At 47.7% G+C, this 71,758-nt stretch overlaps 1 protein-coding gene across 1 annotated transcript; it reads right to left on the minus strand.

The window, feature by feature from the left end:
* Window positions 1-12,833: 12,833 nt before the first annotated feature.
* On the minus strand, window positions 12,834-45,421 carry RPN1 (ribophorin I). Its single transcript, XM_053599354.1, has 10 exons — window positions 45,087-45,421; window positions 37,404-37,468; window positions 33,925-34,231; window positions 29,778-29,987; window positions 28,606-28,798; window positions 21,706-21,805; window positions 20,060-20,198; window positions 19,713-19,832; window positions 15,242-15,487; window positions 12,834-13,450 (listed from the first exon to the last, which is right to left on the minus strand). The coding sequence occupies exons 1-10, from the start codon at window positions 45,345-45,347 to the stop codon at window positions 13,268-13,270; spliced, it is 1,824 nt and encodes a 607-aa protein (XP_053455329.1). The 5' UTR covers window positions 45,348-45,421; the 3' UTR covers window positions 12,834-13,267.
* Window positions 45,422-71,758: the final 26,337 nt, after the last annotated feature.

The raw sequence follows: 71,758 nt of genomic DNA on the forward strand, positions 1-71,758 counted from the left end.
TTCCCTGCCTGGCCCACTTTTATAATTTTTTTCCTAGCACTCTGGGAGGCCGAGGTGGGTGGATTGCTTGAGCTCAGAAGTTAGAGACCAGCCTGAGCAAGAGCAAGACCCCGTCTCTACTAAAAATAGAAAAACTAGCCAGGCATTGTGTCAAGCGCCTGTAGTCCCAGCTCCTCAGGAGGCTGAGGCAAGAGGATCACTTGGACTTGGTGCCTGTAGCTCAGCGGCTAGGGTGCCAGCCACATACACCAGAGGTAGCAGGTTTGAACCCAACTGGGCCTGCCAAACAACAAAGACAACTACAAAACAAAAAATAGCCGGGAGTTGTGGTGGACACCTGTAGTCCCAGCTACTTGGGAGGCTGAGACACCAGAATCGCTTAACCCCAAGAGTCTGAGGTTGCTGTAAGCTGTGACGACACAGCACTCTACTGAGGGTGACATAGTGAGATTCTCAAAAAAAAAAAGATTGCTTGAAACCAGGAGTCTGAGATCGCTGTGAGTTATGATGATGCCACAGCACTGTACCCAGGGCAACAGAAAAGAACCAAAAAAAAAAAAAAACCCCACAGATACATTTTTTAATGACTCTAGCTATCAGCTGATGCAGTGATACTCTTGTAACATTGTAATCCTAAGGTACAGCAAGGCAGTAACTGTCTTCAAGTGAACAAAGCACTTGAGCACTTAAGCCTTCCTGTCTGTAACGCTGGGGGCTGGGGTTTAAAAAATGAATAGGAGTTTCTGCAGGCAGGCAGGGAGGGAAACTTCCTGGAGAAACAAGGACACCAATGGCTGCCGGGATCACTGGCGAAGGCTGTGTGGAGTCTATGGAGCAGGTGTATCAGGTGTATCTCCCTGGAGAATGGGAGAGCTGGTTAAGGTGGTGGGCACAGCACACAAAGGGAGAAATTCCAGGGACCCTGACAGCTAGCTGGGCTTCCAGCAAGGCCATCTCCTGGACAACTCATTTGTTATGAGTCTGACGCAGAGTAGGGTGAGGACGTGGGATCAATTCCTGGTTCAGCCACTCGGTGTGTAGCAGTGAGTTTGTCCTCTCTGTGCCCTGTTTCCTCACCTGTGACATGGGGTGTGTTGAATGTGCCCCACTGAGACAATATATGAGGAGCCCCTCATATATTGCAACCTCAGGCACCACTTGGTGCCTGGAGAGCCACATGCAGGGAGCTGCCCACCACCAGGAGGAACGTCACTGTGCTCACAGCTCCACTGAGGCCAGACCGAGCCAGGAACCAGGAGAGGGACCAGCTTCACCCCCCACTGCTGGATAGGTTGGAGGAAGCTATGACCTTTAAACAGGGTGTCCACATCCCTAGCAAAGCTTCGCACAAGGTTAAGGCCCCATAGCCACTGAGTGTCTGCTGTCTCCTTTGACCCTTACATGGGCACCTTGTGATGGCTCTGGTGCCAGAGAGCAACTTCCAGGGCCTGGAAACGCTGCCAGTCTCCCAGGACCACTTAAAGTCTCAGGTACTCCCAGTCCCTCGCTGCAGGGTGAACAGCCACTTTGGGCCACTGCCCACAGAGCTCTGCAAGGCTCACGGCTTTGCTCACCACCAGCGCCTGAGAACGTGGCAGAGCAATCCTCACTGGGGAGCCGGTCACCAAGTTCAAATCCCCTTGGGGCTCCTCACTGTGGTGAGGCCTTTAGTCCTCTTTTCCTAAGCTCCTAAACAGCAACCCACACCACAGGGTACTGTGAGGAGCCAATGAACAGATGTCAGATTTCCACTGCGGGCTGGCCTGGAACAGGAGCCCTCACTAAGCTCACCCAGGGCTCTGCTGCCACTGATTTATTTAACCCTCCCCAGAGTTCTATAAAGCAATTCCAGGGATAATCCTGCATCCTACACATGAGGAAACTGAGGCAGACGGGATTACAAACCAGTGATGGCCGAGCTGGGATGTGAATCCTGGTGGGCAGCCTAGAGTTCTGGCTGCCTTACCCTCCCGGCAGGCTTCCCAAGTCCCAGGGGCTGGAGATGCGCGGATGTCCTAGGCAGGGGCGCCCTCTGGTGGTCACGGGCTCCGAGTCCCCGCTGCCTCTGAAGGCCTTTGGAGTGAGCTCGCATGGTGGAGCTGTCACCCCAACCTCCGGCACCACTTGGCCAGCATGCAGCTGCCCCACTTGGCCAAGGAGAAACCACAGAACATACCCATGAAGAACAGGAGAAAGAATCCAGACTTGCTGTTGACAAACTGGTGTGTGGACCGTGAGGTGGGGCACCGGCATGCACAGAGTGCCTGGTATGTGTGCACCCTCCCGTGTCTCACGTGACCCTCAGAGCATGGGGCGATCCCATGCCATGGACGAGACCCTGAGGCTCAGAGGCCGGTCTGACTCCAAAGCCACCCCACGGGCTGCTCTTGTCAGTTGCCACCAGGTTCCACTGGGGATGGTGGCACAGAGAAAAAGGGACTCGACTTCCCTCTAAAACAGGAACCGAACTAGAGCAGTGTTTTACCAGAGTCCACCTCCCCTTCACTCCATCACTTGCCCTGTGCACCTGTCACTCCTGTCAGTGCTTACATAATAACCACCCTGTCTGACGGAGTGCTGACCACCACCACTCAAAAACCTCACTCTGAGTTAGGAATTGGTATTACCCCCATTTTATGAAGGGAACACTGAGTTTCAGGGCAGTTGGGTGCCCTTCCACAGGCAGGGCGGGGGAGTGTCAAGTTCAGCAGTACTGCTGTGGCCACCAGCTCCACACACCCGTTAGGCAGAGCTTCCAGCTCACCCAGTTCCTCTCTGCTCAAGCCACTCTTTTTTAGAATTTATTTTTAAATGAAACTGTGTGCCTCTGATGTAAGTAGAAAACCATCTTCACATGCCTAAATAAAGGTAATTCTAAAAATCAAATGATTTAAATAAAGTGATTCCATCCTGCAAGAGAGAATGGTCAGCAGAGATGGGTGATCCAGCATAGGGCGGCGCCTATGGCTCAGTGAGTAGGGCGCCGGCCCCATATGCCGAGGGTGGCGGGTTCAAACCCAGCCCCGGCCAAACTGCAACAAAAAATAGCCGGGCGTTGTGGCAGGTGCCTGTAGTCCCAGCTGCTTGGGAGGCTGAGGCAAGAGAATTGCGTAAGCCCAAGAGTTAGAGGTTGCTGTGAGCCGTGTGACGCCACGGCACCCTACCTGAGGGCAGTACAGTGAGACTCTGTCTCTACAAAAAAAAAAAAAAAAAAAAAGTGTGCATGTCACAAGGGAGTAATCTGATGCTCCACGCCTGATTTTCTCCTGAATCCCATCTCTCTGAGACACTGATTTCACTCCCCACACTCACGCACCACCTCCCAGCACCACAGGAGGCATGGGAGGAAGATGGTGGTGCAGGGAACACAGTGGGCAGTGCAGGTGTCCACCCCTGGTGTGGGGGAGAGGACAGATCCTGGGTAGATCCACGGGTTAGCCTGCATGTGCTCATGGTGGCTTGGCTGACAACTGAAACCAGTGCCATGGTCCAAATGTTTGTGTCCCCCCTCAATTCATATGTTGCCATTCTAACTCCAAATCAATGGTATTAGGAAATGAGGCCTTTCTGTGGGGTGATTAGGCCATGAGGGCGGAGTAGCCAGGAATGGGTTTGGTGCTCTGGTAACGGAGACCTGGAAGTGCTAGCTGGACATACTGAGACACTGGCCACCATGGACTGAGACAGCCAGCACACGAGTATGATCTTGATGCACTAACACATGTGTAAGACTCCCCACCTCCCAGGGGCACACGGACCTGTCTTGTCTCACACAGGGTGGTCTGTCAGAAGTGAGGGGGCAGAAGGAGGGCTCAGGATACAGGAAAATACAGTGAGAACAGATAAGTACTCCAATCTGACAAATGAGATAAAAGTAGAACAAATTATAATAAAAGCCCAGCACAGGGCTGGGCTGATCAAGTCTTTCACACCCAGCTGTGGACCCTGGGACAGCCATGGTGGTGGTGTCGTCGGTGCCTCTGTCAGCTCGGGCCCTGTAGGCAGGACTTCCATGTTCCTCTGTGCCTGACCCATGGACATCTGGCCATGAGTTTGTGTAAACAGGTGGGCAACGTCCCTAGACCCACAGGGCAGCCACACTGGGATGGGCCTTGAGACCAGCTCTGCCAAGTCCTACAATCCCCAAGTCCTAAGGGCTCTGAAATCTTCCCCACATGCAGATACACACAAATAAACCACAACAGCTGTTATAAAAACATCATTTGTGCCAGGATGTTCACACACACATTTGTCATCCTCGTAACACAGGGCCATCATTTCAACAGCAGAAAGCACTTAAGTGATTTGTCCCAAAGTCACCTAGCCAGCACAAGAAGGATTCAGGTCAGGGTAGGTCTAATCCCACACTCTTCCACTACCCAAGGCTGCTTTCCACCACACACACACGTACACACACTTGTGTGTGCACAGACACAGGCAAACGAACACACACACAGACATACACACAGGTGCACACACAGGCACATGAACACACAGACACATGGACACACACAGACATATACACACAGGTGCGCACACAGGCACATGAACACACAGACACATGGACACACACAGACATATACACACAGGTGCACACACAGGCACATGAACACACAGACATATACACACAGACACATGGACACACACACAGACATATACACACAGGTGCGCACACAGGCACATGAACACACATATACACACAGACACATGGACACACACACAGACATATACACACAGGTGCGCACACAGGCACATGAACACACAGACATACACACAGACACATGGACACACACACAGACATATACACACAGGTGTATACACAGGCACACAGACACACAGAAACTCACACAAGTGTACACAAAGGCACACACTCACACAAAGATATACACATAGGTACACACACAGGCACATGAACACAGACATATATACACACAGGTGCACATACAGACACATACACAGTGTAGACACAGGAACACAGACACACACATAGACATATACATATAGGTGTACACACAAACACGTGGACACATACACATGGGCATATACACACAGGTGTACACACAGACACAGACGCACAGACATATACAAACAGGTGTATGCACAGACACATGGTCATACACACAGGTGTACACACAGACACAGACATATAGTCATATACACACAGGTGTATGCACAGACACAGACACACGGTCACACACACAGGTGTACACACAGACACAGACACATGGTCATATACACACAGACACACAGACATGCACAGAAGCAGGAAGCAAGCCCAACACCTTCCGAGAGCTAACACCTCTTACTCTCCTCTCCCCAGCCATTCCACCCCTGCCGAGTGCAGGAGGGTGTCCTCAGGGTCCAGCCTCCTCTCTGGCAAATCCCCCCACTCCATGCTGCTGGGGCCCACGTGGCCCTCAGGTGTGCCTCCCGGCTTGTGAAAAGGGAAGCCTGGGCTCCCCGTAAGAGCTGCAGGGAGGCTGCCTCTTCATCCTTGCCCACCCAACACTCTCTCCCTGCATGCACTGCTGCTGTGTCCCTAGCCTGGGAGACAGAGGTCCAGGAAAGCAGGCAGGCCTAGGGGCCTCTTGGCCAGGCTCCAAGGGGGAGGGGGCAGAGCCAAGCAGCCAGAGGTGAGGCAGGTTCTCTCCAGGTAGCAGCACAGGCACAAGAGCAGCAGGGGGCACTGGTTGCCTGAGGGCACCGTGCAAAGTGTTTTGTTTCTGCACCTGGGATGCACAAATCTTCCTAGCAGGGAGTGTGAAGTGTGTTCACCTGTGTGCAAGTGTCTGTGAGCATCAGTGAGGGTCACAGGTGTGGAGGTGGCCTGTGCATGCCCAAGTGCAGGAGGGTTTCATGCTTGTGGCTGTAGCTCTTCTGTGCCTGACCCACGAGGGTGCACCTGGGACCGTGACAGACAGAGAGAAGGCCCCACCCTGCCACCCCAGATCACAGGTGTCAGGAAGGGTCCCCCTTATGTTAGCACATCCCCATTGCAGGGCGGCGCCTGTGGCTCAAGGAGTAGGGCGCCGGTCCCATATGCCAGAGGTGGTGGATTCAAACCCAGCCCTGACCAAAAAAAAAAAAAAAAAAAGTTTCCAGCACATCCCCATTGCTTACTGCTAAAGCAACAAGGAAACCCACAATGGGGACCTCAGGCCTGTTTCATCCCAGCACTGGGAATTAGGGGGGTGGGGGTGGGACGAAACAAAGACTTGTGCTTCCTCCCTCCCTTAGCTGAGGCTGGTCCTGGGACTCGCCCTGCAGCAATGGCCCCAGACCCCAGCATGTCAATGCCAGAAGGCCCTGAGAAATCTGTCTTGTGCCCAAGGTCACACAGGCACTAGCTGCAGAGCAGGACCCAGCCCCAGGGTGGTCTGATTTGGCCAAGGCTAGGTCTTCCCTCTGTACCTGGGTTCCCTATCCAACATGCCCCAGACCACAATCTGCTCTCCAAACTGAGTAAGTGGACACGGGAGGGCACTTGGCACACAGCTGTGCTTGGTTCTGACCAAAGTTGTGCTGCTCATGGGGCATCCACCAAGGGAAGACACTCCTGCTGCTTGAGCCACTGCTGTGTGAGTGGCTTTCCCGTCATCACAGCACTGAGCCCTCCCAGGTGTAGCAGAGGAAGCGGAGAGCTGAGGAATTGGGCTCCATGGAGGGAAGGCATGCGTGAAACCTGACTTGCAGCCCCACAAGGCCTGGCTGGGGTGGAGAAGAGACTTAGAGGAAAGAGGCAGCAGGATTTGGGGCCTTCCAGTCCTCACCCACTACATTACCCTTCCCAGCCCTCAGCTTCCCCAGGGCTCAGCTCAGCTGTCTCCTCCTAGGGAAGCCTTCCCTGCCCCTTCAGATGACATGAATTTATCACATCACCCTATTTTATTTCCTTCATAGCATTTATCTATAGTTTCTTGTCTTTCTAAAAGTTACACAAGACTCTGTCCTGGCTGGGCACGGTGGCTCATACCTGGGAGGCCGAGGAGGGTGGATTGCTTGAGCTCACAGGTTTGAAACCAGACAAAGCCAAAGCGAGACCTTGTCTCTAAAAAATAGTTGGGCATTGTGGCAGGCACCTATAGTCCCAGCTACTTTGGAGGCTGAGGCAAGCAGATCACTTGAAACCAAGAGTTTGAGGTTGCTATGAGCTGTGACGCCACAGCACTCTAACCAAGGGTGACCAAGTGAGACTGTCACAAAAAAAAAAAGACTGTCCTGCTTATCATATCATCAGTTCCTCAAACCGTGCCTGACACAAAGTAAAGATATTTATTAAATGATCTGATATACTGCCTCTTTTAAAAACTGCTTAGAGAGTTCCCAGCCTAGAGAGGCAAAGTGCTCGTTCCAGTCCAGAACACAGTGCCAAGACACAGTGCCAGGTAGAATCTCTCAGCCCTTGGGTACACAGAAGGCCGCCCAGGAGGCGAAGCTTGAAGCTCCTCAGTGCTGACAGGAGGCACAGTCCCTGAGAGTTCTCTTGCGATCGCTCCTCCAGCCCTCAAGCCCACCCAGTATTGCTCTTCCAGGCTCTCCTGACGGGCCCCTTCTCTCTCAGGCCTGCAGCCTTCCCTCCCCATTACTGCCTTCCTCCCATCAGCATGTAAAGGGGCTATGGACTGAATGTTTGCACTCCCCCAAATTTCTAATGTTGAAACCATTAGGGGGTGGGGCCTTTGGGAGGTGAGTAGACCTCTAGGGCAGAGACCTCATGAATGGGATTAGAACCTTTATAAATGGGACACCAGTTTCCCCTCTCCTTTGCCACCACATGAGCACACAGGAAGGCACCATCTTTGAACCAAGAAGTAGGATCTCACCAGACACCAAATCTGCAAGCACCTTGGACTTCCCAGCCCCTAAAACTGCGAGAAATAAATTGTTCATAAGCCATCCAGTCTATGATACTTCATTATACTGGCCCTAACAGACTAAGACGTCCATCTTCTAACAAATCTTTCTGGATTCTATCTCATGAGTAGAAGTAAAAAAGGGGGGGCTAGAATCTGGGGTTCTCCCTCCCCATCATTCCCCTCATGCAAATCTGTCAGGCCCCTGTGATGACACCTCCTAATCGTCCCCCATTTAGCCTGCCTTTGCCAGTGCCCAATGCTATTGCTGTTCTGCTCACTTCTGTGACCCCTGCACTTAGTTGCAGGCCTGTCACAGCACATACAGAAACAAGGGCCTGATGGAAGCTGAGATTTTAAAGGGCTGAGTTGAGCACCACAAATGGCTTGACCACCCTAGGGGAGAGGCTGAATTAAGCTTTGGTTCAGGTCTAGCCCAGTCTGAAGGTTCTCGCTTCCATCCCTGTCACCTCCCAAACCTGTCCAGGAAGGTGACATAGCAGTCCCAGATCTTAAGCCACCAGTCTTGGAACCAGACCATAGTCCCAAAGTCAGGCCTAGTTCAAAATGGCGCTGGACCTCACCCAAAGCAGCAGACCTTTGCAGAGGCCATCAGCCCTGGGGGTACACCCAGGGCATTTCCTGTCTGAGCCTGCAGTCCCCAACTGCTGGCAGCCCGGTTTCCGGCAGGGCTGCGGCCGGGGCCTTCACTATCAGCTCGGCACCAGACGCCCGGTCAGGATACTTGTGGTGAAACTGTGAGGGCGCACTTGGTCCTTTGGGGTTTTCTCCCATGTCAACCTCCAAGACAAATGGAAAAGGCAGAAAGACACCAGTCCTTCTTCGGTCACATTTCCCCCTCTCTGAGTCAGGGGCTAGGCTGCCAGTGGCTGCCCAGGTTTGGAGGCCTGCCACCAGGCCATCTGTGGCTACAGGGATGTCCCAAAGCTGTGACCTTGGAGAAGGCCAGACTACTGGAGTCAGGCCTCTGGGAAAGAGCTGGACAAATGGGGCTTGCCTGGAAGGGTTGAACAGTAGTAGGAGGGTGGGGGGAGTCACTCCTTCCCACTCATGTGAGGGCCACAGGTAGGGGACTCTGGGTCCAAGACCCAGTGAGAGGTGTTAGGTGTCTGGGACACTTCACCCTGAGCTTAGGGATGCCAGGCCTGGACAGAGGCTTTACACCCAGGGCCCCACTTCATCTCGTCCCTGCGATTTACAAAGGGGGAAACCGAGGCCCTGTTTACTACTGGGGAAACTGAGGACCACGGAAACACAGGATCGCCAGTGTCCTAAGCAGCTTACATCCCAGAGATCTAGGGATACGAGGCAGTGGGGGTGAAGGTGGGCAGCGCGCAACGCCTCGCCCAGCCTAAGATGCTGGGGGGTTTCAGCATTGGCCGACGCAGATGGCCCCACGGCCTGCACAGGGTACTTGAGAGTCTAAGTCCGTACAACCTTCAGCAGCCCTGTGGCCTTGCTCCGGCCGACCCCAGACCCAGTTCTAATCCGAGCCATTCCGAAGCCCACACACCACAGCTAGAGAACAGGCTTTGCGCAAGCGGCGCTACCCCCACGCATGCGCAGCTTTGCCAACCAGAGCTGGCCGTCTGCACCTGCGTGTTCGGCCTTACTTCCTGGCGCCCTCTAGGGACACGCCAAGGGTTTGGAAGGGACACCAAGGCGCAAGCGCAGCTCGCTCCCCAGGCCTGCGAGCTGCCCGCCAGCCCAGCAGAGGGCGCCCATCGATCTGCACGCGGGCCGAGCGACTTCTCTCGGTTTCTGCCTTTAACTGCTTTAAAAAGTAAGAAAACTAGCACTTTCACAGGTCCTCCCCGAGGCAGCGGGGCCAGGAGTTGGTAGGTGGTGCTGAGTTAGAAGACCCTTGATGGCATCTGGGACTCTACCAGCGGCAACTGTCACTCAATGGGACAGAGAGGATTCTGTGACTTCTTACTTAACTTTGTGCCTTTCTTTTATCATTCTAACCTTAAAAATAAAAAATAAAATAATAAAAAATTGAAAAAGTAAGAAAAAAATTTACAGGAGGCCAAGAGGGCTAGTGAAGAACCTGGCCAAATGCACTGAGGGGACTGGTACGCGTCCTGGGCAAACTGGGTTCCTTTTACAGTTTTTAAAGCAGAGATTCATGTTTAATGAACCTGGATATAAACGGAAGCAGCGACACTCTTGTAACGGCGTCCAGCACGGTGGTAACTGTCTCCGTGACACAGAGAAGGAAAGCGGCCCTTGGCCCTTCCAGAGGCCAGGGCAGTAGGGCACTAAGGGCCCCGGGGCCGCACGCCGGCCCAAGTGCCCAGGACACATGAACATGGCTACACAGTTTCCAGGCCGTTGAGGACTGGACGCGCCGAGGACCCAGCTCGGGACATAGCGCTGTAACTGGAGGAAGGAAACCAGCCGCTATTTAATAAGCACTCATCACATGCCGCTTTGCATTACTACCTCGGGATTTGCTGTGAAGCAGATAATCCAGGCACTCGCTGCATTTTACAGATGATGAAACTGATGCGGGGAGAGACTTGCCCAAGGTCACAGTGCACGCGGCAAGGCTGAGATTTCTGTCCAGGCCATCTGACCGCAGAGGCTCACTCTGGAAGGTGCGTCCTTCCTACCCAAGTCCCACCCTTTCACTGTCCTTAGATCTCGTATGTTCCCACTGTCTCAAAACCCTCACAATCTTTGTATGTTCAGTCTCTCATTTTCAAGTGGATTCTTCAGGGCCAGGACCATGGCTCAAGGGAGTGGGGCACTGGTCCCATATACCGGAGGTGAAGGGTTCAAACCTGGCCCTGGCCAAAATAATAATAAATAAATAATCAAGTGGATTCTTCCCAGTGGCATTTAGCATCTCCCATCTTGGAGCTGACCCTTAAGCTGAACATCCTCCTGCCACCCCTGGCTCATCCCTTTCACAGCCTGTTTCTGGAATGCATAGCCAGGATTCAGAGGAAGCCTCACTCAACCCAATTCCCATCCCCACCACACCAGTTTTCAAGTCGCTAATGGATGGCTGCAAAGATCCACTCCCAAATCCAACAGACGCTGCCTGTCTTCCTCTTTCTTGACTTCTCAGCAGCATTTGCTGACTGCTCACTCCTTGAAACAGCCTTTTCCTTGGCTTCATGGCACCACATGGTCCTGGTCTCTCTTACCTCACTTCTCAACCCCAGTGGCCACTACTACTTTGGAGTCCTAATATTTAGTTCTGAATCTATTCTTATTCTATACTCCTCCTAGGCATCTTCACCTGCCACAACCTCCACCTCACCATTTCCATAACCATCTGTATGCTGAACAGCCTCCACATTTGTATTTCAACACCAGACCTTTTCTTTGCGCTTCAGGCCTATATATCCAACTGCCCAGGGATAGTCTCACTTTCCCAAGTCTGATACAGAACTCACCATCAGTTCCTCACAACTGGCCTGCCACAGTTTTGCCCATGTAGGATGAATGGTACAATCTCCCCTCCACCCAGTTCAAATATTTAAGCTGTATATCAGACATTCATTCACCTATTGGCTCAGCTCCTGTAGCACAGTGGTTACAGCGCCGGCCACATGGACCGAGGCTGGTGGGTTTGAACACAGCCTGGGCCAGCTAAACAACGACAACTGCAACAAAAAATTAGCCGGACATTGTGACAGGCACCTGTAGTCCCAGCTACTCAGGAGGCTGAGGCAAGAGAATTGCTTAAGCCCAAGAATTTGAGGTTGCTGTGAGCTGTAACGCCACGGGACTCTACCGAGGGCAACATAGTGAGACTCTGTCTCAAAAAAAAAAAAATTCCATAGCCTACCATATGTCACATACTGACCTTGACATCTAGCTGTTAATAGAAAGATGAGCATGTCAGACAAAAGCCCTGCCCTGTCACAGCTAGTCCACACATTCCAGCTGTGGACTAGAAGAGAGGTACAAAGGAGAACAAGAGGGTATAACAGGATTTGAATGAGTCTGGCAGCCCATGGAAGGTTCCTAACCCACTGATCTTCAGCCGTTATGGAAGGAAGAGCAGCAATTCACTGGATGAAGCTGGGGAGTATACCCCAGGCAGAGACGGCAGCAGGAGAGAAGGCGTGGCACTCACGTGGCACTCATTTAGCCCGCCAACTTCCCCACCTAAACCTCTAAGTCCTTCCCCATCTGCCCATGATCACCCATACCCAAAACAGCACATTTTGCCTGGATCAAAATAGGCTCTCAGCTTCTCTCTCATACCAATCTTTGGCCTTCGGTTCACTTTTAGCCAGAATATAAATCTAAGCATGTCCCTCACTCAGTGGTTGGTCTTCTCTTGATTTTAGGGTAAAGCAAACAGCCCTGACAGACTTACCAATCTCTACCTTGTTCTAGGCTCTACCACCCCACAGCCCTATGTCACCTTACTCACTGTCTTCCCTTCAGGTCCTCAAGGCCTGGTCCATGCCAGGGCACTGCACATGCTGTGCCTGGAATGCAACTCACAAGTCACTCCCTTAGGGAAACCTTCCAACTCCCAGATCCACCCAGATTAAGCCCACACGCTCCCTGGGTCTCACCATCAGATGACCTCTACTTTTTCCTCACAGAGTTTTGTCAGTTTGTGATTATGAATTTGTATTTGGCCATCTGTATGTCCTCTGTAAGACTCGTCTGTTTTGCCCATCCTTACTTCCTTCAGTACCGAATATAACATGTCAAAGAACAGGCATTCAAAAAACACAAAAACAGAGGCCTCACACCACCACTTTGTTTTAGGACCTTATATGAGCCACTTTACCTCTTTCCATGTTCTAATACCTTCTAAGAATGTCTCAGTGCTCCAGTATGTAAAATGGAAAGTTTTGCCTTGGAAGCTTGTTCTGAGATGCAAATTCATTATTTAATGGATAAAAAGCACTTGATAAAATCACTATCCCCAAAGTTAAGAATTAAGTTATCAGATATTTTTTAATATAACAAAAAAAACAAGTATTCACAGTCCCTGCTTTATTTCCATTTGTTCACACACACTTTTCTAAAAAACAAAAACACACATACACACAAAACACCCAAATATCAGGAATTAGAAAAGCATAAAATAGAAGGCTTACAAACTGGAAAAAATATCCTAGGCTCCAGGATAGAACAATACCGATCAACTATTAAAAATTCCTTTGTTCAAAATACAAAGGTGTTTTCCTTTTAATGGGATTTTTTTCTTTAACTTTAAAAAAAATAAAGAAAAGAATGAGGGACAAGGGAGAAGCTTCTTGCCCTGTCTGAGGCAGGCCCTGGCTTCTCTTCCTCAAAGACCTTTTGCAATATAGATGCCAGCCTTCGATGGCCTCAGTGTTCAGCTCCCCCGCCCCACATGCCATCTGAAAGTTACAGGCACCTGGGCCTAGCCTAAGGCCAGCAGGCAGGGGTTACAGAGCATCGAGGATATGGTCAATCTTGGTGACCAGCTCCTGGCGCTTTCCCGAGATGAGCTTCTCGTTCTCAATGTAGGTGTCCTTCTTGAGTTTGCCTGCCACCAGCCGCTCGGCCTCCACTGCTGACTTCAGCACCAGCTCCTTGACCTGCGCGTCCAGCTTCTGCATTTCGCTCACCTGCCCGAGGCAAGAGCAAGGCAGGACTTGAGAGCAGTCCTGCCACCCCCACTCAGCAGACCCCACCGGCTCCCAGGCTCCAGACCCCAGGGCTCCACAGAGACAAGCCACAAATACAGTAAAGAACACAGCACCCCAGGGCAGAGGCTGGCTATGGAGAAAGACAGACCTGCCTTCAAATGTCACCCACAAACCTTGTCAAACTCTGACCCTTGGGCCTCGTGTGTGCAAGACGACTGTGAGGCCTGAGTATGAAAATGCATGGACTCACCAGCACGGTACGGTGCCTTGGCACACAGCAAGTACGTGGTGAACGTTCCTTCCCCACCCCCTGCAGCTTGCCGGATTATGTCTAGCGATTCAGTTAGGCAAAAGACCAAAGGCAGCGGTAGGTGTGACAGCAGGACTGAAAGACTCCCAGCTGCACCTACAGAGCCAGGCTGAGGACTGGTAAGTCACAGCCACCCAACAGTCAGCACAATCCTAGCTCCAGAAAACAGCAATAAGGACAGATGAGGTGTCTCACCCTCATAAAGTTGACAGGAAATAAACACTTAAAAACAGATGCAAATTGACCAAGGGGTAGAAATTAAAAAAAAAAAAAAAGTTTCAGAAAGTGGTTGGTACCTTGAAGAAACTAACACAGGATAAAGCAAGGAAATGCCAAGGAGGGGACAGAGGGGAGAAGGATTCTGATGGGCACCTCTGCTAGATTGTCCTCCTCATTTACAGGTGACAATACCTCACGTATGTAACATGAACAAACTCACTTCACTCTCACAACCACCGTGAGGTACTTATAGCATTCCCACTTTACAGATGAGAAAACTGAGGCACAGAAGTCTAGCACTGTGGCCAGGCTTACAAAGTCTGAATCAAAGCCTGGATTCAAACCCATTGATTCTAAAGTCTAGGTTGTTTACTTTTATTTTATTTTTTGGAGACAGAATCTTACTTTGTCACCCTTGGTAGTGCCATGGCATCACATCAACTTCAAACTCTTGGGCTTGAGCGATTGATTCTCTTGCCTCAGCTGGTAGCTGAGATTATAAGCATCCTCCACAACACCTGGCCTGTTGTTAGAGAAGGGGTCTCATTCTGGCTCAGGCTGCTCTCAAACTCGAGCTCAAGCAACCCACCTGCCTCAGCCTCCCAGAGCGCTAGGATCACAGGCGTGAGCTACCATGCCCAGCAGTAAAGCTACCGCCTTACTTTTATTTTAGAGTGCAATAGCATGATCACAACTCACAGTAGTCTCAAATTCCTGAGCTCAAGCAATCATCCCAGCCTCCCAGCTGGCTAGGCCTGCAGGTGTTCACCACCATGACCAGATCATTTTATTAATTTTTTTGTAGAGATGGGATCTTGCTATGTTGCCCGGAATGGTCTTGAGTTCCTGGCCTCAAGCAATCCTCCCACTCTGGCCTCCCAAAGTGTTGGAAGTACAGGTGTGAGCCACTGTGCCCGGCTTCTAGGTTCTTCCTACCATATACTATGAGCAACCTGGGACCTAATCCAGTCTGGTCTCCAGGACAGGAAGCAGCTGCCCTCAATATTGGCCGTGTGGACAGAGTATGCAGAGATTAGCAGAGCTTTCGGTAAACCTCTCATAACCATGACCCCAAAACTGGTACCTCACAACAAGCCTACAGTTAAATGCAATCTTACCCACATGCATGCAAGTAAGCAGGAGAGTTGCCTACACAGCAGTGAGGTGGTACTCTAGATAACCAGGGACAATTCCCAAAAGTGGAGCATGAACCCAGTGACTTGATGATGCCAGACACTTACTCTATCACACAGATCAGAGCCCTCTGTCTTTAGCCTGGACTGCAGCAGAGCGATCTCACTGGTCAAGGCCTTGTGTTCAGTCTCCAGGCTCTTCTTGCCACTGTTGAGGGTAGAGACATCCCGGGACTGCTTGTACCTATTGATGGTCTCATCAAAGTGCCGGTAGAGGCCTATTCTCTTGTTGACTAGCGTCAGGACCTGCTCTGTGATGCAGGCCACCTTCATCCTGGCTTCTGCAGCCGGATCCTGGTGGAAGGAGAGACACTGAGGGTTAATGATATCCAGGCCTAAACCCACTCCAGCCTTACCTCCCAAAGAACACCAACCAACCACCAGCAGCCATCCAAACAAGAAAGCTACCTTCTTGGGAAGTCAGACACTCAGACCCTTGCAGACACTTAACCTGGACCAGGTTCAGCAGAAAGCAAGACTATAAACACAAAGACGATGTGGTCTCGTAGGGCAGGTAGACAGACGTGAGCAAGAACACGTGTACAGTAATACAAGTGTGTGCCCAGGAAGGGACGAGTAAAGAGGGTGCTGAGGAAAGAGAATTTCCGCTCAGGTCAAGGAAGATTTCAAGGAGGTTTATCATGTCTCCTTAAAATCTTCAGGGATTTTCCAGGGCCTAAAGGAAAAAGCCCAAGCTCTTTACCCTGCCATTCCTGACCCGTAAGATGAGGTTCCTACACACTCATGGAATCATCTCTCTCTGCTCCATTTCATAAGTTGGCAGCTCAAAGACTGCATTTAGTTAACAGATGGCTGATTTGGCACACAATTTTTATGTTGAATAAATTATCAAAGTTTTAAAACAAGGAGATGTATATACAGGAAACTGGTGAATAAACTATGCTTCATCCAGACAAGGAGTACCCTGCAGCTATAAGAAAAAGAATAAGGTAGATCTCTATAAATCCATATGGGTGATTTCCAGGATTTAAGTGAAAAAAAGTACTATAGATAAATACACATATACACACATATATACCCATACATACAAATATACACACATATACACACCTGCATACGCATACATACAAACACATACATACACACATACACGCATGCACACATATACTCACGTACACATATACATATACATAACATATAAACATACGTATACACACTAATACACACACACAGCATTACTACCTTTTGTGTAGGAAGAAGGAGGAATTAAAATGAAATATCTGCTTATTTTTGAAAAAGTAAGAATAAAAAGAAATCAAGAAAGACAGCCAGAGACTAATGAAATTGGTTTCCTAGAAGGGCAGACATGGGGAAGAGTGGAGGAAATTACACCATTTCAGAATTTTCAATGTAGAACCTTGTTAATTCATAACCAAAATTATTAAATATTAATGATGAGGTGGGGTACGGTGGCCCACGCCTGTAATCCCAGCACTCTGGGAGGCCAAGGCTGGTAGATTCTGTGAGCTTAGGAGTTCAAGACCAGCCTGAGCAAGAGCGAGACCCCCGTCTCTAAAAAACAGCCAGGCATTGTGGTGGGCAATGATGCTCCACAAACAGTGACAACACCTAGCTCGATCATGGTCTCGTAAGTACCACTCCCCACCAAAAGGAAGCAGCCCTCCCTTCCTTAAAGCATAAGAAATCTGCTATAATATCCAACAATAATGAAGTACTCAGCAAAGCACAGTGGCTCATGCCTATTAATCCTAGTACTTTGGGAGGCTGAGGAGAAAGGATTGCTGAGGTCAAGAGGTGGAGACCAGTCTGAGCAAAAGCAAGATCCTGTCTCTACTAAAAATAGAAAAATTAGCGGGCGCCTGTAGCCCCAGCTGCTGGGAAGGCTGAGGCAGGAGGATCGCCTGAGCCTAGGGGTCTGAGGTTGCTGTGAACTAGACTGTACTCTATCCAGGCAATCAGGCTGGAGATGTGAAAGAGTCAAATCTCAGACAACTTGAATAGCAAAGTAAATAGTGCCAGAGGACAATAAGTCATTAATAACAAAGTTACCCATGTAGCAAACAACCCACAAGAGAAGCTTTTCCTTAGGGTAAAATAACAATTGATAATGTAAGAGGAATCTGAGTTTTACAGCTACTACCATACTAATAAACAGATCCAGGCCAGAATCAACAGTAAATGCTAGCACTAGTGGGCAAATGTATACGAAAATATTTATAATAGGCTCGGCGCCTGTGGCTCAAGCAGCTAAGGCGCCAGCCACATACACCTGAGCTGGCGGGTTCGAATCCACCCTGGGCCTGCCAAACAACAATGACAGCTGCAACCAAAAAATAGCCGGGTGTTGTGGCGGGCACCTGTCATCCCAGCTACTTGGGAGGCTGAATCAAGAGAATCACTCAAGTCTAAGAGTTTGAGGTTATTGTGAGCTGTGACACCATGGCACTCAACTGAGGGGAACACAATGAGACCCTGTCTCAGAAAAAAAAAAAAAAAAAAAGTAGGCAGTGCCTGTAGCTCAGTGAGTAGGGCGCTGGCCACATACACCAAGGCTGGTGGGTTGAACCCAGCCCGGGCCAGCTAAACAACAATGACAACTGCAACAACAACAAAAATAGCCAGGCGTTGTGGCGGGCGCCTGTAGTCCTAACTGCTTGGGAGGCTGAGGCAACAGAATCACTTAAGCCCAGGAGTTTGAGGTTGCTGTGAGCTGTGACGTCACAGAACTCTATCAAGGGCAACACAGTGAGACTCTGCCTCAAAAAAAAAAAAAAAAAAAAAAAAATGTAGCCAGGTATTGTGGCAGGCGCCTACAGTCCCAGCTACTGGGGGAGCGGGGGGCGGGCACTGAGGCAAGAGAACTGTTTGAGCCCAAGACTTTGAGGTTGCTGTGAGCCACGATGCCATGGCAGTCTACCAAGGGTGACAAAGTGAAACTCAAAAAAAACCATGACAACCAAAGACAATGCGTGATCCTCACCTGGATTCTGCAGCATGAAAAATAACTGTTACAAAAGTTACCACTGGGACACTCACCAAAAGTTGATCCTGGATTGCATGTTATCAACAGCATTAACTGGCTGAGTATTACCTAATTGGCAATGACGTGCATGACCCATTTTCTGGGGAGGAAGGTACAGAAGGCAAAAAGGTGGACAGGTGGAGCCGTTCACCACAATGTCCCAAATGAGCTGTTCTAGCAGATTTTTAACATTACACATTTCCTGAATTTGATCACTTTACTGTGATTATGCAAGATAACACCCTTGTTCTCACACTGCACATGTGCTCAAGCATTCAAGAGTATGGACAGAATGTCTGCAACTTACCCTCAAATGGTTTAGCAAAATAATAATATGCACACACACAGTCATCCCTTGGTATGTGTGAGACACTGGTATTGTCACATTAGGTTTAAAAAATTCTATATATAAAGAACCCATGCAGCTCAAATCCTGTCGTTCAAGAGTTAACTGTGTGTGTATATAAAAAAATGAGGACAAATGTTAAAAACTGCTAAGTCTAGGAGAAGAGTTTTTTTTTAAAGAAGCGTATATAAGAGTTTTTATTATTTTTGCAAAGGTTTTATAAATGTGGCATTATTTCAAAACTGAGAGTTTTTTTTTTAACAAAATCAATAAAACAAAACCTTTAAAATGGGGATGTTTCACAGTAACAGCTAGTCAGCCCTTCTGCACGACAAGGTTAACCAGCCCTGGCTGTACCACCTGACCCTCAGGCAGCTTCACTTATCTATGGCCCAGCTGATCAACACCTTTGCTCACATGTACCCTGCCACTACCCACAGGTCCCAGCAGACCTCCTGCTGCCCTACAAACTGTCCCCTACAGCCAAATGCCCTTCTACACCTCGTCTGCCTGCCTGTCACCTCCTCAGGGTAGCCTCTGTGGCCTTCCAGGCCCTACTGTGCCCAGCACCTCATGTTCCTGCAGTCCTAAGCACCAGCTGCAGCTTGTCTCCCCACTGTGTCCTCACCCACCAGACTACATACGCCTGGTTCTGGTGCCTCGCGGGTGCTGTAAGCCCATGTGGAACAGTCATGTTGGTAATAATGAGAAAAATGAGAAATGGAGAGAAAAGAAGGAAAAAAAGATAGAATAACCTCATGGTAACCGCAGTACTGACAGAGCAACATCAGTGGTTTCTGCTAACTCTCAAGTCTGCCCACAAGGAGATACTTAACACAGGGGAAGGGAGAGGGGTTGCCGGTGAGAAGACTAAGGAGGAGCGGAGCTGAATAACAAGCCCCAAGATGTTCATGGTTTTCCTACCTCAAATGACCATCCAAGTTAGTAAGCTTTCACAGCCAAAACAAGACAAAAAGCCCACTGAACATCCTGTGCTGGTGACCACAAGCAACACAAAGCATGGTTTTCGTAAAGATTAACAGAAGCACGGGCAGGGTCTTCTGCCAATAGAGCTCTAGGACGACAACAAGGACCAGAGCCCACGCTGGTGAAACACACTATGGAGAGCGCCAATGACTGACAAGAGCAGGAAGAAGCCAAGAGGGCACCTTGGTGATGGAGAAGTCCAGCCGGACATAGATGATGACCGTGAAGAACAAGATGTAGAAGGCGGCCACCACCAGCAGGGGCTCCTGCAGCATGAGCACCTTATTGAAGGTGTAGTGCACCTGGAAGAGCAGAGAGACAGGCTGCATCAGGGCTGCCAGGACACAGGAACCAGGGGGCCCAGACTCACCCAGGCTGACCCACTCCACCTGCTCCCCCTCCACACGCCCTAGGCTGCTGCGGGCTCTAACCACACCAGTCCAAGGAGGGAGAGATGCGTAAGTCTTTGGCCCCAGCCCCCACTGTCTGGGAAAGGAGGCAGAGAAGGCAGAACAGTGGAGCCCCTCACCACAACGTCCTGAATGTGCTGCTCCACCAGATTTTTCTTGTAGGCCACAATCACGGGGCGGCCAAATGTGTCCAGATAGGTGTAGTGCAGCTCATCTGGGGCACGGCTGATTTCATAGGGACTATCAATTTGGATGTTCCTGGAAGTAGATGGGAATAAAACATAGCCTCAGACCAGCTACCCTGATAAACCAGGCTTAGAGTCAGTGAACTACAAGGCAAAAGGGGCTTCCTGAGGTCTCTAAACTCACATTCCTCCATTCTGCTTCCCTCTGGCCATGGGGAATGCCCACCCTCCTGGGACAGCAGGGCCACTACCAGAAAGCCCGAAAATTAGACACCCTCCTGCTGGAGCAACACCCAGGCCCTGCACCCTCCACTCACAAGTGCTCTCGAGTAGCGGCTCCACGCCAGGAGTCACTCACTCAACACAGCTCTCCTACACATTCTACCCGTAACTCTCGAGGGTTATTCACAATGTTTCCCCTCCCGTGACTGTGAGCACCTTACAGGAAGGGAGTGGACATGTATCGTCTCTGTCTGCCAAGGCCCACTGTCCCTTCTCCTGGTAAACAGCACACACTCTAGTTTTGCTTGGAGGAACTATGATGCCTTCATGGAATGTTCTTCACAGGAAGGATAATCAAGACAACTCTGATTCTGGTGATCAGAATGGACACATGACCCAAGAGAGGCCAAGCCAAAAGTCCCCCAATAAAGTAAATCTGGAGCAAAGTGACAAGAAGAAGGGACAGGTGCCTTCACTTATGAGATGGCAGGTGTTCCATGAGTGCCCATGTGCTCCATCAGCTGAACTCCTGGAGATACTCTGGCCCCATTCTGTCCAAAACCTCGTCCTTCAACTTTATGCTGTTATTTTATGATGCCCCTCACCCTCCCAAATACATTCCCCTCTGCTTAAACCGACCAAAGACAGTTCCTACTGCTTGTCGCAGAACCCTGATATTCTACCTGAGATCCCCTCCCCCAGTTTTCTTTTTGGAGACAGAGTCTCCCTTTGTCTCCCTCACTAGGGTGCTGTGACATCATAGCTCACAGCAACCTCAAACCCTTGGATTTGAGCAATCCTCCTGCCTCAGCCTCCCAACTAGCTAGGACTACAGGCGCCCGTCACAATGCCCTGCTATTTTTTAGAGACGGGGTCTTGCTCTTGCTCACGCTGGTCTCAAACCTGTGAGCTCAGGCAATTCACCCACCTCAGCCTCCCAAGTGCTAGGATTACAGGCATGAGCATCCCCACCTGGTTTTCAACGCCCTTTCTGAACCTGATCTGGCAAGCCCAGGATAAAATGCAGGCAAGTGCTCAATTATTATTTCTTTCTGTTAACACAGCAGAAGGTCGACCTAGCATTCTTTCTTGTTGCATATCACCCCATCAGATTCAGGGCACCCCTATGGCTTGTTGAGACACTTTGGAAGCTATACCTGTCATACAAAAGCATGTTTTTGGAAAATGTAATAAACTAATTCGGTGCTCTCATCTGAGTCTACCCCTTGTTTAAACTTCAGTCAGAAGGGTATGTATTGAGCACCTGCCCATGTTCCTAGGACATAGGTTCCTCTTGAGGAACCTGGAGGGTACAACCAGAGCAACGGTGTGCAGAGAAAAAAAACAGTCACACTCACTTGGCCCCCTCAGGCAAGATGATCTTCACAGTCAGAGAATCTATCACTTGCTCATCAAACACGTGGTCCACAAACCTCATCTTCAGTGCGTACTGGTCCCCTGAAGGATGAAGCAAACATATGCACTGATGTGACAAACAGAAAAGGTAAGACAGGAGACAGGACTGCACGGGTGTGAGCATTCTCATCCTACACAGAAGGATTAATAGACTAGGAGACTCTGGGGAGGTGGTGTGAGGCAGAGCAATTAGACAGCAAAACCAAAAACCTATGGACCGTATTTAGGACAAAACTAAGTAACAAAGTATCTCTACCAAAACCCACAATACAGGCGGGAACAGAAAGCGGAGCAGGGGCGAATAGCAACAGCCACAAGACCTGCACATTGTCAGTGTCTACAACAAAGAAAGCAGGGGAAGCATAAGGACTCCCCAGAGAGCACGCAGGCCAATGGGAGAAGACAGCTAAAACTCAGGGGTCCTCGGTCTGAGTCTGGAGCAGTTTAGTCCCTGAAAACCGTGAAACCCCACCAGACCTCCCTTCTGGGTCAGTGTCCTACACTGAATAGAAACTGAACAAGATCAAAATGAGAGGCTGGGCACAGTGGCTCACGCCTATAATCCTTAGATTATGGGAGGCTGAGATAGTGAATTGCTGGAGGTCAGGAGTTGGAGACAAGCCTGAGCAAGAGCAAAACCCTGGCTCTAAAATCTAGCTGGGCATTGTGGTGGTTGCCTGTAGTACCAACTACTCGGGAGGCTGAGAATCACTTGAACCCAGGAGTTGTAAGTTACTGTGAGCTATAACACTATGGCACTCTACCCAGGGCAACACGGTAAGACTCTGTCTCAAAAAAAAAAAAAAAAGAAAAAAAGAAAAAGAAAAAAATCAAAATGAGCATGGTAGGAACAGAGCTCTGGGGAAAAAATGAGCAGGAGAAAGCTCAGAAAGTGACCACGTATGTATTTAACTGCTATACTCAACAAGAGATCTGGGAAATCACAAAGACTATCTTAATGTGAACATAAAGGGGGTATAGTGCAATAGAAAGGCAGAAGGACGTCTTATATATATGTAACTCTTGGAAGTTATATAAGAAAAAACAAAGAAAGAACATCTCAGCTGGCTTGGTGCCCATAGCTCAGTAAGTAGGGCACCAGCCACATACACCAAAGCTGGAGGGTTCGAGCCCGGCCCGGGGCCTGCTAAACAACGACAACTATTAACCCCAAATAGACGGGTGTTGTGGTGGGCGCCTGTCCCAGCTACTTGGGACGGTGAGGCAAGAGAATCGCTTAAGCCCAGGAGTTGGAGGTTGCTGTGAGCTGTGATATCACAGCACTCTACCGAAGGTGACATAATAAGACTCTGTCTCAAAAAGAAAAAAAAAGGATATCACAGCCAGGTGCAGTGGCTCACACCTGTAATCCCAGCACTCTGGGAGGCTAAGGAGGGAGGGTCCCTTGAGCTCAGAAGTTTGAGACAAGCCTGAGCAAGAGCGAGACCTCATCTCCACTAAACATAAAAAAACTACCCTGACATTGTGCAGGCACCTGTAGTCACAGCTACTCAAGAGGCTGAGGCAGGAGGATCACTTGAGCCTAGGAATTTGAGGTTGCTACGAGCTAGGATGACACCACAGCACTCTAGCCCAGGGCAACAGAATGAGACTGTCTCAAAAAGAGAGAGAGAGAGAGAGAAAGAACATCTCTAAAGTAAACATGAAAGCATGCCAGAGAGACATGTCCACAAAAACCAACCAAAACTGCTCCTACTATTCTGAAACAAGCTAAAGGTATTCAAAACCTTTATCATGAAAGGTCATGAAAGAACACAGATCAGATTAGAAAAATTCAGAAAAATGATATAAAGAAGCATTTTAGAAATGGCTAGGCTAGATTGAATCGAGTAAATAAACACAACAATAAAGCTCTAAGATAAACAGAAGGTAAAAAGAAGAAAAGTTGCAAACGAAAAAAAGACTCAAGGCAGCGCCAGTAGCTCAGTGGGTAAGGTGCTCGCCACATACACCCAGGCTGGCTGGTTCGAACCCAGCCAGGGCAGCTAAACAGCAAGGATAAAAGTACAACAACAAAAAAATATATACATATAGCCGGGCGTTGTGGCGTCTGTGGTCCCACCTACTTGGGAGGCTGAGGCAAGAGAATCACTTAAACCCAAGAGTTGGAGGTTGCTGTTAGCTACAACGCCAAGGCACTCTACCAAGGGTGACATAGTAAGACTCTGTCTCCAAAAAAAAAGAAAGAAAGAAAGAAAAAAGATTCAAGAGAAAGTGCCAAATATTGGGGCGGCGCCTGTGGCTCAGTCGGTAAGGCGCCGGCCCCATATACCGAGGGTGACGGGTTCAAACTCGGCCCCGGCCAAACTGCAACCAAAAAATAGCCGGGCGTTGTGGCGGGCGCCTGTAGTCCCAGCTGCTGGGGAGGCTGAGGCAAGAGAATCACTTAAGCCCAGGAGTTGGAGGTTGCTGTGAGCTGTGTGAGGCCACGGCACTCTACCCAGGGCCATAAAGTGAGACTCTGTCTCTACAAAAAAAAAAAAAAAAGAAAGTGCCAAATATTGAAGACAGGCAAACTCAACATAGAAGAGGAATTCCCAAAAAAGAACTTCCAAAAAGGTTTGAACTATAAGCTTTTAAAAAACATAATGCAAACCCAGAACAACCATTGCCAAGGTACATTCTCATAAAAGTATTAGTAGTTTAAAGAAAAAATCCCTTTCAGCATGAACATAAAAAAGAGCAAGCATCACTTCTAAGTCTCTAAGAGGCTCGGCGCTTGTGGCTCAAGCGGCTAAGGCACCAGCCACATACATGTGAGCTGGCAGGTTCGAATCCAGCCCAGCCCACCAAACAACGACAGCTGCAACCAAAAAATAGCCGGGCGTTGTGGTGGGCACCTGCAGTCCCAGCTACTTGGGAGACTAGGTAAGAGAATCGTTTGAGCACAGGAGTTGGAGGTTGCTGTGAGCTGTGATACCACAGCACTCTACCCAGGGCAAAAGCTTGAGGCTCTGTCTCAAAAAGAAAAAAAAAAAAAGTCTCTAAGAAGAAAAAAATTGTAGATCATCATCAGGCTTTGTTTTGTTTTTTGAGACAGTCTCAGTTTGTCACCCTGGGTAGAGTGCCGTGGCGCCATAGCTCACAGCCACCCCAAACTCTTAGGCTTAAGGGATTCTCTTGCCTCAGCCTCCCCAAGTAGCTGGAGCTACAGGCACTCGCCACAATGCCCAGGGGAATCCTCTAGGGAAAAAATGAACAGGGGAAAGCTCAGAAAGTGACCACGTATATGTATTTAACTACTATACTCAAACCATGAGAGATCTGGGATTACAAAGACCATCTTAATGTGAACTTAAAGAAAGTGTGGTGCACACGGAAAACTAGCAAAAGAAAGGCATCCTCAAGGTCTTTCTGGCTCATGGTGGTCCCAAACTCCTGCGCTCAGGCAATCCACTTTCCTCAGCCTCCCAGAGTGCTAGGATTACAGGCATGACCCACTGAGCCCGGCCTAATCGTCAGACTTTGAAATGGGTACCTGATGCCCCTCCCCAAAAAATGAAGTAACATTTAAGATACTAAAGGAAAGATGTGTAAGCCAAGGGTTTTATATGCAACACAAGCGACTTTTAAGTACACAAAGCATAACCTATCATCAACATGCAAGAACTCATTCCCATAGCCCTTCCTGAGGAATCTACTAGAAAATGAGCTTCAGATGACCAAAATGACTAGCTATCAACCAATGATGGTGAATGTTCAATATACAGTGAGCTAGAAAATGAAGACTAAAGTTAAAAGGGAGAAAGTATACCACGGGATGGCTATTTCTTCTGACAATATAGATGTAACACAAGAAAATGGGGGTAGAAGGGGAAAAGTATATGCAAAAAAGAAAAAAAACCACCTTTCTAATAAGCCGCTTTCACTAATCATACTGGAAATGAAAGCATGAGCATTTTATTCAAAGATTGTTATAAGGTATGGGATAAAACAAATGATCAATTATGGAATATTCTATCCTCCCCCAAATCCTTCAGAACCAGAATTTTCTGTGTGGAATTAGGTACAGATGTAATATAGAAACAAAATCCCTACAGGTCATACTATTCAGTTAACAGTATGAATTCATAAATTTTCTACACGTAACATATACCCGGCTCTACTAACTGCAAAGGCCTGGGAACTGACAGAGGTAAGAGCAGCGAGCATCCCTAGTCCTCTTATGGTGGTCTTAAAATAACCACTTTCCAGTAGAGGAAACCAGCACTTCCTGGAGAAATGGCTGATTCCAAGTATTCCAGAGCAGAAAATACACAAGCTGAGCCAGGAATATCTTTTCAAAAGATAGCAAGGAAGCTAACAGAGACTAGGGTCATGTCGAAAAGATACAGGAACTTTATTTAAAGAATGTCCACTGGCTAAAGATGGAAGAACCTGAGCATCAATTAGAATAACTGCAAAGGAATGAATAAAACACATAAAATGTTTAAATCTATTAAGCACGTAATGATGTTTTTAAAAACAAACTACCTGATCACCTAGTAAACAGGGAAAGCATCAAGCACTCATTCTGCCTTTTCCTCCATCAAATACGACCCTGGGAAACCAAGTAGTAGGTGAAGGGAAGCGTCTCTTTATAGACTCTTCCTACTAAATGAAGAGGAATGGTAGAATGAGCTTAACAACTTGCAGCTCTTAGTACGGAACAAGGCCCAGGCACCGAGCATCACAAAATGAGAGATGGTAAACATAGCTGCATCCTTCCCCTCAAAGGACACAGCATCGCTTCAAGTCTGCTAAAGGGACCACACTGCGGCCTGAGTAAAAGACAGCTGTCAGTCTGCAAGAAATACAGAACACAAAGGAGTATGCCGAACTGCATTCTGGGTGAACTGAACAAAATCCAGACTGCAGGTTCCACAGAGTTCTGCTTACCCTCTTCAAATAAATTGTAATGAAAACACACAGAAGAGGAAACCAGAGATTAGTAGAGATTGACAAGACAAAGAGAATACAGTGCAATCTCCACAGCTGGCCACCTCCGCCATGTACTCTCTAACTTTCACAGACCAGACATGCAGGCGCACCTGTCAGGACCGCAGGCCTACTTCTTTATGTTGACTGCCTCCGCATGCTGACCAGTTACAGTCCCCTGGGTAGGGTCAATTTACACAGGTTCTACTGTATTTTAAAAAGGGCAAAACTAAGGTATAATATCTAGAGATATGCATTTGGGTGATAAAACTATGAAGAAATTCAAAAAGTGATTACTAAAAAGTCAGCGCAGTAACTGCTTTGTGGGGAAGGAAGAGCTACATGGACGGTCTTCTGAGTAACTGGCAAAATTTGATTCCTTGACCTGCATGGTGGTTTCAAGATGCTCCTCATATAATAATTCACTGAGCTATACATTTGTTTTGTGTGGTTTTCTGTATTTTATTTTGTAATGAAGAGCTTAAAATAAAGACTTACAGGAAATATGACATGTTTATGATCACTAGTTCAAGGTGCTTATATAAAAGTATTTATTATTCTCTGAATTTTTTTTTTTTTTTTTTTTTTGTAGAGACAGAGTCTCACTTTATGGCCCTCGGTAGAGTGCCGTGGCCTCACACAGCTCACAGCAACCTCCAACTCCTGGGCTTAAGCGATTCTCTTGCCTCAGCCTCCCGAGTAGCTGGGACCACAGGCGCCTGCTACAACGCCCAGCTATTTTTTTTTTTTTTTTTTTTTTTTTTTGGTTGCAGTTTGGCCGGGGCCGGGTTTGAACCCGCCACCCTCCGTATATGGGGCCGGCGCCTTACCGACTGAGCCACAGGCGCCGCCCTATTCTCTGAATTTTTATTTTTATAATTTCCTAGAGGAATGCCTAAAAAAAATTAAAAATTTTTTTAAAAACTACTTAAAAGGCAGCGCCCATAGTTCAGTTGGCAGGGCGCCAGCCACATACACCAGGGCTGGTGGGTTTGACCCCGGCCCGGGCCTGCTAAGCAACAATGACAACTATAAGCAAAAAATAGCCGGGCGTTGTGGCGGGCATCTGTAGTCCCAGCTACTCGGGAGGCTGAGGCAAGAGAATCACTTAAGCCCAGGAGTTGGAGGTTGCTGTGAGCTGTGACGCCACAGTACTCTTCCCAGGGTGACAGCTTGAGACTGTCTCAAGGAAAAAAAAAAAAAAACCCTACTTAAAATAACTTTTACGCAGTTCCATCTATAAATCTGAGAATGAGAAGATGGCTTCTATCGTACTGTTTGTATAACATGACACTTTGACAACAGTACTTCATACCCAACCATGAAAAGCTATTCCTGGGCGGCACCTGTGGCTCAAAGGAGTAGGGCACCAGCCCCATATGCCGAAGGTGGTGGGTTCAAACCCAGCCCAAGCCAAAAACCGCAGAAAAAATAAAAATAAAAATAATAAAATCTGTCACTGTTCAAATCCTTCTTTAAAAAAAAAAAAAAAGAGGGCGGCGCCTGTGGCTCAGTGGGTAGGGCACCGGCCCCATATACCGAGGTTGGCGGTTTCAAACCCAGCCCCAGCCAAACTGCAACAAAGAAATAGCCAGGTGTTGTGGCAGACGCCTGTAGTCCCAGCTACTCGGGAGGCTGAGGCAGGGGAATCGCCTAGGCCCTGGAGCTGGAGGTTGCTGTGAGCTGTGTGACACCACAGCACTCTACCAAGGGCGATAAAGTGGGACTCTGCCTTTACAAAAAAAAAAAGAAAAGAAAGAAAAGCTATTCCTGATATCCCAGCCTTTCTAAGAATGATAATAGAATACTCTCTCCTTACCTAGAAGAAGCAGTAAAAGGGGGGGGGGGGGACTGTAAGAAATTAAAGAAAAGGTATAATTTCTCCCTTAGTTTTGAAGACTGACCCAAATTATAGAGGTACTCATAGCTTGGGAGGTTGTAGCCAATGATATAGTGGGTCTTCCACCCGCCAAAGAGAGGGAAGCGAGGCCGGACTTCCATCTCTACAGAGTCGTCCAAAATCAGGAGGTGGCTGGTGGAAACGTTGCCAATCTCATCCCGGTAATAAACATCCTGGGCGGCAGCAGGGAGGATGGTCTGCAAGACAGAGAGTAGACGCTTCTTCAAACTCCAGGAGCCTATTCAAAGGAAATGATCCTAACTAGACAAAAGACTTTCTCCACCAAGATCTTCACAAAGTACTTTACCTAATGAAAACAGGCCCTGAACTATAAGCAACCTAAAAAAGTTAAACTTTCCCACTAACATTTCAAAATTTCTAGAAATCACATCTACTTCTAAATCAAGGTTGGTAAGTAGCCAAATTCTCCTAAATAGTAATTAAGAGACTTGCCTTTGTGAACACTGTAGCCTTAATAAAAAGGTGAAAAAAAATTGGCAAGTTATTTTGCGGAGAGAGAAACTAAAGATGGAACAAATTACATCAAATTATTAGGTGGTAGGGTTATGGAAAGGGTTTTTCACCTAATATTCCTTATTGTATCTTCTAAATCTGTCAGGATATCAACATTTTAATCACAGGGGCGAGGAATGCACTACCTTTGTTCACTTATGTAAGTGTGTGAACACTCATGTAGCTCCTCCTTCATAGAAGTACATGAAAGTGTTATAAAATTTCATTTATAAGACACAAAAATACAAAACTGGACATGCAATAAGAATAAAGTTTTTATAAAACAGCATTACAAAAAAACACAAACAGATCAAAATGTTAGTAAAACTAGTGTTTGGGTGGTGGAACTATGTTTTTTCTTTTTAAAATACATGGCCTGGGTGGCGCCTGTGGCTCAAGGAGTAGGGTGCCAGTCCCATATGCCGGAGGTGGTGGGTTCAAACCCAGCCACGGCCAAAAACCACAAAAAAAAAAAAATAAAATAAAATAAAATACATGGCCTACTTATTCAAAGAGAAGAATTTTTTTTAAGATTTTGTTGGTTTCTAACTCTGCCACTTACTACTTGAACATCAGTCAATCCCAAACAACTGTCTATATATTTAGCTTGCTCCAAAAAAGCAAAAGGGCAGATAAGATAAAGCCAAGCTGAACGTTCTATACCTTAAAAGAACGAATGGAGGATATCCCGCTATCAGGCTGCCTCTGGTAATCATATCGTGAGAAAGGGCCCTTCAGTACAGCCCCTGTGTGTTTCAAGTCCACGTTTTCTTCCACAGCAATGTTACCCCAGTGAGAGACCTCAATGACACGGGTCATGCCGGTGATGGTCAGGAAAGGGCTGTTGTTCTCATAATGTACTTTGAAAGTATCCTGGAGAGGAAAGGACAAACAGTTCGAAGGCTTGGAAATAGAGCGATCATTGCTACTTTAACTAAATTGATGGTTAAATTATGGTGTAACCAATAATATATATAAAAACATAGTGTTTAATAGGACTTTTTGCTCACATGGAAATTAATGTTCATGGTATGTATTAATTAGAATATTGGGGCTCGGTGTCAGTGGCTCAAGCGGTTAAGGCACCAGACACAAAAACCTGAGCTGGCGGGTTCAAATCCAGCCCAGGCCTGCCAAACAACAACGACAGCCGCAACCAAAAAATGGCTGGGCGTTGTGGCAGGCACCTGTGGTCCCAGCTACTTGGGAGGCAGAGGCAGGAGAATCACTTGAGCCCAGGAATTGGAGGTTGCTGTGAGCTGTGATGCCACAGCGCTCTACCCAAGGCAAAAGCTGAGGCTCTGTCTCAAAAAAAAAAAAAAAAAAAGAAAATTGGGACATAAAAAAATAAAAATTGTAGGGCTGGCGGCACCTGTGGCTCAGTCGGTAAGGCGCCAGCCCCATATACCGAGGGTGGCGGGTTCGAACCCGGCCCCGGCCAAACTGCAACCAAAAAAATAGCTGGGCGTTGTGGCGGGCGCCTGTAGTCCCAGCTACTCGGGAGGCTGAGGCAAGAGAATCGCTTAAGCCCAGGAGTTGGAGGTTGCTGTGAGCTGTGTGAGGCCATGGCACTCTACCGAGGGCCATAAAGTGAGACTCTGTCTCTACAAAAAAAAAAAAAAAAATTGTAGGGCGGCGCCGGTGGCTCAAAGGAATAAGGTACCGGCCCCATATGCTGTAGGTGGTGGGTTCAAACCCAGCCCCAGCCAAAAACTGCAAAATAAAAAAAATAAAAATAAAAATTTTTTCAAGTCCAACATAAATACCTTTTGGATTTTAAAAATGAAAACTTCTACATTCCACTTATAGTAACAATGCAAGAAAAAAAGAACCTGAAAATACACAGGAACTAGAATTAGAGATTATTTCTACTTTCTCCTTGCAGTATTTTCCAAATTGCTATAATGAGCTTTTTTTTTTTTTATTTAAATCTTTTTTTTTGTAGAGACAGAGTCTTAACTTTATCGCCCTCGGTAGAGTGCGACGGCATCCCACAGCTCACAGCAACCTCCAACTCCTGGGCTGAAGTGATTCTCTTGCCTCAGCCTAAGTGATTCTCTTGCCTCAGCCTCCCGAGTAGCTGGGACTACAGGCACCCGCCACAACGCCCAGCTATTTTTTGGTTTGCAGTTCAGCCAGGGCCGGGTTTTGAACTCGCCACCCTCGGTATATGGGGCCGGCGCCCTACCAACTGAGCCACAGGCGCCGCCCTTTCTTTCTTTTTTTTTTTTAAAGACAGAGTCTTACTCTGTTGCCTGGGCTACAGTCCAATTGCGTCATCATAGCTCACTGCAACCTCAAACTCCTGGGCTCAGCCCCCAGAATAGCTGGGACTACACGCATGCACCTACCACACCCAGCTAATTTTTCTAGAGATGGGGTCTTGGCTCTTGCTCAGAGTGGTCTCCAGCTCCTGGCCTCAAGTGATCCTCCTGCTTTGGCATCCTAAAGTGCTAGGATTATAGGCATGAGTTACCATCCCCAGCCCACAATAAGTTTTTCAAACTGCTTTTGAAATAATTTTTAGTTTTAAAATAAAATAAAATCTTAAATTATAAATAAAGAAAAAACTCTAACTAGGAAATACATAAGATCTAATGAAGAGGCTCAGTGCCCATAGCGTGGTGGTTATGGCACCAGACACATACACTAAGACTGGCAGGTTCTAACCCAGCCCGGGCCAGCTGAACAACAATGACAACAACAACAACAAAATAGCCAGGTGTTGTGGGAGGCACCTATAATCCCAGCTACTTGGGAGGCTGAGGCAAGAGAATCACTTAAGCCCAAGAGTTTGAGGTTGCTGTGAGCTCTGACACCACAGCACTCTACCCAGGGCAACATAATGAGACTCTGTCTCAACAACAACAAAAAGGATCTAATGAAGATATAAGCTCTATCCAATGAGCTCAAAACTTGAAGATAATACACAGCATTACTACTACTGGGCTTTTCTGTCCCAGAGAAGACTCATCCAGAAAAATTCACAGAAGAGCAACATGTTTAGCTAGTGGGTATAGAACTGAGGTGTATGCAGGTGTCAGGCACTCTTTGATGAGCATCATCTCATTTCATCCTCAAAATAACATGATGAAGCAAGTCCTACTCATCCCCATTTTACAAATAAAAACTGCCCCCAGCACTTGGGAAACCGAGGCAGGTGGATTACGTGAGCTCACAGGTTTGAGAACAGCCTGAGCTGGAGCGAGACCCCGTCTCTAAAAAATAGCCAGGCACTGTGGCGGGCGCCTGTACTCCCAGCTGCTTGGGAAGCTAAGGCAAAAGGATCACTTGAACCCAAGAGTTTGAGGTTGCTGTGAGCTGTGATGCCAAAGCACTCTACCAGGGGTGACATAGTGAGACTCTGTCTCAAAAAAAAAAAGGGCAGCGCCTGTGGCTCAAAAGAGTAGGGCGCTGGCCCCATATGCCAGAGGTGGTGGGTTCAAACCCAACCCTGGTCAAAAACCGCAAAAAAAAAAAAAAAAATACTCTAAGACTTAACAGTTTCCATTATCTTGTTCATAATCATTAACTGAAGGGGCAATCCTAGGTTGTCAACTCTGCAGAAGTTCTGACTTGACACTTCTACATGGTAAGTACTGCTTCCCAGTAAGGTCCAAGAGAATTAAAGTCAATACCTTCAGCAATTCCTCAACTTCTTTGCCAATTTTACCACTGAGATTAGTATTAAAAACTCTTTTTGGTCATTAGAGAATTCAAGCACTCTTCTATGACTGCACTCCTAAAACTCTACAGAAATGCAATACAAAAGAATAAAAAGGCCAGAAAAACACCCTTCTTCCTTCGAAAAGGAGTTTATACTAGTCTTTTCTATTTTTGCATGTCTGATACATGACATAATAATGAAATCTTGGGTGGTGCCCGTGGCTCAAAGGAGTAGGGCGCCGGCCCCACATGCCAGAGGTGGAGGGTTCAAACCCAGCCCGGCCAAAAACTGCAAAAAATAATAATAATATGGGCGGCGCCTGTGGCTCAGTGAGTAGGGCACCGGCCCCATATGCCGAGGGTGGCGGGTTCAAACCCAGCCCCAGCCAAATTGCAACAAAAAAATAGCCGGGCGTTGTGGCAGGCGCCTGTAGTCCCAGCTGCTCGGGAGGCTGAGGCAAGAGAATCGCGTAAGCCCAAGAGTTAGAGGTTGCTGTGAGCTGTGTGATGCCACGGAACTCTACCTGAGGGTGGTATGTGAGACTCTGTCTCTACAAAAAAAAATAATAATAATAATGAAATCTTTTTAAGCCTTAATTGCTCCCTCTCCCTTTAAGTCCTAACCCTGGGAGGCCCAGCATTTGACTCTCAGCCACTTGGTCAGCTGTGCTTACCTCAGCACTACCCAACAATACCATCTCAAGGCCTTTGTCCCTCTTACTGCCTCTCCCTGGAATGTCTTGCTCGCATCTCCCCCAGTTTCCACCCCAACTCTCCAAATACTGGCTCCCTAGTCTCTACCTCTGTTCCCAAAGGAGAAACATGACCCTCATGGATTCATTTCACAGCAGGTTAAAAATTTTGAGGCTGGGGCAGCGCCTGTGGCTCAAGGAATAGGGCGCTGGCCCCATATACCGGAGGTGGTGGGTCCAAACGGGGCCCTGGACAAAAACTGCAAAAAAAAAAAAAAAAAAAAAAAAAAAATTTGAGACTGATCTTAGAAATGACTTTAGACTTCCACATAACTCTTCTCCTGCTGGATCTAAAGGGAGAACCCCACACCACTCAAGCCTATCACCCAGCCGTCACTCTTTAAAACATTTTCTAAAGAGAATGGACATGGCTGGACTCTTCTGCAGCCTACCTGACTATAGGCAGGGACATCTCTGAAAGGCCCATAGTCCAGGAGGTCCTCAGAGCGCGCAGGGTTCCCCAGCTTGGTGTAGCTCTCCACGTTTCGGGAGGCAAGCTTCACACGCATGGTTTGTGTTTTCGTTGGGTAAGGAGAATAGAAATAATGGTTCCCCTCAAACACCACAAACTGTTTCTCTGACTGGGTGATCTGGGTTGGATACGGCTGAAGTACATGGGTGTAGACTGTTTCCACAATGACTGAAATCTTGGATCCAGGATCAAGAGCAACTGGAAGCTTGACCGTGAAGAATCTCCCACTGAAACAAGAACCAAAAGAGACTGAGGAAAATGAAGACAGAGCTAGCTGTTCAGTTACGCCAAAATTTTGAGCCTAAGACAAAAGCAGTTACCTTTAAGAAATCAACTTTAACCTTTTTTAAAAAAGAGTTTCATTCCGTTGCCCAGGACAGAGTGCTGTGGCATCAGCCTAACTCACAACAACCTCAAACTCCTGGGTTTAAGTGATCCTCCTGCCTCAGCCTCCAGAGTAGCTGGGACCACAGGCACCCACCCCTACAACGGGCTAATTTTTCTATTTTTACTAGAGACGGAGTCTTGCCCTTGCTCAGGTTGGTCTTGAATTCCTGACTTCAATGGATCCTTCTGCCTCAGTCTCTCAGAGTGCTAACATCACAGGTGTGAGCCACCACGCTCGGCCACCTTTCATCTTTTAAGCCTTTTAAGACAAATGTCTAGATGTTCATCTCAGGGTTGTTTATAATAGCAATAAAGAGTAAGACAACCTAAATGTCCAACAACTAGATAATGATTAAAAAAAACATTCTAATGCAGCAGCGCCTATGGCTCAGTGGGTAAGGCACCAGCCCCATATACCAAGGGTGGCGGGTTCAAACCCAACCCCGGCCAGCTAAAACAGCAGTGGTAACTGCAACAAGAAATAGCCGGGTGTTATGGCAGGCACCTATAGTCCCAGCTACTCAGGAGGCTGAGGCAAGAGAATCACCTAAGCTCAGGAGTTGGAGGTTGTTTTCTGAGCTGTTTGACACCTCCACACTCTACCAAGAGCGATAAAGTGAGAGTCTGTCACTACCAAAAATAAAAAGGTTCGGCGCCTGTGGCTCAACCGACTAAGGCACCAGTGACATACACCTGAGCTGGCGGGTTCAAATCCAGCCTTGGCCCGCCAAACAATGATGGCTGCAACCAAAAAAATTGCTAGGCATTGTGGCAGGCACCTCCCAGCTACTTGGGAGGCAGAGCCAGGAGAATAGATTTAGCCCAGGAGTTGGAGGTTGCTATGAGCTGTGATGCCACCCAGGGTGACAGCCTGAGGCTTTGTCTCAAAAAAAAAAAAAAAAAAAATTACAAATCCACAAGGGTAGGCCAGTCGTGGTAGGTCACGCCTGTAATCCTAGCACTCTGGGAGGCTGAGGTGGGTGGACTGCCTGAGCTCAGGCGGGATCTCACCTAAAATGCACCTTGTGAGGGTATATAACACACCCTTTGGGTGAGGGGATCTTCTACAAATGGAACATTACCCTGGAAGTGAGAACAGTGTAACCTAAATATTGTACCCTCACATTAATGTGAACAATGTTTTTTTTTTTTTTGAGACAGAGCCTCAAGCTGTTGCCCTGGGTAGAGTGCTGTAGCATCACAGCTCACAGCAACCTCCAACTCCTGGGCTCAAGCGATTCTCCTGCCTCAGCCTCCCAAGTAGCTGGGACAACAGGCACCCCCCACAATGCCCTGCTATTTTTTGGTTGCTGCTGTCATTATTGTTTGGCGGGCCCAGGCTGGATTCAAACCTGCCAGCTCAGGTGTATATGGCTGGTGCCTTAGCCGCTTGAGCCACAGGCACCAAGCTAAACAATGTTTTTTTAAAAAGTATTTTAAATTGGGCGGCGCCTGTGCCTCAAAGAAGTAGGGCGTCGGCCCCATAAGCCAGAGGTGGAGGGTTCAAACCCAGCCCTGGCCAAAAACTGCAAAAAAAAAAAAAAGTATTTTAAATTATAATTTATTATATTAGTTCCAGGCCCCAGACTAGGTGCTAAAGTTAGAGCAGAGAACTAAGCAAGTCTAAGCTCTGAGCTTTCAGAGAAAGCAGTCTGTCTCCCTGGATAAGCATACCTTTGGATGCCCTGAGGCTTACAGGCGGGGATGCAGGGGGAGGTCCATCAGCCCCTAGGAAACACAAGGGAGCCAACCACAGATAGGAGGACACTTGCTGAGGCAAACAGCTTAGAGTGCTCATAGAAGGCTCTGAGGAACAAGAAGCTCCATATTCACTGGTCAGAGATCCTTGTTCACTCAAAAATTAAAAAGACTTGGCTTGGTATGAAAAGTAATCATTTTCGTTTTGTGAAACAAGCTGCTACCGGCAGGGACGGTGTAAGAACCTTTTTGTTCATCTGTGGTAGTGATATCACAAAAATTATGCACAAACCTTTTTTTTGCTCATCAGCTTCACTTAGTGTTTGTATATTTAATCTGTGGCCCAAGACAACTCTTCTTCCAATGTGGCCTAGAGAAGCCAGAAGGTTGGCCGAGGAATCCAGTGTCAGCATTAGTAATCAGAACACAAGTGAGTCCAGAATATGTTAGTATGTTGCTTACTACCAAATGCTACATTAATTAAAACATCCTCTTAGCTTGGCGCCTATAGCTCAATGGCTAGGGCGTCAGCCACTTACACCAGAGCTGGCAGGTTCAAATCCAGCCCAGGCCTGCCAAACAACTACAATCGGAAAAAAAAAAAAAGAAAGAAAAATAGCCGAGCATTGTGGCAGGCACCTGTAGACCCAGCTACTCGGGAGGCTGAGGCAAGAGAATTGCTTAACCCCAGGAGTTTGAGGTTGCTGTGAGCACTATGTCACCAAGGGTGACATAGTAAGACTCTGCCTAAAAAAAAAAAAAAAAAACTCCTCTAAGACACCAGTCACATCCTAAGCAACTCATCCCAGCTTATGATTCCAGACCTGACACAATAATCTTTTTTTTTTTTTCTGCAGAGACAGAGTCTCACTTTATTGCCCTTGGTAGAGTGCTGTGCCATCACAGCTCACAGCAACCTCCAGCTCCTGGGCTTAGGCGATTCTCTTGCCTCAGCCTCCCCAGTAGCTGGGACCACAGGCGCCTGCCACAACGCCCAGCTATTTTTTTTGTTGTTGTTGCAGTTTGGCAGGGGCCGGGTTTGAACCCACCACCCTAGGTATATGGGGTCGGCGCCCTACTTACTGAGCCACAGGTGCCGCCCCTGACACAATAATCTTTAACAAGAGACAAGAAATAGCCGGGCGTTGTGGCAGGCGCCTGTAGTCCCAGCTGCTCGGGAGGCTGAGGCAGGAGAATCGCTGAAGCCCAAGAGCTAGAGGTTGCTGTGAGTCCTGTGACATCATGGCACTCTTCTGAAGGCGGTAAAAAAAAAAAAAACAAGAGACAAGAAAAATATATTGTTTGCTAGCTTACCTTTTACCCTTAATTTTGGTTTCTCGTACTTCCAGATTGTTCTCTTCCTCTTCTTCTCCTTTCACCTATAACGGAAAAGAACAAGTTATCCATTTTTATGTCTTTGGCTTCTAATTTTTTAGTTAAATAATGAATCAAATGCCTTAGAACTTCAACACTGATCAAAACTATTAGAACTTTTAAAAGACTGAATTATGGGCCAAGGACAGTGGCTCACGCCTGTAATCGTAACACTCTGGGAGGCCAAGGTGGATGGATCGCCTAAGCCCAGGAGTTGAGAGACCAACCACCCTGAGCAAGAGCGAGACCCTATCTCTACTAAAATTAGAAAAAACTAGCCTGGCGACACCTGTGGCTCAGTCGGTAGGGCGCCAGCCCATATACCGAGGGTGGCGGGTTCAAACCCGGCCCCGGCCGAACTGCAACCAAAAAATAGCCGGGCGTTGTGGCGGGCGCCTGTAGTCCAGCTACTCGGGAGGCTGAGGCAAGAGAATCGCCTAAGCCCAGGAGTTGGAGGTTGCTGTGAGCTGTGTGAGGCCACGGCACTCTACCGAGGGCCATAAAGTGAGACTCTGTCTCTAAAAAAAGAGAAAAAACTAGCCAGGTGTTGTGGCTGAGGACAGTAGTCCCAGCTACTCAGGAGGCTGAGGTAAATTCAAATGTATCATCTGAACCCAGGAGTTTAGGTTGCTATGAGCTATGACACCACAGTACTCTACCCATGGTGACAGAGTGAGACTGACTAAAGAAATAAATACATACATAAATAAATACTGAATTATGGCTTCAGTAACAATTTTTCTTCATCTGAAACATAAGAATATTGTTAAAGACTTACATATGGAATAAGCAATATTATAACCTCTATAAATACATATCATTTTCCTGAATGATCAAATACATACATACAAATAAAGATTAGACTTCCAGGCCAGGTGTAGTACCCCGCGCCTGTAACTCTAGCACTACGGGAGGCCAAGGCATTCTGGGAGGATCATTTGAGGTCAAGAATTAGAGACCTGGCCAGTCTCAGGGGCTCACTCCTGAAATCCCAGCACTCTGGGAGGCCATGCCAGGCAGGCTACTTGAGCTCAGGAGTTTGAGACCAGCCTGAGCTAGAGCGAGACCCTGTCTCGAAAAAAAAACAGATGGACGTTGTGGCAGATACCTATAGTTCCAGCTACTCAGGAGGCTGAAGCAAAGAATCACTTGAGCCCAAGAGTTTGAGGTTACTGTGAGCTGTGATGCCATAGCACTCAACCCTGAGGCGACTGAATGAGAAACTCTGTCTCCAAAAGAAGTAGTCTCAGCTACTCAGGAGGGTGAGGTAGGAGATCGCTTGAGCTCAGGTGTTTGAAGTTGCAGTGAGCCAGTCTGAGGCCATGCTACTCTAGCCTAGGTGACAGAACAATGCTCTATCTCAAAAAAAAAAAAAAAGATTAGACTTCCAAATACACTTCTCAAAAGCCTCTTTCTGGATGTTTTCTTCCCCTCTTAAATTCAAATATATATTCATAGAAATAGTCTTTAATGATGTAACAGAAGTCTCATGCATGATCAAAACTGTGTAACTTCTGGGTCGGCGTCTGTAGCTCAGTGGCTAGGGTGCTGGCCACATACACCAGAGCTGGTGGGTTCGAACCCAGCCCAGGCCTGCCAAACAACATTGACAAGCACACACACACAAAAAAAATAGCTGGGCGTTGTGGCAGGCACCTGTAGTCCCAGCTACTTGGGAGGCTGAGGCAAGAGAATTGCTTAAGCCCAAGAGTTTCTGGTTGCTGTGAGCTGTGTCGCCATGGCACTCTACCGAGGGCGACAAAGTGACTCTGTCTCCAAAAAAAAAAAAAAAAAAAAAAAAAAAACAAAAAACTGTGTAACTTTTTTTTTTTTTTTTGTTCGGGGTTGGGTTTGAACCCACCACCTCCGGCATATGGGGCCAACGCCCGAAGTTAATAGCGTCGAAAGCTCTTGAGGAGAAGGAGCCAGCAGTCCCTGCTGGACACACTCCTTACTCTTACGCTTCAGGCAAGAGGGTGTGTGACCAAGAAAAGGGTGTGAACTCCAGAAGGCTGAGGGGGCTTTCTGAGAAAGAGTAGCATCTGAAATTATAAGACCGTGGGGTAGACTATAAGGAAAAAACATAAATACACATCACTTATCTCCTTGACAATGGAATCTCCAGCCAAAAATAAAAGTTAGGACTGCCTTTTAGTGAAGCAGTGATTACCAGCAGGGCAAACAAAAATCCAAATACAATATTTTTTTAATATTATTTTTAACATTTCTAAAAGCCTAAAAATTATCATGCAATCATTCCAAATAAAGCTGTAAAGGCTAACAAGAACAAGTTCAAAAAAAGAAAGAAAGAAGAAAAAAAGAACAAGTTCAATTCCTTTGACTAGAATCCTTTTTTTTCTTTTCTTTTTGAGACAGAGTCTCACTATGTCACCCTCAGTAGAGTGCTGCAGTGTCACAGCTCACAGCAACCTCAAACTCTTGGGCTTAAGCGATTCTCTTGTCTCAGCCTCCCAAGTAGCTGGGACTACAGGCGCCCACCACAATGCCTAGCCCAGGCTGGGTTCGAACCCACCACCCTCAGTGTATGTGGCTGGCGCTGTAACCACTGTGCTACAGGTGCCGAGCCTTTGACTAAAATCTTATCACAATAGGAACATTCTAGAATACTCAACCCTATCAGAAACTCTCAGTTATAGAGGTTGATTTGCCTTAATGAAAGTTATTGCTACTTGATAAAAGATTCGCGTGGCAAAACATTTCAAATACAGGATCCAATGAGAGGAAGAATAAGATAGGTTGTGTGTGGTAAAAAGAGGAGGAACCACTGGCTCCTAGTCAATAATCACCATAGTTCCTTCTATTAGCTCCTAAAATTTTACAAGGGTTGGTAGACAATTCACTGAAACAATTTTCAGCAACCTCACCACTTTCCAAGACAACTATTAGAAAATAAACACCGTGGGCGGCGCCTGTGGCTCAGTGAGTAGGGCGCCGGCCCCATATACCGAGGGTGGCGGGTTCAAACTCAGCCCCGGCCAAACTGCAACCAAAAAATAGCCGGGCGTTGTGGCGGGCGCCTGTAGTCCCAGCTACTCCAGAGGCTGAGGCAAGAGAATCGCTTAAGCCCAGGAGTTGGAGGTTGCTGTGAGCCGTGTGACGCCACGGCACTCTACCCGAGGGCGGTACAGTGAGACTCTGTCTCTACAAAAAAAAAAAAAAGAAAATAAACACCGTATTTAAGTTTATCATCCAATTATTTCCCACTGGGATAGGGTATAAAACAGCTCATATATCCACTAACCCTGGTCTCTCTCTCGGACTACACAATGAACAAATGACTAAATAAATCTGGTGATGTGACTTAAACTTCAACACAAACCTACCTAACAGCTATCAAGGCCAGACAGGCAACACTGTACAGCCTGAGAACATACAGATGATGTATGGAACAAACTCACCTTAACTGGAGCCCTGACTTACACTTCACTGTGAGACCTCATGTAGGAGGCTAAATAACCTCCCAGATTACAGATTCCTCACTTGCTGTATCAGAACCCCTATACCTCAAAGGATTCAATGAACATGTACTTAAAATACCCAGGATGGTACCTAAAACAAAGTGAATTCTTAATAAGAAAGAAGTATCAGGCGGCACCTGTGGCTCAGTGAGTAGGGCACCAGCCCCATATACTGAGGGTGGTGGGTTCAAACCCGGCCCCGGCCAAACTGCAACAAAAAAATAGCTGGACATTGTGGCAGGCACCTATAGTCCCAGCTACTTGGGAGGCTGAGGCAAGAGAATCGCTTGAGTCCAAGAGTTTGAGGTTGCTGTGAGCTATGATGTCACAGCACTCTAAAGAAGGTAACAAAGTGAGACTGTGTCTCAAAAAAAGAAAAAAAAGAAAGAAAGAAAGAAAAATCCAAAACAAAACAAAAACTAAGGGACATAGGAAACTTCTGGAGGTGATGAATGTTTATTATCTAGATTGTGGTAATGGTAACATAAGTATATATGTTATGTCCAAACTCACCAAATTGCATATATTATATGGAGTTTTTCTATACACCAATTATACTTCAATAAAGTTGAAGAAAATAAAATTTACACATAGAAAATGACCATTAAAAAAAATGTATACTAGGCTTGGCGCCTGTGGCTCAAGTGGTTAAGGCGCCAGCCACATACACCTGAGCTGGCGGGTTCAAATCCAGTCTGGGCCTACCAAACAACAATGATGGCTGCAACCAAAAAAATAGCCGGGCATGGTGGCGGGCGCCTGTAGTCCCAGCTACTTGGGAGGTTGAGGCAAGAGAATCGCTTGAGCCCAGGAATTGGAGGTTGCTATGAGCTGTGATGCCACGGCACTCTACCCAGGGGGACAGCTTGAGGCTCAGTCTCAAAAAAAAAAAAAAAAAGGATACTAGGGGCAGCGCCTGTCTGTGGCTCAGTGGGTAAGGCACCGGCCCCATATGCAGAGGGTGGCAGGTTCAAACCCGGCCCCGGCCAAACTGCAACAAAAAAATTGCTGGGCATTGTGGCAGGCGCCTGTAGCTACTCGGGAGGCTGAGGCAAGAGAATAGCCTAAGCTCAGGAATTGGAGATTGCTGTGAACTGTGTGACACCACGGCACTCTACCAAGGGCAATAAAGTGAGACTCTGTCTCTACAAATTAAAAAAAAAAAAAAAAAATGGAGACTAGGTGGCACCTGTGGCTAGTGAGTAGGGTGCTGGCCCCATATACCGAGGGTGGTGGGTTCGAACCCAGCCCCGGCCAAACTACAACAACAACAACAAAACAGCCAGATGTTGTGGCAGGCACCTGTAGTCCCAGTTACTCGGGAGGCTGAGGCAAGAGAATCACTTGAGCCCAAGAGTTGGAGGTTGCTGTGAGCTATGATGCCACAACACCCTATCAAGGGCGACAAAGTAAGACTCTGTCTCTTACAAAAAAAAAAAGATGGAGATTTTGCATCTTTTGTATTTATTTACCCAGATGAATCTGGAGAACATTCTCCTAAGTATCGCAAATAGAATAAAACCAGGACAGCGGCCGCCCCCTCGCCCGTCACGCAACGCACGTTCGTGGGGAACCTGGTGCTAAACCATTTGTAGACGACCTGCTTCTGGGTCGGGGTTTCGTATGTAGCAGAGCAGCTCCCTCGCTGCAATCTATTGAAAGTCAGCCCTCGACACAAGGGTTTGTAAACAAAAAAAAAAAAAAAAAAAATAGAATAAAACCAGGACGGACAGTGATTCACACCTATAATCCCAGCACTCCGGGAGGCCAACATGGATGGATTGCTTGAGTTCAGGAGTTTGAAACCAGCCTGGGCAAGACTGAGACCCCTTTTCTACTAAAAATAAAAAAAAAAGAGCTAGGCACTGTGGTGGCCACTGTGGTGGTCACCTATAGTCCCAACTACTTGGGAGGCAGAGGCAGGAGGATCTCTTGAGCCCATGAGTTTGAGGATGCTGTGAGATACGACGCCATGGCACTCTGCCCAAGGTGACATAGTGAAAGAAAGATAAAATAAAATAAAATAAAATAAAGAATGGAAAAGCAAGCATCTCATAATCAATACTAAGCTAAAACTAGCAAATCAACAACCAAAGGCACACACAAGAGAAAAACACAATTAAATTCAAGAAGCAGGGACTGGGCGCCGTGGCTCACTCCTGTAATCACGCTGGGAAGGCCGAGGCAGGTGAAATCCTTGAGCTCAGGAGTCTAAGATCAGCCTGAGCAAGAGCGAGACCTCATCCATAAAAATAGCCAGGCACTGTGGCGGACACCTGTAGTCCCAGCTACTTGGGAGGCTGAGGGAAGAGATTTGCTTCAGCCCAGGAGTTTGAAGTTTCTGTGAGCTATGTGAGCTATGAAGCCACAGCACTCCACCAAGGGCAACAAAGTCAGACTCTGTCTCAAATAAATAAATAAATAAATAATAAATTCAAGGGCTCGGCGCCTGTGGCTCAAGCGGCTAGGACGTCAGCCACATACACCGGAGCTGGAGGGTTCGAATCCAACCCAGGCCAGCCAAACAACAATGACAACTATAACCAAACTATAGCTAGGCACTGTGGCGGGGGCCCGTAGTCCCAGCTACTTGGGAGGCTGAGGCAAGAGGATCTCTTAAGCCCAAGAGTTTGAGGTTGCTATGAGCTGTTACACCACAGAACTCTACCCAGTCTGACAGCTTGAGACTCTCTTAAAAATAAAAATAAATAAATAAATAAAATGAAAATAAATTCAAGAAGCAGGGACAGGGAAGGGAGGAAAGCGTCTCCAAAGGTGGTTAAGTTCCCACCTTTCAGGTACAATGCAGGGGTATTAGCACACTTCCTGGGTGAAAGACTCAACTACAACTCAGACTTTGGACTTTATCTTACAAACACAAATAATGTAATCTAATTGTATGTACTCTGATAGTAACCCGAAATTTAAAAAAGAAAAAAAAAAGTACAGTAACAACTTGTAAGTATTCTCCAATACATAGCAGGACAGCTACCTTCTCTTGTGGTCTAATTACACTGTGGCAAATTGTGATAACCTCATTAAACCACAACTGGCTTTTATAATTGAATAGCATCTAACATTCAAAACATTCAAAGGTTGCCAGGCAAATTTAAATGAAGTTTTGATAAGCACCTTTCCACACACCTTTGAGTAAAACTGTGCATTTCATCATGGACAAGGCATCAAAGGACTTCAGAAACTTAAGCTCTATAAACCCAGCTTTACAGCCATGTTCAGAGAACAAGGTGTGCTAAGAAGAAATGTGACATTATAATAAATATTCTCTCAACAGTGGTAACTGGGTAATCACTTAATGAATAGTTTAATAAATACCGTAATAAAAAGCAAATCTACCAACCTTTTCTGTCCCTGAGAGGTGTAAATGTGTTCACTGAAATGGCTGAAAAGTATATAAGCCAAACATTAAGAGCCATTTATTGCAGACGTGTAAGAATGAGCGGCGCTAGGAGGAAGGGAGAGTATTGGGCTGTTCCTTTCTGTACAGTATAAAAGAGTGTATATTACTTGTAGGAATTTTAACACTAACTTTTAGAAGAGTTTTAACATTGAAAAAGAGTTCCTGAGCAACCTTTAGGAGTGCGTTACACTTAGTATAACAAACATATCAAGGGTTTCAAGTGATTGCAAACTTGAATACCTGAAACCTATCACCTTCCTGACTGTTCCGGATGACGTCTAGAAAGAAACACCTACAACCCACCAAATACTGAGTTAAGGAAATGAAGGTCGTTTTAATACACTCCTTTGTCCTCACTTGGGCCACTGGGAAAGTCGTGAGAAATGAAGTCTGGCGCGCATGGCGCCCTGCGAAGCGCGGAGCTCAAGTGACCACCAACCCCTTGTACGGATGGGAGGTGCGTGTCCCCAGCCGGGCCAGGGACGAGCTCCGAGAAGGGGTCGGCCGCGCGACCCGAGGAGCCGCGCCCGTTAGCAGCAGCCAGCGCCCTAGCGGGCTTGGGCTGACGTGTCCGAAGCGGCGGGCGGGCGGACGCGGGCCGAGAACGAGCTGCGAAACCCGGGCTGCTAACGGGCCCCGGGGCTCCTGAGAGGCCCGCGGCGCCAGGCCCGCCGCCCAGGTCCCCGAGCAGGCGCGGGAGGGATCCGCAGGCCCAGCCGCACTCACCTGCACGCCGAGGTGCGCCAGCCGGGCCTCGAGCTCGGGCTCCAAAGCCAGCAGGAAGGAGGTGGCCCGGGACGTGGAACCGCCGCCCGGGTGCGCCAGGACGACCTCGGCCGTCACCTTGGCCAGGTGGCTGCTCAGATCCACCGTGCGCTTCACTTCCTCGTTGACCAGCGGCAGCGCCTCGGAGAAGGCGCTACCAAGCGCCGGGGCCCAGGCCCCGAGCAGCAAGAGCACAGACACACCGGGTACGAGCAGGGCCATGACTGGGGCGGAGCCGAGCGCCAGGCCCGCCGAGCGCGGCCGCGGCCCCGCCTCCGGCCGCCGCGCAGCCGCTCACTGGGCGGCGCTGGCGCCACAAGATGGCGGCGCCCGGCGGGAAGGACCCGGACTCCGCAGCCGCCGCCCCGCCTCCGGCCACCGCGCAGCCGCTCATTGGACGGCGGCCGGCGAGAAGGACCCACCACCCCCCACCGACTCCGCGGCCGCCGCCCCGCCTCCGGCCGCCGCACAGCCGCTCATTGGACGGCGCCCGGCGAGAAGGACCCACCCCCCCGACTCCGCGGCCGCCGAACCCACCCCGCCACCGGGCGCCGGGCCGCGAAGCTGCAAACACCGCGATCATTTGGGGTGCTGTTAGGGTTTTTATTACCAGCTTTTCCCTGGCTCTCTGCTCTCTCCTGCCCTTGCAGTAACTCTGGCCTTTCTAGTCCTTAATACAGGAAATTTAGCTCGGACTAAGAAAGTAAAAGTCTGCCTTCTCCAACATCCATCAGGGGATGCTAAAATTAGAGGGCAAGGCCCGGCGTGGAGGCTCACGCCTGTAGTCCCAGCGCTGTGGGAGGCCGAGGTGGGTGGATTGTCTGAGCTCAGAGGTTCGAGACCAGTATGAGCAGAAGTGAGCCAGAGTAAGACCCCGTCTCTACTAACACCAAAAACAGCGGGACAGAGCACCGCCAGAGGAAGAAGAAAATGAACAACAAAAAAGAGTACTTCAAACGAAGAAGAATGAACAAGCAAGCTGAAATTAAAAATTTTAAAAAATAAATAAAATTAGAGAGCAAAACCGTAAGCCGAAACAGGGTATGTGCAGAGTCTCAAAGTATCTACCCTAAACTACCTAGTAATTACAAAGAGAAAATAGCTAAGTCTACGACAGAGAATCCTGGCAGCCACCATCTCCACCTAGTGACATTATGTATCTACTAATAGCATCCCCTGAGACCGGCACGTCACTTTTGGGTATTGCCACAGAATTCGTGAAAATGCACTCTCCCAATCATAAACATCGGACAAGCCAAAGTTAGGGACATTCTACAAAATAACTGACTCTTCCTCTTCACTGTCCCCTTGTAGGCTGTCCGGGTACCTGCCTATCCTTTCTTTTTTTGAGACAAGAGTCTCACTTTGTCACCCTCTGTAGAGTGCTTTCACATCACAGCTCACAACAACCTCAGACTCCGGGGTTTAAGCGATTCTCCCGCCTCAGCCTCTCCAGTAACAGGGACTACAGGCCCTGCCACAATACCGGGCTAACACCTGCTTATCTTACAGGAAAGGAGAACATCAACGTTTGATTAATTCTTTCCATAAGGTGACTCTCAAGAGTGTCTGGGGTATTGTAGGTACTTAGTAAAAAGATGAAGAGAAGTGTTTCCACTTAATCAAGTAACGTGTGAGAAATGACCACGCTGCATATTAGTAGATTAGTGGAATCTCCTAATTAATCCCCTACTTAGGAAACACATCACTAGATATCATAGGAAACAAAATAAAACATTAAGCCCATCAATCATCTATAGAATGTTCGGAACAGTTCTTTACTTCACACCCAAAATTCCAATTGTTACCTATACATATATCAGTCAAAGCGCTTTTGGTGGCAAGTGACAGAAACCGAACTCAAACTAGGCATAACAGTATGCAGTATATACTGCTTTTACAAATACGAAACCCCAAAACAATATGAATTAAAGAGAAGGGATATTTATTTATTTATTTCTCATGTATAAAACCCGTGGAACCCAAGCACAGGGTGATCTCCTACCCATTTTTTTTTTTTTTTTTTTTGGTGGTGGTTTTTGGCCAGGGCTGGGTTTGAACCTGCTACCTCCGGCATATGGGGCCGGCGCCCTACTCCTTTGAGCCACAGGCGCCACCCCCATTTTTTTTTTAAGACAGAGTCTTACTTTGTTGCCCTCAGTAGAGTGCCATAGTGTCATAGCTCACAGCAACCTCAAACTCCTGGGCTTAAGCGATACTCTAGCCTCAGCCTCCCAGGTAGCTGGGACTACAGGCGCCTGCGGCAAGGCCCAGTGATTTTTAGAGAGGGGGGGTCTTGATCTGGCTAAGGCTGGTCTCGAACCTGTGAGCTCAGGCAATCCACCTGCCTCAGTTCCCCAAGTGCTAGGATTACAAGCATGAGCCACTGCACCCGGCCCTGATTTCCTATCCTTAATTCTTTTTTTTTTTTTTTTTTTTTTTTGTAGAGACAGAGTCTCACTGTACCGCCCTCAGGTAGAGTGCCGTGGCGTCACACGGCTCACAGCAACCTCTAATTCTTGGACTTACGTGATTCTCTTGCCTCAGCCTCCCAAGCAGCTGGGACTACAGGCGCCCGCCACAACACCCAGCTATTTTTTTTTTGTTGTTGCAGTTTGGCCGGGGCTGGGTTTGAACCCGCCACCCTCGGCATATGGGGCCGGCGCCCTACTCACTGAGCCACAGGCACCGCCCCCTATCCTTAATTCTTGGCTTCATTTTCTGACCCAAGATGGTACTCCTGCATCTTCCTTAATATCTACATTCCAGCTGCCTTAGTCAAGTTTTTTTTTTTTTTTTTTTACTGCTATCACAAAATACATGAAATTGAGTAATTAATAAAAACCAGTAGGCCATGGGCAGCAGCTATGGCTTAAGGAGTAAGGCGCTGGCCCCATATACCGGAGGTGGTGGGATAAACCCAGCCCTGGCCAAAAACTGCAAAAGGAAAAAAAAAAAAAAAAACAGTAGGTCAGGCATGGTGGCTGACACCTGTAACCCTAACACTCTGGCAGGCCAAGGTGGGTGGATTGCCGCAGCTCAGAAGTTGGAGACGAGCCTGAGCAACAGTAAGACCCCATCCCTACTAATAATACAAAAATTAGCAGGGCACTGTGGCAGGTACCTGCTACTCCAGAGGCTAAGGCAAGAGGATGGCTTGAGCCCAAGTGACTGACTGAGGTTGCCACAGCATTCTGCCCAGAGAGACATAGTAAGACTCTGTTTCAAAAAAAAAGAACAGGGCCGGCACCTGTGGCTCAAAGGAGTAGGGCGCTGGCCCCATAGGCTGGAGGTAGTGGGTTCAAACCCAGCCCTGGCGCCAAAAACTGCAAAAAAAAAAAAAAAAGAACAGCAATTTATTTCTCACAGTTCTGGAGGCTGGGATGGATAAGATCAAGACATCACAAAATTTGACTATCTGGAGAGAGTTGCTCTGTGCTTCCAAGATGGTGATTTGATGATGCATCTTCCAGAGAAAGGAATGCTGTGTCCTCACATGGCAGAAGAGCAAAAAAAGGGGTCAACTCTCTCCATCACGCCCTTTGAGAAGGGCACTTAATCCTATTCAGGAGGGCAAAGCCCTCATTAATTAATCATCTTGCAAAGACCACAGATCCTAATACTGCAGCACTAGAGATTAAGTTTCAACATTAATCTTTTTTTTAATTTTGAGACAGAGTCTCACTTTGTTGCCCTCAGGATACCCTGGCATCATAGGTCACAGCAACCTCAAATTCTTGAGCTCAAGCAATCTTCTTGCCTCAGCCACCCAGGTAACTGGGACTACAGGCACCAGCCACAACGCACTGATGTTTTTTTCAGAGACAAGGTCTCGTTGTTGCTCAGGCTGGTCTCAAACTCCTGAGCTCAAACAATCCACCCACCTTGGCCTCCCAGAGTGCTAGGATTACAGGCATGAGCCACCACACCCAGTCTTCAACATTAATTTTTGTTGTTGTTGTTGTTGAGGCAGAGTCTCACTTTATGGCCCTCGGTAGAGTGCCATGGCATCACACAGCTCACAGCAACCTCCAACTCCTGGGCTTAAGTGATTCTCTTGCCTCAGCCTCCCGAGTAGCTGGGACTACAGGCGTCCGCCACAACGCCTGGCTATTTTTTTTTTTTTTTGGTTGCAGTTCAGCCGGGGCCGAGTTTGAACCCGCCACCCTTGGTATATGGGGCCGGCGCCTTACCGACTGAGCCACAGGCGCCGCCCAACATTAATTTTTTTTAAAACATCCAAACTATAGCACCAACAAAGGAGAAGACAGGAAGGGTAAGGGGAGGGCACACTCTTTCTCTATAGAGCAGAGGTCAAAATATTATCACCTGCATGCCAGCCACCTGATTCTGTAAATTACATTTTACTAGTCACACTCATTCATTTACATATGATTTATGACTATTTTCACACTATAAAACCAGAATTGTATAGCTGCAACATACACCGGAGCTGGCAGGTTCAAACCCAGCCCAGACCTGCCAAGAACAGAGTTGTATAGCTGACAGAGCCTAAAATATTTATTATTCAGAGGCTTAAAAAAAAAGTGTGCCCACTACTGTTCCATTATTATGTAAGATACTCACATAAAGGAAAGCTGGGTGAAGGATGCCAGGGAAAAACTGGCAGCCGTGCAGACAGTCCTAGATCAGACAGATATTATCTCTACTATTTTATCTTTTTCTTTTCTTTTTCTTTTTTTTTTTTTTGAGACAGAGTCTGACTATGTTACCCTCAGTAGAGTGCAGTGGCATCACACACAGCTCACAGCAATCTCAAACTCTTGGGCTTAAGCGATTCTCTTGCCTCAGCCTCCAGAGTAGCTGGGACTACAGGCATCTGCCACAATGCCTGGCTATTTTTTGGTTGCAGTAGTCATTGTTTTAGCAGACCCGGTGGGGCTCGAACCTGCCAGCTTCGATTTCATGTGGCTGGTGCCCTACACACTGGGTGCCGAGCCTTCTTTTTCTTTTCTTTTCTTTTTTTTTTTGAAACAAAGTCTCACTTTGTCACCCTAGGTAGAGTGCCATGTCATCATAGCTCACAGCAACCTCCGCTTGGGCTCAAGCGATTATCTTGCCTCACTCAGCCTCCCAAATAGCTGGGATTACAGGGGCCTGCTACAACACGTGGCTATTTTTTACAGACGAAGTCTTGCTCTGGCTCAGGCTGGTCTCTAACCTATAAGCTCAGGCAAGTTAACTGTCTTGGCCTGCCAGAGTGCTAGGATTACAGGCATGAGCCACTGCTCCTGGCCTCTACTATTTTTTCAACTCCTCTATAAATTCAAACTTCAAAAGGAAAGAAAAAAGACACATTAATAGAGTGGAAAGCAAACTTCAGAGTGGGAGAAGATAATTGCAATGTATCTGACAAAGATATACTCAAAATATTGATATATACAAAAAGACAAATTAATAAGAAAAAGGCAACACAGTAGAAAAATTAGAAGAATTTGACCAGGCACTTGTAAAAGAACAATACACCAATTGCCAATAAAGATGAAAGAGCATACAGTGTAATAAATAATCAGGGAACCTGGGAGCCATTTTGAACCTATTCTGGCTCCAGGAAATACCCAATTTAAACGAAATTTAAAGCACATATTAATTGGAAATTTGAAAAAAAAAAAAAAAGTAGGCCAGACAAGGTGGCTAATGCCTATAATCCTAGGACTCTGGGAGGCCAAGGTGGGAGGATTGCATGAGTTCACAGGTTCAAAACCAGCCTGAACAAGAGTGAGACCTCATCTGTAAAAATACCCAGGTGGGGCTCAGCACTTGTAGCTCAGACACAAGGACACCAGCCACATAACACCTGAGCTGGCAGGTTCAAACCCAGCCCAGACCTGCCAAACGACAATGAAAACTACAACCAAAAGATAGCTGGGTATTGTGCAGACACCTATCCAGCTACTTGGGAGGCTGAATCAAGAGAATCACTTAAGTGCAAGAGTTTGAGGTTGCTGTGTGCTGTGATGTGATGCCACAGCATTCTACCAAGGGCAACATAGTGAAACTCTGTCTCAAATAAATATAAATACCCAGGTGGGCTGGATTTCTAGGAGGCCAAGACAGGTGGATTACCTGAGTTCACAGCTCACAGGTTCCAGACCAGTCACAGCAACTTCCAACTCCTGGGCTTAAGCGATTCTCTTGCCTCAGCCTCCCGAGCAGCTGAGACTACAGGCGCCCGCCACAACGCCCAGCTATTTTTTGGTTGCAGTTCAGCCGGGGCCGGGTTTGAACCCGCCACCCTCGGTATATGGGGCCGGCGCCTTACTCACTGAGCCACAGGCACCACCCACAAGATGCCATCTTTAAAAATAGTAGGGCGTGGGCGGCGCCTGTGGCTCAGTCGGTAGGGCGCCGGCCCCATATACCGAGGGTGGCCGGTTCAAACCCAGCCCCGGCCAAACTGCAACCAAAAAATAGCCGGGTGTTGTGGCAGGCGCCTGTAGTCCCAGCTACTCGGGAGGCTGAGGCAAGAGAATAGCTTAAGCCCAGGAGTTGGAGGTTGCTGTGAGCTGCGTGAGGCCACGGCACTGTACGAGGGCCACCAAGTAAGACTCTGTCTCTACAAAAAAAAAAAAAAAAAAAAAAAATAGTAGGGCGTTATGGGCACCTGTAGTCCCAGCTATGGGAGGCTGAGGTAAGAGAATCACTTGAGTCCAAGAGTGACGATGTGACACTCTGTCTCAAAAAAAAACAGTGGCATTGTCACTGGCCCAACCTCTCCCCCTCCAACCGTAGGTAGCTTTCACAACTGAGAGACACGCAATCATAGTGGAAACCTAGCCTAGCAGCTGTTGGAGGGAAAGAAACAGAGAAAGCCCCATACAGTTCAATTCACAAATAATTGTTATTATTTGACTGGCTTGCAGTTATCTGAGAAATCCAACTCAGGAGCCTTGCCTTTGCTGCTTCTTCTTTTTTTTGAGACAGAGTCTCACTCTTGCCCCAGTCTAGATGCTGTGCTATGGCATCAGCCTAGCTTACAACAATCTCAAACTCATGGGTTTAGGCCAGTGGTTCTCAACCTTCCTAATGCTGCAGCCCTTTAACACAGTTCCTGTGGGTTGCAACCCACAGGTTAAGAACCACTGGTTTAGGAAATCCTCCTGCCTCAGCCTGCAAAGCAGCTAAGACTACAGGTGCCTGCCGCAATGCCTGGCTACATTTCTTTTTTTGTATTTTTAGTAGAGATTGGGGGTGGGTCTCACTCTTACTCAGGCTGGTCTTGAACTCCTCACCTCAAGCAATCCACCCACCTTGACTTCCCAGAGAACTAGGGTTACAGTCAGCCACTGAGCCCTGGCCCACAAGTCTTGTCTTTATTAAACCTGACTCAGAGTGCATCCAAGGTAAACAGTCTTTTCCCCAGGGGTATTTGTTGAACACAATCAGTACAAAAAATTTTTTTTAATTGTTGGGGATTCATTGAGGGTACAATAAGCCAGGTTACACTGATTGCATTTGTTAGGTAAAGTCCCTCTTGCAATTGTGTCTTGCCCCCAAAAGGTGTGGCACACACCAAGGCCCCACCCCCCTCCCTCCTTCTTTCTCTCTCTGCTCTCCCCATCAGTAGAAATTTTTAAGCATCACAACTAGCTAAGATAGTGGTAACAATTATACCAAACAACAAGCTGACAAACAAACAAAAAATTATAAAAGGAAGGAGCCTCTCAGCAAAGGTTGGGAGATTTAAGGAACTCTCTATCCAATAATTAGCTAACTACTAAGCTAACTAATCAGAGACTTCAGTGGGCACCTGTGAAAAAGAATACAGACTACACAATTAGTTCAAGAAAGTCATGAAGCCAGATCCAGTAGCTCACGCCTGTAATCCCAGCACTCTGGGAGGCTGAGGCAGGTGGATTGCCTGAGACCAGCCTGAGCAAGAGGAAGACCCCATTTCTAAAAATACCCAGGCATTGTGGTGGGCGCCTATAGTCCCAGGTACTTGGAAGGCTGATGCAAGAGGATCACTTGAACCCAAGAGTTTGAGGTTGCTGTGAGTTGTGACACCACAGCACTCTACCAAGGACAACAAAGTGAGACTCTTTCTCAACCAAAAAAAAAATCAATAAGACAATAAACAGGCTGAGCATGGTAACTCAAGCCTGTAATCCTGGCAGTCTGGGAGGCTGAGGCAGGTGGACTACCTGAGCTCACAGGTTCAAGACCAGCCTGAGCAAGAGCAAGACCCCGTCCCTAAAAATAGCCAGGCATTGTGGCAGGTGCCTGTAGTACCAGCTCCTTGGGAGGCTAAGGAAACAGAATCACTTGAGGTAGGTCGCCGGCCACATACACCAAGGCTAGAGGGTTCAAACCCGGCCTGGGCCAGCTAAAACAACAAAGACAACTGCAACGACAACAAAAATAGCCAGGCATTGTGGAGAGTGCCTGTAGTCCCAGCTGCTTTGGAGGCTGAAGCAAGAGAATTGCTATAGCCCAAGAGTTTGAGGTTGCTGTGAGCTATGACGCTACGGCACTCTACCCAGGGCAACAGCTTGTGACTCTATCTCAAAATAAAAAAAAAAAGAGAGAGAGAGAGAATGACTTGAGCCCAAGAGTTTGAGATTGGTGGGGGGGTCGGGGGGGGGGAAGAAAGAAAATAAACAGAAACCACAACAGCAATCAGCAATAACAAGCCCTGAGAAAGAGGAATCTGAAACAAAGTATAGTGCATACAGGTACATACAAAAGAAAAAAGAGCAATTGACATGCTGAGAAACAAGAGAGCATTGCCCGTACAGAAAAGGAAAAAAAGTGGCTCGGTGCCTTAGCACAGGGGTTACGGCACCAGCCACATACATCAAGGCTGGCAGGTTCAAACCCGGCCTGGGCCAGCTAAACAACAATGACGAGTGCATCAAAAAAATAGACGGACATTGTGCCATGCACCTGTAGTCCCAGCTACTTGGGAGGCTGAGGCAAGAGAATCGCTTAAATCCAAAAGTTTGAAGTTGGGCGGCGCCTGTGGCTCAGTCGGTAAGGCGCCGCCGGCCCCATATACCGAGGGTGGCGGGTTCAAACCCGGCCCTGGCCAAACTGCAACCAAAAAATAGCCGGGCGTTGTGGCGGGCGCCTGTAGTCCCAGCTACTCAGGAGGCTGAGGCAAGAGAATCGCTTAAGCCCAGGAGTTGGAGGTTGCTGTGAGCTGTGTGAGGCCACAGCACTCTACCGAGGGCCATAAAGTGAGACTCTGTCTCTACAAAAAAAAAAACAAAACAAAAGTTTGAAGTTGCTGTGAGCTGTGACACCATGGCACTCTACCCAGGGTGACACAGTGAGATTCTGTCTCAAAATAAATAACCTGACAAAATACAAAGAAAAAAGAAAGTTTTTTTTTTTGTACAATTAAAATGACTTTATTCTACCTTTGATGCAGGTAGGATAAGATTTCCAACAGGGAAGAAATCCCCACGTGGGTAATGGCAAATGGGGGTTTTAAAGGTCAGGAACATGGGAGTCGGAACATTCCCTTTCCTGGGTTGGACATCTTTTGGGTGGGGGTCGGCCCATTTATCTTTCTCAGGTGGGACATCTGGTTGGGTAGGGTAGTGGGTAGACCCATTCGCCTTTCTTCCGTGGGACATCTTGTGGGAGAGGGTAGGGGGCTGATTCTTTTAGGCAGGTCTACCCTATTTGGGTGGGGTTTGAGTCTTTTTGTCTATTATAAGGAGGCGGGATGAGAGGCATGATATCTCTTTGACACTCCCTGTGGGGAAAGGGTTACACAGGCTGCCTGTAAAGAGAAAGGGGAAGGGGAGTGGGTTTTACAGGAACTCTTTGGCTATTTCAGTCTGAGCTGGTAGGTATCCAGTAAGGCGAGGATAGGAGGAGTTGTTTTGGGGTGACTGTGTAGTTAATAAACAGAGACATGAGGCAGAAGGTTACTGGTTGGAAACTCAGAATGAGAAAAAAAACCATAATTAGTGACCTTATCAGACAATAACCAAAGAGGAAGATGGACAGTGAGAGGAAGGAACCAGTTGGAGTTGCCAGGGCCGCCAGCAATCCTAAGAGGACATCTAATATACATTTCCGAGATCTCTGCCCATTTTTAGAGCATTTTTACAATGGGGCAGCATGGATAAAGTGGCTCCTGTGTTTGTTAGAAAAGAGAAAAGATTGGCTTACCTTCTATAAGCAAAAATACCTAGAGTTCAGGCATTTCTCATCCTCAGAGAAATGAGTATGAGAAATGCCTGGACATAAGGGATCTCTGACCATTTGCCTAATTTTTGACAGTAATTATTCAGATTAGTGAGAATTGAGAGATCCAATGTGCCATGTTGAGGCCACTGCAAACCACTGTCAAGCTTGTATGTAGGCCAGGCAGTATTACAGAAAAAAATGAGACATTTTGATTTGAGGTCAGGATAGAGCTTAGAGGCTTGAGATTAGTCAAAAGGCAGTTTACAGGTGACGCAAGGGGAATCCGTGATTCTGGAGGTAAAAGGCAGCTTAGAGGTGGACAAGGGGAAATGTGTGACTGAGCCGTATCCATATCAAAAACTGGAGGTAGGAAAAGAAATGAGATTAAAAGGAGAATGTAGGAAGAGGAAGAAGGAAGTCAAACCGGCCGGGAAAAATGAGGATCCAAGACTCCGGGAGAGTACTGGACAGATGAATTTGGCTCATGAAACTACCAAAAATGGTCCAATGCACAATAGGACAACAGACTGACTGAGTCTGGCATCAGGAGATTACCTAGACTATCCAAATATGACTTTGGGCAAAAGAGGGCCTGGCCTCTGCACGTGACCTTAACCAGCTGGACAGGTCTAGGCCCACAGTAGGGCACCAGAGGGGTGAGGCTGGGGAATCAGCTGGAGCCCAGGCCTACAAGAGGACGCCCCCAAACATGAGGCACTGTACGGACAGGTGAGCCTGGCTGACATCAGGGAAGTGAGGCCTCCACGTGTGAAACCAGCCAAAATAAAATTGAGGCTGGGGCAACCAGCCAGAGTCCAGGCATACAAGACGGCATCCCCAAACACGAGGCAATGGGGTGGGGGGAAGGTGAGCTGGCTCATTGGGGTGGCTGGGGCTGAGATCAGGGAAGTGAAGCCTCCCCAAGGAGGCGGTTTTTCCAGTTGGAAAAAAAATGGAGGAGAAGGAAGTAAGAGACCCAGAGATGAGGGAGAGAGAAAGCGGAAGAGTAGACGATGGGAAGAGAAGTTAAAAAAGTTTATAAAGGGAGTACAAGAGGAAAAAGCTCACCATTAGATGGATGAAGTTTAGGCAGGGTGGGAGAGGTTTCCCATTTTTTTTTGTCTCACCGGAAGAAGGATCTGTTTAGCTGGGTCCGATGGGGTATACTTCAGCCCCCAAAGGGGCTTCTCCCCATCCCAGGTTTGGCAACAAATGAGAAGTTACAGAGTCAGGCGGTGCCTGTAGCTCAGTCAGCAGGGTACCAGCCACATTGACCTAGGGTGACAGGTTCGAACCCGGCCCAGGCCTGCTAAGCAACAATGACAACTGCAACCAAAAAATAGCCAGGCATCATGGAAGGTGCCTGTAGTCCCCACTACTTGGGAGGCTGAGGCAAGAGAATCACTTAAGCCCAAGAGTTTGAGGTTGCTGTGAGCTGTGATGCCAGGGTGACAGCTTGAGACTCTGTCTCAAAAAAAAAAAAAAAAGGTTACAGAGCCGAAGATGAAAGATTATTCTGGGGCACCTGTGGCTCAAGCGGCTAAGGCTCCAGCCATGTACACTTGAGCTGGCGGGTTCGAATCCAGCCCGGGGCCCGCCAAACAACAATGACAGCTGCAACCAAACATAGCCAGGCATTGTGGTGGGTGCCTGTGGTCTGAGACGAAAGGACTATGCAGGCCCAGTTTGTGCAATTAAAATGGCTTTATTCCACCTGCATCCAGGTGGGGCAAGATTTCCAACAGGGAAGAAATCCGCCAAAAAAAGAGAATCTTGGGTTGGCGCCTGTTGCTCAGTGGGTAGGAAGCCAGCCCCATGTACTCAGGGTGGTGGGTTCGAACCAGGCCCCACCAAACTGCAACAAAAAACAGCCAGGAGTTGTGGCGGGCACCTGTAGGACCAGCTACTTGGGAGGCTGAGGCAAGAGAATTGCCTAGGGCTAGGGCAATAAAGTGAGACTGTCTAAAAAATAAAGAGAATCTTGAAAGCAGCACAAGAGAAATGATTCACCATGTACAAGAGAGCCTCAATAAACTTTGTAGCTGACTTCTCATCAGGAACCATGGAGGCCAGAGGCATGGGGATACAGACCGAATGTGCTGAAAGAAAAAGACTGTCGGGCGGTGCCTGTGGCTCAGTCGGTAAGGTGCCGGCCCCATATACCGAGGGTGGAGGGTTCAAACCCGGCCCCGGCTGAACTGCAACCAAAAAAAAAAAAAAAATAGCCGGGTGTTGTGGCAGGCGCCTGTAGTCCCAGCTACTCGGGAGGCTGAGGCAAGAGAATCGCTTAAGCCCAGGAGTTGGAGGTTGCTGTGAGCTGTGTGGTGCCACGGCACTCTACCGAGGGCCATAAAGTGAGACTGTCTCTACAAAAAAAAAAAAAAAAAGAAAGAAAGAAAAAGACTGTCAACCAAGAATTCCAAATAAGCAAACTACTCTTCAAAACTAATGATGTAGGTGGAGGGTCTACTCCCGGGACAACAGCATGAGGAGCTCCACTGACCCACTCTCCAGTAAGACTGATGAAAACTCTAAAAACATAACTATTTATTATAAAACCCCTACAAATGGTCATAAGGGTGACAAAAAATAAAGAAACACTTATTCAACAAAATTTATGAATACTCTATAGGAAAAGTGGAACTCTGGGCGGCGCCTGTGGCTCAGTCGGTAAGGCGCCGGTCCCATATGCCGAGGGTGGCGGGTTCAAACCCGGCCCCGGCCAAACTGCAACCAAAAAAAAAATAGCCGGGCATTGTGGCAGGCACCTGTAGTCCCAGCTACTTGGGAGGCCTGAGGCAAGAGAATCGCTTAAGCCCATGAGTTGGAGGTTGCTGTGAGCTGTGTGAGGCCACGGCACTCTACCAAGGGCCATAAAGTGAGACTCTGTCTCTACCAAAAAAAAAAAAAAAAAAAAAAAAAGAAAAGTGGAACTCTGAGGTATTTGAACCAAAGTTGCCACCAGTCTCTTTTTCTCTGTTCAGCAAAGCAGAGGCTGCACCTCAGATTGCTACAGCCAAAAAGACAAGGCTCCCTCTTCCCTCAGCTCCCACTTAGAGGGCTTTATTTCCGAAAGGATGAGGTCAGAGTTCCTTGTCCCGCCACCAGCCAGCTACCTGTTGCTCAATCTAAGATACAGGCAAGTACAGTTGAGATTGTGGGGCTCCCTTCTGCTGACAGAGGCTCCACCTTAGAGAGAGCACACAGAGGAGACGGCTGCCTCGGTCACCCTTACTGCAATGCTTTCCATTCCAAGAGAAGCAAGTGGAGAGGAATTGGGCTCCTCCCGCACGTCCTTATCCATTGAGTGCTCAGCTCCTGAAGTCAGGGTGTCCAGAGACAGAACTAGCAATTGTCCTCACCCCGTCCTCTAAGATTCTGCCTGGGGAGAGAAACAAGCTACAAAACAGATAGCTTCTAATCTCTTCCCAAAGGAACCAAATTCACTTGCAGGGAGCGTGGAGATTCTCGAGTATAAAGATACTCTCAGTGGAAAGCAAAGGAACAATGGAGGTTATGTGAAAGGCAGAACCGTACGTCAGTTAGTTTACAGGAAAGAATGGGAAAGCCCTCCTAGGATTAGCACAAATGCTAAACACCGACTTCAGAAACCCACTATCCCAAAGAAGGAGCCATGTTTGACTGGGTTCGTTTAAAGAGCAATTTATTCCACCAGGGTATTGTTTTTTGTTTTTGTGACAGAAGAGTCTCACTTTGTCACCTTTGGTAGAATGCCATGGCATCATACCTCACAACAACCTCAAACGCTTGGGCTCAAGCGATTCTCTGGCCTTAGCCTCCCAAGTAGCTGGGACTACAGGCACCTGCCACAACTCCCAGCTAGTTTTAGTGACGGGGGTCTGGCTCTTGTTCAGGCTGATCTCAAACCTGTGAGCTCAGGCAATCCACCGCCTCAGCCTCCCAGAGTGCTGGAATTACAGACTTGAGACATCTCACCCTTCACTAGGGTATTGTTGGAAACAACTGAGTAATTAACTTACTTAAACTATAGGGTGTTATCAGGGAAGACAGGAAGATAGCCCTATCAAGACCACTGTCATCCCAAGATAACTGTTGATTTATTCAAAGTGGTACCTTCTTGAGGAACAAAATCAGAGGATTAATGCTGTGAGAGGAGAAACAAACTTACCTAAAAGAATCCAATATGAAGTCACTAAACAAATACCTGCACAAAAGCAAATGATAAGCCCTGAACTGAACAGGGGTGGAGGGCCGAGTACACAGAATTTCTACAATATGCTATTTAGAATACCCAATGTCAAAAATAATTTTTTTTTTTTTAGGTTTTATTTTATTTTATTTTTTATTTTTTTTGGTTTTTGGCCGGGGCTGGGAACCTGCCACCTCCAGCATATGGGGCCAGTGCCCTACTCCTTTGAGCCACAGGCGCTACCCCCCAATGTCAAACATAATTACAAGGCATACAAAGCACAGGAATGTATGAATGAGGCAAGAGAAGAAAAAAAAGCAGCCAATAGAAACTGCTTCTGAGGCTCAGCAGAGGCAAAGTGGCTCAAGTGGCAAAGGCTCCAGCCACATACACCTGAGCTGACGGGTTCAAATCCAGGCCAGGCCCACCAAACAATGTCGGCTGCAACCAAAAAATAGCTGGGCGTTGTGGTGGGCACCTGTAGTCCCAGCTACTTGGGAGGCAGAGGCAGGAGAATTGCTTGAGCCCAGAAGTTGGAGGTTGCTGTGAGCTGTGATGCCACAGTACTCTACCCAGGGTGACAGATTGAGGTTCTGTCTCAAAAAAAAAAAAAAAAAAGAAAAGAAAAGAAAAGAAACTGCCTCTGAGAGTGACCAGAGTTGGAGTTATCAGAAAAAGACTATAAAATAGACATCATTAACATGTTCACTGAAACAACCAGAATATTTTCCCCCAAAATATGGAAGATTATTGAGCTAAAACAAGTGAGATGCAGGACTCTCTGCCTTCAATCTGCCTAGAAGTAGGACAGAAAATTACAAAGACAAAAGGTAATTCTCCACCCCCCTCCTTCCCATCTAAAGATAGGAGGTAAATTCTCCTTTACTGAAGACTCCTTTATTAATTTAGCGATGGTACCTGAGGAATCTGAGCAGACTTTACTGCATTAATTTCCCCATACATTTGGCATTGTCCTCAAGGCTGCATCAGAAATAATGAGGACAAGTGGTCTGAGGAGAAGGAAAGAGGATTTTATTATCAATTTGCCAGCAAATGAAGACTTATTTCTTTTTTTGAGACAGAGTCTCACTTTATCGCCCTCGGTAGAGTGCCCTGGTGTCACAGCTCATAGCAACCTCCAAATCCTAGGCTTAGGCAATTCTCTTGCCTCAGCCTCCCAAGTAGCTGGGACTACAAGCACCCGTCACAATGCCCAGCTATTTTTTTGTTGCAGTTTGGCCAGGGCTGGGTTTGAACCTGCCACCCTCGGTATATGGGGCTGGCGCCCTACCTACTGAGCCACAGGCACTGCCCAGGCTTATGTCTTAAAGTACCATTTTCCTAACTATAAGCCAAAATACACAGCTTTTAACTAACAGGGAGGTCTTCACCTTTAGGCTATTGCTGTTTTACTATAGTTGATGGTTCTGATCCATCCTATCTCCAACAAAGTGTGCCTTTGCTCTGGGCTTGTGTCAGGGCTGCCACCCTGCCTGCCGCCCTCGCCTACGGCTCAAAGAGAATGCCATCTTTGAGCAAACCTCTGCCAGCCCAGCCATCTCCTTTGGCACAAGGAACAAAGGACACTCCCCTGCCCTGCTGATTACTGGCCTCAGGCAGGGATGCAGGTTTTAGCTCCTTTTTGGGTGAGGGAGTTTTAACAGAGATAGAAAATATTTTTACCCTTGTTCAGGCCATTCCTTCTGTTACATTCCTACATTTTCCCACCTCTAGGAGTCTGGGGCTGCTTTTCCTTTGTTTTGCCACTTCTCTAAAATGTATTACTCTTTGCTGAAGATGAGGTATAAGCCAGCTTTCAGTTACTTTTTTCCCCATGTGATATGCACTACACACATTAATAAATTTGCTTGTTTTTCTCTTGTTAATCTGTCTTTTGTTGTAGTTGGTCTTAACCATAAGGGTTAAAGGAAATATTTTTTTCTATTCTTCATTCACAGAACTAAAACTATATTCTCATCACATACTCATTTACTTCAACATAGAAGTAAATGAGTATATGATGAGAATGTCGCACCAAATAAAATACACCAATAAAGGGCGGCGCCTGTGGCTCAAGGAGTAGGGCGCCGGTCCCATATGCCGGAGGTGGCCAAAAAAAAAAAAAAAATACACCAATAAAGAAATAGAGGCCAGGTGTAGTGGTTCACGATTATAATCCTAGCACTCTGAGAGGCCAAGGTAGCAGGATCCCTTGATCTCGGGAGTTCAAGACCAGCCTGAGCAAGAGTGTGACCCTGTCTCTACTAAAAATGAAAATATGAGCTTGGCGTTGTGGTAGGTGCATGTAGTCCCAGCTATTTGGGAGCCCCAGGCAAAAGGATTGCTTGAACCCAAGAGTTTGAGTTTTCTGTGAGCTATGATGACACCACTCTATCCGGGGTGACAGAGTGAGATTCTGTCTCAAAAAAAGTATCCTTTCAATAAATGCTATTATTACCATAAACAGAGAGGGAACCCCAAACTATGACCTCACTGAGAGCTTTAGGCATAGAGATGGGGGAGGGTCCGCAAGGAGAAGAGCCCAGTCCAGGGATAAAGAAAGGCTTTCTTAGAGGAAAGAGCAGAGTAGAGTTTGACCAGGAATCAGCTCCCTCTCACACAGTTGCAAGAGGCTTTTATTAACCCTGTGAGTATAGTGGGAATAGGGGGAGGTCACAGGAGTCATTCTCTTCTGATTATTGTGTCAGGGCTGCCGCCCTCCTACCACCCTCGCCCCCGGCTCATCTCCAGTGGCCGCCAGGATAGGATAGGGTGTTTCCAGGCACTCTGGCCTTGAAGCAGTCCAGGAGTGGAGCGAGGGGGCTCCTTGTGCTTTCAAAAATGGCTGTACTCGTGTCGGGGTTATGAGAATTCCTTTTCCACACTGACAAGTCATTTAATCCTCCCAAGGATCCCCCACAGTCGATATCTCATTTTACACAGAACAAGGGGCTTCTAATGCCATCTCTGTAAACAGGAATAACAAGGCCTGCCGCCCTGAGCCACAGAGAGGACTAAGTGACATCACACAGGGGCCTTTTTAACAAACATGGGACAAACATGGGTTTCTTTCCTTAGTTTTCGTCTCTACCTCCAGTGGTTCCGCCCGCCCCACCCCACCAAGCCACGCCCCACCCCACCAAGCCACGCCCCACCCCACCAAGCCAGGGTGCAACAGGCCCCGCCCCTATCGCTCACTGCGCAGGCTCAGATTCAGTCCCGGGCATTGAGCCCAAGCCTCGCCCCAGCTCGGCGTTCACGGCTGCCCTAGCCAACCCGGAAGCAGATTCCCCAACACGTCAAAGACGACGCCCTGGCTCAGACAGTGCGGACGCCAGAGGGCGCGTGCGTGGCCGCGTAGACTCGCACCTCCCTAGTCACGTCAACCGATGGCCCCGGAAATGAAAGAGTTTGGCATTAAAGATAACCGCTTCTCCGGGGTTATAGAAGACGCAGAGAGTCTTTCTGTTTCTGGATGTGAGCGCAGCGACTGCAGCATTTCCCGTAAAACATGGCTGCCGCGGAGTTCTCAGGAGTTTCCTCGCGGAGTTGGAGGTCCAAAGCGCAAGATGGCCCCTGTGGCGGCGCCTGCGCTCTAGGCGAGTGGGAGCGTGCGCGCCGCGGGCTGCCCCAGCCTGGCCGGCCACGCCTGCCTCCGCGCGGCCGGGACTGGTGCGCGGAGAAGGGCTGTCGCCTTGGGGGCTGGGCGTGGGGGTTCGTGGCGCCTGGTTGTTCCGCCCCACAATTGGAGAGTTGGGCGGGGCGGATGTTCCTGTGACCACAGTCTGACTCACAATCACGGACTTCCCTTTTCCTACGTAGTATCTTCAACCACAAAACAAGGGATTGGTGAAATAAATTAGAGGCCATCCTTACAAAGAGCAAGGCAGTTTACAATTCTCATGGGGAACCCACTCCCAAATGCGTTAAGTGAAAGAAAGCGAAGCACAGGAATATGTGTATAGATGAGCTTTTGTATTTTTAAAGGAAAAGACACACATGGGTAAAGAGACGTATGTGCCGGTACAGGCACAGAATACCTTGGGAAGCACTGAGAAACTGGTGATAGCGACTGCATGGTTTAAGGAAAGGAATGAGGAGATGGGGAACAGCCATGGGAGGAAACAGTTTTCATCTAAGACCAGCTAAGTCTTTGAGGATTGTACCATGGACAAGTGTTAACTTTTAATATTTTGTAAATGTTGAAATGATCTAAGGACACACACAAAAAAATTTTTTTGAGACAGTCTCACTATGTCACTCTCAGTAGAGTGCTGTTGTGTCAGAGCTCACAGCAACCTCCAACTCTTGGGCTCAAGCAATTCTCTTGCCTCAAAATAGCTGGACAACAGGCGCCCGCCACAACGCCCAGCTATTTTTTTTTGTTGTAGTTTGGTCAGGGCTGGGTTTGAACCCACCACCCTCGGTATATGGGGCCAGCACTGTACCCACTGAACCACAGGAGGCACCCAACTCCTGGCTATTTTTAAGAGACAGGGGTCTCTGGCTCGGCGCCTGTGGCTCAAGCTGCTAAGGCGCCAGCCACATACACCTGAGCTGGCGGGTTTGAATCCAGCGCGGGCCTGCCAAACAACAATGTCGGCTACAACCAAAAAATAGCCAAGCGTGTGGCAGGCACCTGTAGTCCTAGCTACTTGGGAGACGGAGGCAGAAGACTCGCTTGAGCCCAGGAGTTGGAGGTTGCTGTGAGCTGTGATGCCACAGCTCTCTACCCAGGGTGGCAGCTTGAGGCTCTGTCTCCAAAAAAAAAAAAAAAGGAAAAGAAAAATTAGCTGGGCAGGCACCTGTAGTTCTAGCTATTCCAGAGGCTGAGGCTGAAGGGTCACTTGAACCCAGGAGGTTGAGGTTGCTGTGAGCTAGGCTGTTGCCATGGCAGTCTAGCCAGGGGTACAGAGTGAGATTTTGTCTCAAAAAAAGAAAAAACTCCAACATTGATGCCATAGTATTAATACTTGCTGCACACAATGCAAATCCACATGACAAGTTGAGCCCTCTTGAAAGCTAGTTGTAGTTTTTGGTGGGGAGTGGGTAGGGGGTTTGGCCTGACAATAGAAGATACTCAAGACTTGTTTTTTGTTGTTGTTGTTGTTACTTTTAGAGACAGAGTCTCAGTTTGTCGCCCTCGGTAGAGTGCGGTGGAGTCACAGCTCACAGCAACTTCCAGCTATTGGGCATAGGTGATTCTCTTTCAGCCTCCCAAGTAGCTGGGACTACAGGTGCCCGCCACAATGCCCGGCTGCGTTTGGCCGGGGCGGAACCCACACCCTTGGTATATGGGGTTGGCGCCCTACTCAGTGAGCCACAGGCACTGCCCTCAATACTTATTTGTTAATCAAATACAAGCACACTTACTGTGGGTGGCTGCTTTTATTGGTATGTATTAATGCTTTTAGAGTTAGTTATCAGGGAAAACAGTGGCAACACAGAGTTTGGGCCTAGTTCTAGCTTAGAATCATCCAGAAAGGTGTTTCCTGTGCTTAAACAAAGTAGTTGTCTTGGCGCCTGTAGCACAGTGGTTATGGCGCCAGCCACATACACCAAGGCTGCTCCGACCAGCTAAACAACAATGACAACTGCAACCAAAAAGTAGTCAGGCATTGTGGTGGGCGCCTGTAGTCCCAGCTACTTGGGAGGCTGAGGGAAGAGAATTGCTTAAGCCCAAGAGTTTGAGGTTGCTGTCAGCTGTGACGCCACAACACTCTACCAAGGGTGACACAGTGCAACTCTATCTTAAAAAATAATAATAATAATAATAGGCTCTGCATCTGTGGCTCAAGCGGCTAAGGCACCAGCCACATACACCTGAGCTGGCGGGTTCGAATCCAGCCTGGGCCCGCCAAACAACAATGACGACTGCAACCAAAAAATAGCTAGGTGTTGTGGCGGGTGCCTGTAGTCCCAGGTAGTTGGGAGGTGGAGGCAGGAGAATCGCTTGAGCCCAGGAGTTAGAGGTTGCTGTGAGCTCTGATGCCAAGGCACTCTACCCAGGGGGACAGCTTGAGGCTCTGTCTCAAAAGAAAAAACAAAAAAGAATGCCTCTCAGAGGTCTTCTTATTGTTTTAAGCATATATTAGCTTAGTAAATAAAAAGAAAAGGCAAGAATAATTAAAAATAATAAAATAAAATATTGAGTGGGGAGCAGAGGCTCGAGCTTATAATCCTAGCGCTCTGGGAGGCCGAGGAGGGTGGATTGCTTGAGTTCAGGAGTTCCAGAGCAGCCTGAGCAAAAGTGGGACCCTATCTCTAAAAACCCCAGGTTTGTGGCATGTGCCTGTAAGTCCCAGCTACTCAGGAGGCTGAGGCAAGAGGATTGCTTGAGCCCAAGAGGTTGAGGTTGCTGTGAGCTCTGACGCACAGCACTCTACTGAGGGAGACAAAGTTTGAGACTGTCTCAAAAGAAAAAAAAACAAAGATTGAGTCTAATAATTATCCAGAAAAACATATCTGAGTCCTTTAACAAAATTGAGTCTGTCCAAATGGCCCATGGACTCCATGGAAAAGGATAGCATCAGAGCAAGGATAGGTACCATAGGGTGCGGTGTGGTAGCTTATGCCTGTAATCCCCGGACTCTGGGAGACCGAGGCAGGTGGATTGCCTGAGCTCAGGAGTTCGAGACCAGCCTGAGTCAGAGAAAGACCCTGTCTCTAAAAAATAGCTGGGAGTTGTGGTGGACACTTGTAGTCCCAGCTACTCGGGAGGTTGAGGCAAGAGAATCGTCTAAGCCCAGTAGTTGGAGGTTGCTGTGAGCTGTGTGATGCCACGGCACTCTACTGAGGGCGGTAAAGTGAGACTCTGTCTCAACCAAACACACACACACACACACTTGGTCTATGTTATACATGTCATATTATGTATATTTTACCACAATAAAAAGACAAATTTAGGCTGATGCACAGGCTTGCACCTGTAATCCCAGTTACTCTGGAGGCTGAGACAGGTGGATCACTAGAGGCCAGGAGTTGGAGACCAACCTAGGCAATATAGCAAGACTCCATCTCCAAGAAACAAAACTAACAAAAAAAGTCTCAATCTCCAAAATTTGAAACTATCCAGGTGTTGTTGCACCCAGCTACTCAACAAGGGGTTGCAGTGAGGTATGATTGCACCACTGCACTCTAACCTGGCAACAGAGTGAGACCTTGTCTTTAAAAATTAAATGAATTTGATATAATTTTTTAAATTACATACTAGGATTACCATATAGCTATTTGAAAACAATTAGAAGACCCGTAATTGGCTTGGCTATTGTGAATAGTGCTGCAGTGAACATGAGAGTGCAGTATCTTTTCCACATACTGATTTCTTTTCTCTTGTATCTCTTGTACTACTTCACCTAGCAGTGGGATTGCTCGATCATGTGGTAGTTCTACTTTTGGTTTTCTGAAGAACCTCCATGTTAGAAACCAGGGGTTGTGCTAATTTACATTCTTACCCACACCATGGGAGGGTTCCCCTTTTTCTGCATCCTCACCAGCATTCATTATGCCTTTTTTTTTTCTTTGAGACAGAGTCTCACTTTTGTCACCTTTTCTCAAGGGTAGAATGCCCTTGACGTCATAGCTCACAGCAACCTCCAACTCTTGGGCTCAAGAGATCCTCTGGCCTCAGTTTTTCTATTCTTAGTAGAGATGGGGGTCTTGCTTTTGCTCAGGCTGGTCTCAAACTCGTAAGCTCAAGCAATCCACCTGCCTCAGCCTCCCAGAGTGCTAGGATTACAGGTGTAAGCCACCACATCTGGCCATGATGTTACTCTTTAAAAAAATATTTTCTTGGGCAGTGCCTGTGGCTCAAAGGAGTAGGGCGCTGGCCCCATATGCCAGAGGTGGTGGGTTCAAGCCCAGCCCCGGCCCAAAACTGCAAAAAATATATATATATTTTTCTTTTTAGAGACAGTTTCACTTTGTTGCCCTTGGTAGAGTGCTATGGCATCACAGCTCACAGCAACCTCCAGCTCCTGGGCCCAGGCGATTCTCCTGCCTCAGCCTCCCGAGCAGCTGGGACCACAGGCGCCTGCCACAACTCCCGGCCATTTTTTTGTTGCATTTTGGCCGGGGCCAGGTTCAAACCCGCCACCCTCAGTATATGGGGCCAGTGCCCTACCCACTGAGCCACAGGCGCCGCCCTAAAAAAATATATTTTCACTGAGCCATAATAATTGTACATATTTATGGGGTACAATAGTGATGTAATAAATATAACATATGGTGATTAGATCTGGGTAAATAGCATATCCATCATCTCAGACACTTTAATTTCTTTGTATTGAGAACATTCAGTATCCCATTGGCTATCCCAGGTGGGGTTTCACTGTGCTGCCCGGGCTGGAGTGCAGTGGCTGCTCACAGGTGCAGTCATAGTTACTACAGCCTGGAATTCCTGCTCTCACGGAACCCTCCCACTTCAGCCGCCTGAGAAGCTGGGACAACAGGTGCATGCCATCACCACAGGCTTCAGGATGTTACTTGAACACAGTATTACCAGTGTCAAGTGTGATCATTTGATTAAGGAGGGATCAACCAGATTTTCCCACTGTAAAGTTATTTTATAATTAATAACTACTTGTAGAGACATACTTTGACACCAACACGTATTTTAAAATTTAAAAACTAGGTAGGGGAAAGAAAAGAAGGTACTTGAAAGAAGGTTTGGGGCGGTACCTGTGGCTCAAAGGAGTGGGGCGCCGGCCCCATATGCCAGAGGTGGTGGGTTCAAACCCAGCCCTGGCCAAAAACTGAAAAAAAAAAAAAAAAAAAGACGGTTTGGTAAAGTCCTCTTCTGGGACTATCCTTCCTACTCTCCTGGCCCCCGTTCTCTCAGCAGCACTTAACCACGGCTCTCCTCCTCCATCCCGTCCACCTCTTCCCAGGATATCTCCAGAGCCAGCAGGCAAATGAGGCCCTGGGGACTAGAAGATGCTAGGGCCATGGTTGTCAAATGATTTTTAGTATCTGAAACAGATAAAATGGAAGTTGTTTTTTTTTTTTTTTGGAAGTTGTTTTTGTTGGAGTAAGAGCAGTGGGCTGTAGCTGTGCACAGAAGACCCTCTCCTTCCCTGCTGGTTGACCTCTGAGGGCTCCCCACTCCTCCACACCCTAAGACAGTACCTCTGGCCCACTAGCACCTCAGGAAGCCTGACTTGGATGTTACCCCTCATCCCTTTGCTGCTTCACGTTCTTGCCTGCATCCCAGGACTATGAGAAACATTGGCTTTTGAGAAGGAACTCAGCCTTGGGATGCTCAGACAGCATCCCCAGCCCTGTGCCATCCCTGCTGCACTATCCTACTGCCTTCCTGGGCATAGAGTGCAGCCCAGAGACTGGCACGGAGATTCTGGCAGAGATCTTAGCAGGCCCTGAACCTGAAGGCTGCTGCTTCCCTCTAACCTGTACCTAGGAGGAGGCAGCCAGGTTGGAGGCCCAGACCAAGGGCCCGGCAGATCTCCTGGGTGCTTTCTGCAACAGACCAGCCCCATCTGAGGGGAACCAGGATCTGGTGAATGACCACAGACACCAGGAGGAAGTAGACTGGAGGAGTTTTTCACTTCTTCAAAGATGTTCTTACTGACAACTTTCAGAGTCTACATATAAGACGAATGAAGTGGGGATGGCAGCAGGTGAAGAAGACACAGGCCAGGATTAAATCCTAACTTTGTCCCTGACCACTAGCAGCTGTGAGACCCTGACCCCTCAGTTTCCATTCTGAAGTGGAGCCAAAATAAGCAGTTCCCATGACTGTTAAGAGGACTGAAGGGAATCCTGCAGCGATCTCACCAAATGTCAAGAATTCTCATGCTACCTGCCCCACTGGTGCTGCACCTTCATTCCAGCTCTACTGTTAGTTACCTGATGTTTCCTCCGACTGGTTGCTCTTTAAACATCACCATATCCTAAAGCAATGCTACTTGCAATATTGGCTTTATTTCACAGGTTGTAGTCTCCTACTTTACTTAAAATGACTAGACAGTTATTAAAATTAACATTTTCATCTGTGTACTACAGCGGGATAACGGATGCATGAACCCCCAGCACTACCCTCCTCTCTCTCACAGTCTCTGATTCAACTTCCATGGCTTTTTTTTTTTTTTTTTTTGAGATGGAGTCTTACTTATTAACCCTTGGGAGAGTATGGTGGCATCAGAGCTCACAGTGACCTCCAAATCCTTGGGCTTAGGCTAGTCTCTTGCCTCAGCCTCCCAAGTAGCTGGTACTACAGGCACCCGCCACAACGCCGTCTATTTTTTTTGTTGTTTTTGCAGTTTGGCTGGGTCTGGGTTTGAACCCATCACCCTCAGTATATGGGACCAGCACCCTACCCACTGAGCCACAGGCGCCATCCCATGGCTTTGTTTGTAGGGAAAGAATGATAAAATCTCTTTGATGATATTTATTTTAAGTCATATTTATATTGTTGCAAACACTCAATTGACCCGAGTCTTGGCTAGGATTTTGCAACCTTCACCTTTAAGTGTAGAGGAGAGAACCAATGTGTCACAGAAGGAGGGGCCCTACAGGAAAGGCTCTTTCTATGCTCATCCTAACTTGCCCTCAGAAACAGCCTATTCTTCATCAAGCCAACTCAGGAGAGTTTTCTTTTCTTTCTTTTTTTTTTTTTCTGAGACAGAGCCTCAAGCTATTGCCCTGGGTAGCAACACAGCTCACAGCAACCTCCAACTCCTGGGCTCAAGCGATTCTCCTACCTCTGCCTCCCAAGTAGCTGGGACTACAGGTGCCTGCCACAATACCCAGCTATTTTTTGGTTGCAGCCATCATTGTTGTTTGGCGGGCCCGGGCTGGATTCAAACCTGCCACCTCGGGTGTATGTGGCTGGCGCCTTAGCTGCTTCAGCCACAAGCACTGAGCCGAGAGTTTTCTTTTTTTTTTCTGAGACAGAGACTCACTTTGTCGCCTTCTGTAGAATGCCATGGTGTCACAGCTCACAGCAACCCCAAATTTTGGGGCTCAAGCGATTCTCTTGCCTCAGCCTCCCAAGTAGCTGGGACAACAGACTCCTGATAATGCCCGGCTATTTTTTTTTTTTTTTTTTTTTTTAATTTACAAAGGGGTTCTCACTCTTGCTTAGGCTGGTCTCAAACTTGTGAGCTCAAGCAATCCACCCACCTCGGCCTCCCAGAGTGCTAGGATTATAGGTGTGAGCCACTGTGCCCGGCCTCAGAAGTTTTCTGGTGGGGATGTCCACATTGCCTTGTAGGCATAACAGACTCTCTAAAACATGGGCCAGAGCCTGAATTAGAGCCACATTTTAGGTGGAATGTAACTGGGCAGCGAGTTCAGACTGCATAGCATCTGCATGAATCAGGCCTTATTACAGAAAGCAGACACATTCTAGCCATTTTAATCAGAGAGGATTTTAATACAGGCAATGAGATGCTTCCAAGGATGTATGCAGAGCAAAACAGCAGAACCAGCCCATCAGGGGAGTTGCAGCCTCTCTCACCATCAGGGAAGTGGAAAATCAGGAAGCTGTCAAGGGAACCGTGACTCTAAGATAAGGAAGTGTTTGCAACCAATGCTGCAATGCTCTCTCCCGATCTCTTCAAAGAGCACCCACAAAACTGATGACTGAATATTGGAATGTTGCTGCAGAAGGGTCTCCCTGGCTGTACTGGCCAGTAATAAGGATCAGGGCAGCAAAGCAACTGCCTCCACTTCACTTCCAGGTGTTAAGTCATGCATCGTGTGTTTAATGAGAGAAGCTGACTCTGATCCAGGATTCTATCTGCAAGCGCATCTGGGAAAGCAATTTTCAGCTCTTTAGACTCTGCAGCAGGAGAAGGCACACCGGAAGGTTAAAATAGATGATGAAAACCAATTCTGCGTACCCACTGCAGTTTAACAGAGGAAGCGGCTTCCGCTGCATACCGGTGCCCAGCCCACCTCCCCACGTTAGTCTCCAGCTACTCAGCCGACTCATAAGCACCCTGTGTTCAGTTGAACTGTTGGGTGCTACGAATGCATCCCCTCCATAATTCAAGTGTTGAAATGTAATAGCTAACATGTTGACATTAAGAGATGGGGCTTCAGGAGGTGACCAGGCCACGAGGGCTTCTCCCTTGTGGATGTGACTGAGGGTCCATGCAGCAGCTCCTGCCCTTCTACCTCCCACCGTGTGGGACTCAGCATTCGTCCCCTCTGCAGGCTAAAGCATCAAGGCACCATCTCGAAAGAAAACAGCAACCCCCAACAGACAGCTGCCAGTGCCTTGATCTTCAACTTCCCGGTCTCCAGAACTGTGGGAAATAAATTTCTTTTCTTTATT

The sequence above is a fragment of the Nycticebus coucang genome, chromosome 8 (genome assembly GCF_027406575.1).
Source record: "Nycticebus coucang isolate mNycCou1 chromosome 8, mNycCou1.pri, whole genome shotgun sequence".
NCBI lineage: Eukaryota > Metazoa > Chordata > Mammalia > Primates > Lorisidae > Nycticebus > Nycticebus coucang.

Excerpts from the sequence above, each read along its gene's own strand:
- RPN1 (XM_053599354.1), bottom strand. The coding sequence starts at position 45,347 with ATGGCCCTGCTCGTACCCGGTGTGTCTGTGCTCTTGCTGCTCGGGGCC. Across the intron at positions 20,199-21,705 it reads ATCTTGCCTGAGGGGGCCAA|GAACATCCAAATTGATAGTC; the intron begins GTGAGTGTGACT and ends ATCTACTTCCAG. Across the intron at positions 13,451-15,241 it reads GCTCTGATCTGTGTGATAGA|GTGAGCGAAATGCAGAAGCT; the intron begins GTAAGTGTCTGG and ends TGCCTCGGGCAG.